Source organism: Nymphaea colorata, chromosome 7, assembly GCF_008831285.2.
Source record: "Nymphaea colorata isolate Beijing-Zhang1983 chromosome 7, ASM883128v2, whole genome shotgun sequence".
Classification (NCBI taxonomy): Eukaryota; Viridiplantae; Streptophyta; class Magnoliopsida; order Nymphaeales; family Nymphaeaceae; genus Nymphaea; species Nymphaea colorata.
In genome coordinates, this window is record NC_045144.1 from 6,907,558 (window position 1) to 6,967,285 (window position 59,728).

Consider the following 59,728-nt stretch of genomic DNA (forward strand, 5'->3'; position numbering starts at 1 on the left):
TGTGGTTCCTGCTTTCTGCCAAGTCCCCCACTAGTGGGATCCATGAACCACACTTTATTCCCATCTATATTCCTGCTAAAAGACAAGCTGAATCTTCAGTATCAAGACAAAAGCAGTGTCTGGAGACTGCCTTTTGAAAAGATCAGGAGAAAGACTGCAGCCTTTCTGAAACTGCCCTAGTGCTTCATGACTACCAAAGCTGGCCATTGATTCTCTTCAGCAGCCTTCAGTGGTTCTTCCTATAGACCAAAAGGAACATAAAAAAAGAATGGTGTGGAAATAAGGGAGGTCAATGGGACAGATATATTAGATTATCAAAATGAGCCAGAATTTCGTGAGCGAATCTGGAACCAATTACTAATTGGTTGCCAATTTGATATATATACAGTTATCATACTCAAATTTGAATCCGAGTTCAATATCCTACTGGAACCGGACAAAGATTTGATTCAATTACGTACAAATGCTGGATCTTATGCTGGTTTGATCCAAGTTCAGTTTTTAGAATTTCGTGAAGGAATCTGGAACCAATTACCAATTGGTTGTTATATATATATATATATATATATATAATCTTGTGCTTGTTTGATCCAAATTCAGTTTTTGAAAAATAAGATTAGAGTTCAAATCTAAATCTAAATCTGATTATGTATGGTCAAAATAGTCGGATTTGGTAAAGATGAATCTGACAAGAATTAGATCTGTTTGCTTTCTTAGTGGTGAGAATCAAACATGAGATTTTGAAAGAAGGAACTCAAGAAAGACAAATCGATAGGTTGCCAAATTAATAATGGAATATGATAGGTGAATGGTCCAGTGCTTTGTCTTTGTAAAAGGTGCCACACTCTCATTTGGGCACTGTTGTCTCTGTTTGTGGATTGAAGTAAAGCCATTATAGAGTCCGTGGCTTTCCCATCTTTATCTAAGCAAACCTCCAGTGCTGTCGATCAACGTCAATATCAGAAGTGAATCTTTTCGACAAAAAGATGTAGATAATTGGCCTGTAACAGCGGTATCAATTACTTGATCTTATTGACTTGTGTTTAAAAGAAGCAAAAATTAAAGTCATACCTAACTTTTTTTTTAATATTAACAACATCTACTTAGTAGTTTTTCCATCTTAATTAAAAACACCCACAATTTACTTCTGCCAGATCAAGAAGCTAAGTTAGTAAAAATTTATTATTTAAAAAGAAACTTGAAAAGTGTAGCTATTTTACGAACACATTTAATTTTTACTTCAACAATAATCAAACTTTCTAGAACTAATGTAAATGTGTTCTCACCTAAGCAATTTTGAATGTAGCAAAAAGTAATAAATTTGGATGCAGTTAAAAATGAATTAATAATACTATCTGGTATAATTAAATAGAGAGGCTAACACAAACTAATCAACATGAAATTTAATTCTTCATGCATGCTAAAGACTACATTTTAGCTCAAATTAAACTTAGTGATAATCCAGGGACTAACTGAAGAAGTGAAGATGTCCTTCGATGGATGGTACACTAATTAACAATACCAAAAAGTTAAGTGTATTTGTTGTCGTCGCCAACCTTACAGATATTTGATTTGAAAATATCTAAAATGATTAAACATTATTATTTTGTTAAGTAGAGACTAAGGTATCTGACTGAATGAAAGAAAAATTCAGTGGAGTACGCGGATGCATGCCTGACTAAGACTGAAAGCTAAGGAAGAAGCCAACAATATTGTCCACACTGGGAGATATCAACAGCCAGTGACAGCGACTAAGGTATAAAGCATTGCAAGAATAACAAGGACTCTTAAACAATAGTTGTTAACCGAAGATGAAACCAACTTGATTCTAATAAACTTTGGATCTTAAGCTCGTATAGCTGAGAAACAAAGGTTTTAACAAGTTTAATTACATGTGATAGGATTAGTTAAACTGTAAAGTATACGAATTATGAAATATTGTGCATACATATAGAAGTGAAGATGGACAAACAGAAGTTTAACTACAAAAAAAAGAGCGGATTCACCGACACGTAGAAAGGCGGACGTCGGTATAAAAACATTTGTCTACATGATGAGACGTTCACAACCACGGCCTGAAAAAAAAAGGCCCAAAAATCTCCCTGCCTCTAGGATCATGGGTTGTGCCGAAGTGTGAGTAGGTGTCCGGCCGCCTTTAGCTCGATGGTGCACCCCACTACTTTTTGCAACTCAAGAGAGTAGCACTCATGAGAATCCAAACATGATGTCTGATGTAAATGTCTGATGTAAGGAACAAAGCATCACATGCATAAAAAAAAAAAAAAATTAGAAATAATAACCTTGTTCTTATTTCTTACTTTGTTAAAATCATAAATGAATCTCTAACCAAGTTGATCTGACGAAGGCCTAACCATGAGCAAGTTGACGTGTTCTGAACTCTATTCTAGGGAACTTTTCTTTTTCAGTCCTACTAAAAATCTATATTTGTATAACCGTCGTTTGTTCTATAAAATTGTTAAATAAGGGCCGGCTTAAGGTTACTTAAGGATGCCGCTTGTAAAGGTCAAGTGGATCAGTTCTTGTCTCTTTCAATCTTTGGCCTTTGTACTGGTGAACTATAAAATAGAGGGAACACATCTGTTCTCTTCTTGGAAAACGAAAATCTGTAAAATACCCACTTTCTCTCTCTAGCTTTCCAGCATTATTGTTCTCTTTATGAATTTGACTCTACTCGGTTCGTTTTTCTTTCGCAGCTGAACTTGGAGTCCAAATGTTCATACAAGTGCCGATACGCCGATTTCTAATGCATGGAAAATCTGAATCGGAAATTCTTAATTTTACACCTTTTTTTGTTTTTTTATATCATTGCATCCCAAGTACGCATCTGAAATGAAATATGATCAAATTACATATTCAATTGCATATGATGAAGTCAAACCTAGTAATTAAATGTCTGATTTACGTTCGGCCCATATATCCCAATTTAAATTGTCCGTACCATAGAGAGAGGGAGAGGGAAAGAGTCAATAGTTTACCAACGCTGAGTAAGTTTTAACCTCTGCCTCTCTCTCTCTCTCTCTCTCTTTCTAAATTCACGGCTTCACCGTGTAAGAAATTTTGATCAGTCGCCCTCCCTTTCAAAAAAGTAAAAACACTTCTTTCTCTCACTAAAGAATTTCAGCGATGAGTTTAGTTCGATTCTGCAGGCCAACGTTAGCGTAAAAGCTTTTTGCTCCGAGATTAAGTCACCGACCTTCCGCGTCCTTCTTTGTCACGTCGATACGCTCAGCGAGGAAGGAAGAGCGGGCGGAGGACTCCTCCGACTGCCCTCTTTGTCATTTTCAAGTATCCGCTTCTTTGCAACGCTCAGTCTCTCTCGCTCGGGCAAAAGTTTTAAAAAATTAGTTTTCGATTGACGGGGACATTGTTTCTGAGTTGCAATGGGGGGAAAATCTACATGTAGAATCTGTCTTATGAGCGCCGAAGGAATTTTCTTTGCATAGTTTTGCGTGACAATGCGCGGTCCTTTACGAGGAGTTGGTGAAGCGTTTTTATCCTCTCTTTACCTCGGAATCTTGTTGCGTTTCTAGAGAGAGAAAGAGGGGAGAAAGAGAGGTGACAAAAATTAAAATGGAGGCGAGGATGATTCCAACGCATCGTGGGGGCACGTGTATGTAGCAAAGAAGGTAAAAAATTCTTGTGCACCCATGATTCCTTCTTCCCTAAAAATTAAAAGAATCTCGTATTCCTGCATTTTTAAATCTCTCCCCCTCCTTCTTTTTTATCATTTTCATTCGGTTGCTTATTGCAGTTGCTTGAAGGTCCTTTTTTCTTTTCTCTCACATCTTGTGTGCACCTATAATTTTCGGTCATGTCTTATGTGCACCTATAATTCATTCCTTAAAGGCTTTCATATTTTTTCGTTTTTTTAATCTCTCTCTCTCGCTTTCTCTCTCTCTCTCTCTCTCTCTCTCTCGATAGTTTATTAATATCAGTTGTCTTCGTTTATTTGATTGCTTGGTTTCAGGTTTTGCTTCTTCTCCCGTTCTCTCTGTTGGTTTTCTGCTTCAGCGTAATTGGGAGCCTCAACGGCAGATTGAAGCAAACTCTGCCTTCGTTTCTGAGTTTTAGTCTTCTGCTTTTTGGGCTTGATTTGCTGCGCTGGCTACTTCTAGGAATTGTAACTTTTGGTTGCATTTTTTGTAACACCGGGATTTTGTTTACCCTGTGTTTGTGGGGAAGAGGACGGTCTCTCCTCTAAGCTTTTCTGGGGAGGCAGGCGTTGATTTTTTATTATTTTATGATATTATTTTTTTTTCGGCCCTTGTGCTTTAGGAGCTCTAGCCTGAGATCTGTTGGTTTGATTTGAAGTTCTCTCTCTCTCTCTCTCTCTCTCTCTCTCTCTCTCTCTCTCGCTCTCGCTCTCGCTTGAGTACTCCTCTGCAACAAAGTAGTTTGGTTGAATTTTCGGTTCTAAATTCACTATTCAAGGTAGTGGCAATTCAGCTGTTGGGGTGCTGGATTGCGTGAGGAAGCTTCCTCTGGGTTGGTTATAAAGTGTAGCCTTTTAAAGAGATGGATGGTGGTGGTGAGTCTGCGAAGAGGGGAGACTTGAGAATTCATGATAACTTGGATGACCTCGCCACAGACTTGGCCGATTTTGTGGCAGAATTGTCGGAGGTTGCTGTGAAAGAAAGAGGCTACTTCGCCGTTGCATTATCTGGTGGATCGTTGATTGGCTTAATGGGGTATGCTCAATTATACTGATAGATATATTCATGAGTTGTTTCAATCATTTTTCGTGGTGATTTTTGCTCATTTTTTGTTGTTCTGCGTTTTCCATTACACATGTTGGTTTTTCCTCTCCTTTTTTTCTGGTTGATTTGTTGTTTTTCCTCATTCCAGTGATCGTGAAGTTATTGAGTTTTATAGTTTGGGTTGAGAAACAGGAAACTTTGCGAGGCTCATTATCAGAGGACAGTAGATTGGGCAAAATGGCATATATTTTGGGTTGATGAGAGAGTAGTAGCCAAGAACCATCCTGACAGCAATTACAAATCGGCCAAGGACGGGTTGCTCTCAAAGGTACATCACATTATTTTCCTATTAGCACATTTTCAATAATACCTTGGTCAGTTTCTGCTTTTTGCGTGTCTTTCTTTAGATCTAGGAAATTGTAGTGCAAGACGTTGGGTGGGTGCCATAATGCTTTCCCATGGTAAGTGTGGTTAGACTTCCCTTTGACCTTGGTAATTAAGAAGCTATAACGGGTAAAACTTGGCTGATCATGTTTAGGTTCTAATCGCCATTTTCTGTTAGATTATTTTTCGAAGGATGGGTATTTTGTTGGTCAGTTGATTCTTTCAGTTGGTTGAGACTTGAAGGTCGTTCCTTAGCCGCTAAAGAATTTAGTGCTTTGCCTACGCGAATTGTCATTCATTGCTTTTCTTCTCTTCAGCAATTTGTCCTATTTATCAGTATGTCCTGATGGGTTTAATGAGGAAGCTATGGTTATTGAGGATCTCAGTCTTGATCTTTGTCAAAGAGTTGGATGCAGAGGCTTATTCCCTGGTCTTGTCTTGATGCTGTTGTAAACGCACCACACCAAGATTGGTTCTACATATTGTACTCAGCTTTTATGGAGCTTGGAATTCATGGTCCTAGTGTTAGAGACTTAGAGTTGATGGAAAGGATTGGAGATCCTTAGCATCGGTAAGGAAAGAAAGTAGTTCTGTAGTTTGTGATAGATCAAGCAAGTATGACCACTCATTTTCACATTTGAGCGGTGTTATTCAACCAGCTCACACATCGTTTCTTTGTCCTGACACATTGTGGCGTACCATTGCAGCTTGTCATTTGCATGGGTCTTGCAACTTCTGTTAAATGTCTATCTGAATTGAAAGAATAGGAAAATATAAGAGGTTATGTCCCTCAATGTTTATGTGTCACCTCATACTTCTGTCACCTCATACTTCACATTGGTTTGGTCAATTAATTGTTGAGGCTGGTCATATTAGTCTTCCATAGTCAATGTGGACAGACATAGTGGTGCATTAAGATAGTCAAATATTAGAAGGATGTAAATCTGTCATGAATTTGTGTTACTTAAATCATGCAGGCAACACCCATCAGTCTAGATATTGGGTATTTTATGTTAATTTCCTAGCTCTAAAGACCCTGACATTTATAAAGTGCTAAATTGTTGCTTTCTGCTAAACGACTGTTTTCACTTACCATCTTTGTCCCAATGTATTTTTGATGTTGTTGATATGTCTCCCGCCTCACCTTTTATTGATCTTCTATTTGTGAGTCACCTAAAGGTGCAAACGTGTAATCTTGATCAATGTCTTTTAGTTTTCATTGTGTAATTGTTATTTGGTCTGTGCATGTTGGTACGTGGAAGTATGATATCTCGATTGTCTAGTGTGTAATGCCATGAGTATTAAGTGGAGACCAGAATCTATGCTGATGATGTCTATTCTTGTGCTTTAAGTACTCTGTACCTGGTAGATGCCTCTGCAACTTTCAGTGCTGGTGTGCTTTATAGTCTTTGACTAGTCTTAGAAGTAAAAATTCCTTTTCTTCACCTTTTTTGAGTTTACTCTGTCCTTTATGGCTGGCAGATATGCAACTATATCTGTTCTAGAATCTTCTTAATTTAGCTTTTCTTGTTCTTGAATGAGGAACCTTGCTTTTTCCCAATGAAAAAACAGATGATTCACGAGTTAGTACCAGTGCTTTATTGTGGCAGCTGTTCATATGTGGATGTGAAAAATAAAAGAAATGCATGAACTCTTGAAAGGATTATGCTATTATTGACTTTTTTGAGAATTGCCAGCTATTTCCTCAATTCATATTTCATAGACAGTGGATGTTTACTTCTTTTTCTCCTTTATTCTGCTCTTATCCTTTAATATTTTATTTTTTTCTTTTTTCTTTTTTTTTTCTCTTCCACCTGTCTGAGATCCATGTTCAATCTCCTCGGTTGTAGAAATCAATAGAATCAAGCAAAGGCTTGCTATACTTGAAAGTTGAAACTAAGCAGCATGTACCTAACCTGATCTGACTAAACGTGTTCAGAGTTGGAGTTATGCATCTGAACTTAATATTCAAAAGCATACGACACTACATTATTTTGTGTAAATTTAACTAGGATTTGGTTAATGAGGTGTTTGGAATTGTTTATATCTGAATGCAGTCCAATCTAGTATATGAGGCAATTTGATGAGGATAATAACCATCTTTGAATGAGAACAGTATTTGTCCCATTATCATCTTTCACTGTGATATACTGTCTTGTCTCATTCTTTGTGTATTTGTTTTCTGTTCAGAAGACACATTCTGAATCCAGCTTTTGCTCCAAAAATTGTCCACACATGATCTATAATATTTTAGGTTTCAATCCCTTAACCAGGAAATAAAGTGATACTGCAATTCTAACTTTGGCTTCTTCCATTACTGAACATGGATATGCTGCATCATATAATGGTCACTGTATCTGCAGGACGTGTAGTAGGTGAATTTTTGTGGTTGTCTCATGGTTGCTTAACTCATTTGCAGTTTTGCGGTGGTCTCTTGACCTCTTAGGATGAACTCCACCTTGCTGAGTTCTTTGCAAATGACAGAGGAACTAACAGTTGCAACTGAGACCTCAAATCTCTTATTGCTTTACACACAAATAGCACTTAACACATGTGGTTCAGGTCCTGATGTTGCTCTAGGATGATCCACATGGCTGCACAATCACGAATATCATGTCCTGATAGGCACTATCTTCTCTGTCTTTTTCTAAGTAAAAGACATGCATGTGCATAGAACGTGAGGATGCAGCTATCCCTGATTCACCGTGTCTTGGTTCACTTTTGGTCTTCGCTACCTAAGGTGTCAATCGCTTCTTTTAGTTTGTGTTACATATTAGTACCAGAATGGCAATCCCTCACTGGATATTTTATGCTACTTCAGTTTCTGGAATTACCTTTGTCTCTTAATCTCGTGCACAGTTGTATGTTCTATTTGTGGCGTCTCTTTCTTGCTTCGTAACTCAATGTATTGCTGTGTTGTGGTACTTGCTAGAAAATTATATGTTCCTATGTGTTCTTTAAGAGAAAGAGTCATTGAGGAAGCACCTCAAGGATGCCATATTCTGATAAAAGGTGTTCTTATAAAAGTTCGTGCAAAGACTCAGGTTCTGTAATTTTTTTCCTCATTGACTGCATTTGTGAAATTAACTGAACAGAGGACATGCTAATAATATTTATACGGAATCTAAAGTGCTTATGTGCATGTGTGCACGGAATCCTTAGCAACATCATAAAATTTTTTGTACCAGTTTATAATGTAAATATATTTGTTTCATATATATGGTAGTAGCACATCTGCGTATGTTTTAATGTCTCTGAGTATAATGGTTTCTAAGAATGCTGCTGATTTATAAGAATGCTGAAAGGTCTGTTGAATTTCATGCTGTAGGTTCCTATCATCCCAAGCCATGTCTACTCAATCAATGACTCACTGTCAGCAGAGCAGGCAGCAGAAGAATATGGATTTGTCCTCAGGCAGCTTGTGAAGACACGGGTAGTGGACGTGTTGGAGAGCAGCGACTGCCCGAAGTTTGACCTCATCCTCCTGGGCATGGGTCCAGATGGGCACGTAGCATCTCTCTTCCCAAACCACTCGGCCATGAATGAGAAAGATGAATGGGTGACCTTCATCACTGATTCTCCTAAGCCACCGCCCGAGAGGATAACATTTACTCTGCCAGTCATCAACTCTGCTGCCAATGTCGTTGTTGTCGTGACGGGCAGCAGCAAAGCCGAAGCGGTCCGCTTGGCCATTGATGAGACTCCTGAGCAGGTGGTGCCAGCACGTTTAGTCAGCCCAAGTGATGGAAAATTAGTCTGGTTTTTGGACAGGGAGGCTGCATCAGCGTTCATTGCCAGTTATTCGGTTGAAAGTTCTTGACCAAAGCAGGGATAACAGAATGAGCGGTTCTACAGAGTGTCCTTTTCGTTTTAAATTTTGGTCTGTTGTTTGATCTGCCCACGTTTTCTTCCTTTCGTTTCCATTGTGTTTCTGTAACAGGGAACGACTAATAAGATGGCCAAAGAAGCCTTTAGTGAGTGAACTTTGTTGTCTATATCATGTTCATTTTTGGCAAGGACTAACGAATTTGACCAACTAATGTAATTAAAGTGGAAGTACGTGGGATTCCAACGGAACAGATGATACTTTTCCTGTGTGGAACATCATATATTGAAAAGCCTCATCTATTTATCCTCTGTCAACAATGAAATGGACTAAAGGCGTACAAAATTTTTCCATGGAATGGAAGTGGACACATTGGACTTAGCTTAAGGGCTTTGAGGTTCCAAGGTTCTGAATTCCTTCTCCGAAAGGCTTCTTCTTCCATTCAGTTCAAAAGCGAAGTCTCCTTCAGTTCCTTCATGAGAGGGAAAGCCTCTAATCCGAGCCATTATCCATTGTTCTGTAACTCCACGATTTATAGCATACTTAAGCGTATGGTGCAGGTATCCCTTATCAGTAGACAACTCTGGTTGCACTACAAATTTCTTCATGATGGCTGACACAAGATTGCAATTCTATTAGAAGGCCAATATTTGCTTGAAATCCTATAAACATTTGAGTAAGACGTATAACATAAACAAGCAATAGCATGACACATGATTAAAGACAGATAACATAAATACATGCATACTTGAATCAGCGGCTATTCTAAAAAAAATCAAAATAAAGAACTCCATTGCTTGAAATAGGAGGAAAAAAAGCATCATCTTGGTGACCTTAGTTTCTCGAAGCACCATAACTGAAAGGATCTAAGGTGATGAATAGATTCACATAAGAACTACGTGGATCCATCAAATCTAAGACGCAGAAACATCCAACAAAGTGCATGTACACTATGTTAGTTGGACAACTTATCTCTAACATACGTTATAGTTCAATCAGAAAAGTAAAAGTTCACACCAACAAAGCACTGGAGTGCATCCAGAAGAGGTTTCTTCTGTCCGTTGGCACAGACTATGAACAGAGATTCTAAATTTGGCTCTACCATCAGCGACATTCCCCAGAGAATGTGCAGAGTTTCTTTGTTTTTGAAACTAATGCATCTTAAATAAACCTAGCATAAAACAAAAAACTGCTATTACTGATGTAGACTTGATAAAGAAAAAAGATTTGAAGAGCACACCTGCAACAATTCCATCTCCTGCAGAAGACATGTCGCATGTAAAAGGAGTGATTGGAGGATCCTCCATGCCAAGAACTGAACCGTTGCAAGTACCAGTGTAATAGTGTATCTTTGATGTCCCATTGGTAACAAACAGAACTTTCAGATTTTCATGCCACAGTGAAGAAAACATTTCCGGCTTATGATGTACAAACTTTGACTTGTCATTATCATTTGTGTCGAACTTCTCAGAAGGTTTGATTTCACATAGAAACTCTATTTCTTGTTTGGTCACCTCAATGAAGTTGGCCTGCTTCCATGCTTGGTCAATGAACATCTTCGTTTCTGAACTGGACTCCCACAGGGGCAATGGGAGATTCAAATCAAAAAAGATGGATGCACCAAATTTTTTTGCAATCTTGATCGCCTGCATGGTTGTACCTCGCATGCTATCATCAAGCAGGCATGACGAGTTGAAGTAAAACATCTTTGCCTGCATGGAAAAGATACACATATAATTAAAGTATTATGGGCATTAGCAGCATATTTAAGCGGCTTGATGAGCAAGGATGAACAAATGCAGATGAACAAACATAAAAAGATTCTACCTTAGATTAAATTAACCTGATATGTTCCCAAAATTGGATATACAAAGAGAGTAAACTTAACAGAATAAATTCTTTAAAGAATCAAAACCATATATGACACCTAAAAGAAAAACTTAGTGTACCTCCTTTAGAACATCAATATTGATTTCGGAACTCAGCAGACAATCTTCTGCACATGGTCCGACACAAGTACCATTTAGTTTAGCACCCCTTTTATTGATCTTCATATAGGTCATTGCTGTCGTTTTTGAACCATCCATACATACTGATCTTGTCTGGACGCCATTTACATTTAAAAAGTAAAGCATACCCTGACCATACTCATCGTCTCCAAGTTTACCCATGAATGCAGCCCGCCCACCAATACTGGCAAGAGCAACTGCAACACTGGATGACGATCCTCCAGGAGCCCGCACAAACCGTTCTGGAGCCCATAACATATCTTTTCTGGCTTCATGAATATCAGGGTCTATCAGCCTGTTAGCAGGCCTTCCAGAGGGTAAGAATGCATGTTGAGCTGCTCCAAAGCAGCAAACAAGAGGTGGCCAACCGTATGTCATACTGATGTCTTCATCCTCAGGTAGGTTTAATTTTGGGTCTTCCTCTTTGTCACTTTTCAAGCTTAGTTTCTCCAGGTTCTCAAACTCTTCAGTGTCACTATCATCCTGCTTGCTAACATCAGTCTGCTTTGTTCTCTTCCTTCCACTAGCCTTCTTGGTATCCTTTTCTTCGTCGGACACAGGTAACTTCACCGTGGCTGCCATGAGAAAAAAACCAAAAGCAAAAAAGGTATGAATGGTGGTAAGATCTAAAAATGGACTTGCTAGGAGAAGTCAAACTGTTATGATTCATGAATGTTCTCCAGAAGTTACGGATGCATGGTACCTTTCTTTCGAGCTCTTCGTGATACAGTGCCAGCCTTTTCCTTGGACACAGGTGCAATGTTCTCTTCCAGTTCACCATTAGTAGCCACTGCTGAAACCGTGATCCCCCCTGAATCCTCTGATTTCTTCTTCCTGCCTCTTTTTGGTGATCTTTCAGAAGCTTTTGATGATGGTTTGCCATTTATAGCCTCGTCTTTTGTCACATTATCAGTTTCAGGCTCTTCTGAGTTCTTGCTTAAGCAGAGCAATTTACCAGACCATTGTTTGTGTAACTTTAAATTGTTAACCCGAACATGACCAGGTGGAAAAGCTACTGGAAAGTTTAATTGCCACCTGCGAACATGCCACAAATACAGATATAAGTGATTTAAACAAATAAATGGCATAATATAATACGACACCTCCTTGATGTACTGGTAGTACATTCTCAAACATTTGAACTGTTTACAGTTTACATAAGCAGACCTTATTATCAAAGAAGACGTGCAAAATAACACTTTAACAACATATGAAATTTGTCATTTTCCAGATCAAGGATAGCGGATCTCGACTAGTCATTTACAAGCCCAGGCTTCTTGTGGACAAAATAAACTAGTCATTGTATTATCTAGACGAATCATTCATTGAAGTTAATTATCCTAACCACCTTTTGACTAACGCTGTTCAAACTTCAAACTAAAGCTGCCTATTTTTTTCCTCAATTCTGTCGCTTGTCAATCTCCAACATTTTTTGTTCCCTACTATTATGAGACTTTCTCAAGAGTGGAGAGCGACATACTTCTTTACTACGACAAAGGCAAAGTACATGATAGGCCTTCCTAACGTGAGGGAAAGAACAATGCTATTGCTTTACAGAAAAAGCTGATAAGGATGAAAGGTCAATCAATACAACGGAAACATAACCAACTTTATTCAAAAAGGATCACATGAGGTAGCCCATTGTCCTTATAACCCCCACGCATAGCTAATACAGCAAACACATGTATTGTCCGCATGTTCAGTTTAACATATTTCAGGACACAGAGTTATTGGGATCTAGCCATGAACGGGCATAAACATGTATCCGTTTTCTGTTTAAATTGCTATGTCCAAGTAAATACATGAACTCAATCCCCTCTTCGTCTAACGTGCCATGGCTCTAACTATGCAGCAAACTTCCTAAGCACTCTCAGCATTTAAGAAAAACTAAAAAACCAAGAAATAGTTACATATGAGTAGAGATATAAAGACAACCTCCCCTGGTTAACATGCCACTTCTCTACAATCCAGTAGCAAGAGTCATTCCCGTGTATTTCAACACTGGAAAAGACCTAATAGACTGAGACATTCTTTAACCTAAGCATTTAATGCACTTAATGAACATTAATATGTGGAGAGATTGTTTATAATAACAGAGAGGCCATGCGTTCTAGCAGTCAGACCCCGAGCCTAGTGAAGAAATTCGAGGCCATCCAGCTTCAATATCAAGAGTTCGTATATCCATTAAAATCAGGCTCCTTCTAAGGCACTTCGGAACAACTCGTTATGCCTGAACCTCCTAAAGCTCAATTGCTGACCTGAAAATAGATCTAAGACCATCTTCTGAACGTATAAAAGACATCAACAGTTTGCAAGCAAAGGTTCCTTGTATTTTCTTCACCAGAGCTTGATGGGTCAATCTCCTCCCCAAATTATTTTATATTACAGTGAAAGCCTCCATCAGAAACCAGCAAAAGCACAGACGACTTTGGGAAGTGAGGAGAAAGCGGCAGATATCAGACATCGGTTCTAGTGAAAAGGATTCGTCGGGTGCTATGGCATTCACCTTAAAGGTAGTTAACGGAGCCACTAACACATGTTAAGAAGAACGTAAGGCCCCCAGAATTCAACTGATACATAGTATATGCATTTCTGATGATGCCATGAGGTTCCCAAGAAGAAGAAGAAGAAGAAAGGAGGAAGAGTGACCTGACCAAAGAATGGCGAGCGAGGGGTGAGCAAAAAACTGCCATCAGGGTTAAGGGTGGGCTTCTTCAGCAGCTTCTACCTCTCGAGCCACGATCCTTCTCCGGCAACAACATGGTGGTGGTTTCCTTTGTTTCACCCTTGCAATCGCAACTCAGTAAGCACCAGGCCAGGAACAGGGAGAGAGCGGAACCCGTTGATATACAGAGTAAAACGTTGGTGGTGATTATCTGGAATTCTAGGGGCATTTTTGGCAGAATATGGTTCTTCTGCGTTCTGCGTGTGTGTGTGTGTGCGTGCACGGGGGCTCGCGTATTATGTGTGTTTGCGTGCGTAAATGTTAATGGATGAGTCTGTTAAGTCATGGACTCATGGTCCGTGGCATCGGGTCGATTCGGTTAAAATAAAAAATATATTTTTTTTTAAAATATAAAATAAATGTTTTAATATAAATTATATTTTTAATAATAATATATATATTATTAATAAAATAAAAATACTATCAAAAAGTCCTGTCGAGCCGCCCCGAGACGGTTTTTTCAAACCCAAATTTGAATTTGATCGGATCGAATACCGTGTCCTCCTTTACCTGTCAACCAAAATTTTCTATATGTGCTGCCGATATATTTTTACTTGAGATGACTGATATGTATCTCATATAGCCATTAATTACATTCTCAAATTTTTATCAACAAGGTGTTTCTTGCATATTTTTCAGCAAAGTTGTTTCTTTTTCTTAGGCAAACTCAGAGATTTTTAGAAGAACGAAAAATTCAAGATATTATTCAAAACCCAAGAGTTTTTGGTTTCCAAAGTCTTTCATTTTTTATTTCCTTGGGACGACTTCGATGAGTTCTTTGTGAGGGACAGGTGCATCTAAGTTCCTAGCTTTGCTGATCATACAAAGCATTTTGTATGGAAGGATATGGAACGCATCTTAAAGGATGTTTGGGAACAATAACACTTGTTATGTATGTTATTGTTTTCTATCTTAAAAAGTGGGAGAAATTTATAGAATATTTTTTAAAATCCCAGCCACATGTAGGCTAGTGCGGGCAGTTGCCCACACCAATTTTTTTAAAACCCACCAGTGGTTGAGCCACATATAGGTTAGTATGGGCAGTTGCCCACACCAGCTTATCAATTTTCTTTCATTTTTACATTAAGATTAAGATAGTTTAATATTTACTTTCCGTGAATAAGTGTCTTTTTATAAAAATTTTCCCGCTCCACCGCTGATTACAATGGAATTATATTTTAGTCCAATTACATGTGGTGCCTAAACTTGACCGGAGTCAAAGTACCCGCCCTTCAAACCGAAATCCCAATAGGCGCTTTCTGAAAGTAAGATCATCTATGAAAACCGAGAAATAATGAAAATTATCTAACTGAAGCAAGAAATAATGAGAAATCTAGTAAAAGAGGAACGATGAATTTGAGATCAAAGAAACTCATATTCGATCATATTCTAGACTTAAGTAATAAACACCAAATCTCAAGAGAATTTCCTATACTTGCATTGCTCTGAACATGCAACCGGTGTTAGCTTTAGTCCTTATGTTTAAAAAGAAGACTAGAGAAAAGGCAAGAATGATGGAAAAAAAATGGATGTTTTTTTATGTATGAATTACCTTCTTCCAGTCAAGCATTGTCCTATGATAGGCCTAACATATAACCTCTTCTGGTCTTATATACTTTGAACACATGGATGTCAATATAATCAATTTGTTCGATCGAATTGTTTGAAAAAAAAATTGAATGTGGAAAAAAAATTTAATATCCAATTAAGAAATCGGATTGGATTTAAGAAATGGCAGTCTAGATTTAGATTATATTTATTGTTAGACAAATATTCTATACTTTTACATTTTGAAAATTGGTTAAATTTGGTCTGAAATTAGGACTCAAATTTGAATATAAATAAAATCGATTCAAATTATAAAATCAAATTTCAGATTCAAATATAACTTTGTTTTTGTTCTTGTTCGTATTTTGATTTGAATATCTGAAAATTTAGATACGATCAGAAGTATATTTGATTTGAATTCGATCCATTCACATTTCCTCAAATTAAATTTTGTGAAAAAAATAATCTGAAAATATTAAAAATTGGTGGCGTATCGTAGCATTAAAAACAAACATCAAGCCCTCAAAATTGAAATTTCCGGTTTCTACCTTTCCCAAGATGCGGTGTAACGGACTAACGGGATTCCCTTTGGTGAAAGTGAAGGTGTCGCGTGTCCTAAGTCGTGTCCATGTAACGAGTGTCTAATGAAGCGTTCCCTCCAAATAAGGAAAGACCTGCAGCGTCAAGCATTTCTTGCATAAGAAGTGGAAAGCCAGCCGGTCAGCCACCTTTCTGTAAGAGAGAGAGAGAGAGAGGGAGGGAGGAGTCTCTCGCCTTCTTGATGCTTAGAGAAGGAGAAGAAATCAGAATGAGGTTTTCCACCGTCGTCGTTCTCTGTGTGTTTTCTCTGCTCTTGCTCTGCTTTGCCACCACTCCAACAGGTGAGCATGCAGTCTCAAGTTTTCCTTTTACATTCCTTTTCCTCTGTAGTTTCATTTTTCATTCCAAAACTCGCATTTCGTTTATGATTGGTGGTCGTGGTGTTTCTGTACGTGGGTGTTCAGGGAGTTTAAGGGAGTGAAAATTTTATGTTTCTGCTTCTGGGTTTCTTTGGTTCTGTACTTTGATCTGAGGTTCTTCACGGGTCATGAACCGGTATTTGAAATTTTAGAGGAGTGGAAAGTGGAAGTTATTCCGTCGTGTTGGTTTCTGAATTGTTCCTTCCAGTGAGTCCATGCAATAGCCTGGATTCAAGACGCATTCCGCTGACGCCGAAAAAAGAGCACCGTTTTATTCTCAATGCAGCGGTGACTTTCTTATTCCTTTTTTATCTACTTGAGTGTTTGTTTTGTCCCTCATGGATATAGACAAAGTTTGTTTTATTTTCCCTCTTCTTCTTCTTCTTCTTCTTCTTCTTCTTCTTCTTCTTCTTCTTCTTCATGTTTCTTCCTGTCTTTGGCAACTGAAATTAAGAATTTATTGTTTAGTTATTTGAAAACATGTTTCCCTAAGACATGGAAAGACGAATATTCACCTACTCTGCTGTTATCTACGGGTCGTTTAATTAAACTGGAACAAATACCAGCTGAAAGAATTTCCCTGTTTTAAGGTAATTGCCGTGCCATGTTCACAGTGGTGGATTTGTTCTTTGGTTGGAAAGAATCTGTTTCTCTTTTGGCTTTCAAGCATATGTTACACTGAAGATTTGGTTTTTTAATGGATTCTTTTTTACCTTTCTTCCCTTCGTATTGCGAACTGTACCAATTCTTCTTCTGCACGCAGAAGCGTATGATCCACTTGATCCGAATGGGAATATCACAATAAAATGGGATGTTATTCAATGGACCGCAGATGGATATGGTGTAAGTAATGACATAAACCAAAACTTTTTATTTTTTACCACTCTGTACCTTCTGCAATATCAAAGAAAGGAAAGAATGAAAAGAATTGCTCACACTACTTGATGAGTTGCCATAGTGGTCAAAAAGCTTTATTCGAGTTTTTGACTCAGTGGTGTCAATGACAGGCAACTGTCACAATTTTCAATTTCCAACAATACCGCCATATTGAGGCCCCTGGATGGATGCTTGGATGGACATGGGCAAGGAAGGAGGTCATCTGGGACATGAGAGGAGCCCAGGCAACAGACCAGGGAGACTGCTCAAGATTCAAAATTAGCCTCCCACATTGCTGCAAAAAGAGCCCAACCATTGTGGATCTCCTTCCTGGAACACCTTATAACATGCAAGTAGCCAACTGCTGCAAGGGTGGCGTGATCAGCTCAATGGTTCAGGATCCAGTTAACTCGGCCAGTTCCTTCTTTATAGTCGTGGGTTCTGCTGGAACTAGCAATACAACTGTAAGACCACCATTGAATTTCACATTCGGTACTCCTGGTCCTGCCTATACCTGTGGCCGTGCAAAGATCGGGAAGCCTAGTAAATTCTTGACACCGGACGGAAGAAGAGTAACTCGAGCTCTAAGTAAGCAAATTGACAATTTTGAGTATTGTTCAACAAAACAATGTGGTACAATTTCATGTTCTGATTAATTTGTTTGTGCTTGTGAACTCAAAGCAAACTGATCCTTGAGCTGCTTTCATATCTTTGCAGTGACATGGAACGTCACATGTACTTACTCTCAGTTTCTTGCTCAAAAGGCTCCTACATGTTGTGTCTCATTTTCTTCCTTCTATAATGACACAATTGTTCCATGCCCAACATGCACATGTGGCTGTAAGAACAGTGTAACTCAACCAGGGAGCTGTGTGGAGTATGTGATTAGTGATTCTGTGTTTTTCTTTTTGGTTGTGTATTTGCTTCTTTATTGTTAAATCTGATCTAGTTTTTGTATGATTTTTCACACAAGGGGGAATTCACCTTACTTGGCTGCTGCAGTTGCAAGTGGAGGTAGTAATCATGACAAGCCTTTGGTTCAGTGTACAAACCATATGTGTCCTATCCGGGTGCATTGGCATGTTAAGTTGAATTACAAGGAATATTGGCGAGTAAAGATGTCAGTTGTAAATTTCAATTATAGGATGAATTACACACAGTGGAACCTTGTTGTTCAGCACCCAAACTTTGACAAAGTCACAGAGATTTTCAGCTTCAATTACAAGTCACTTTCTCCCTATGGAGTCATAAGTAAGTATATATTTACAATTTTATTCTTGGAAATTATGAATCCTTCACAACATCTCTAGGTTTTGCTTCATGTTGAGACTGAAACTTGGGAAGTGAGGATGCTGTATATGTTTAAGCAAGGTGTCATTTTTGTTTGACCCCAAGTTGCAAAATTTAATATTATACCGTTATTTGTTTTCAATGGAGATCCATGGAATTTGTGTCCTGAAACATACAAGGTGTGGCTGGAGTTTCGTAGTAGAAATCCCAAAATATTCTTCTTCCTTTTTCCCTTCAAAGAATGTGCAGTATTTTTGCATGTTGGGTATGGATCATATACGCATTATCTTCACATGCAAGAAAAATTATATAAATAATGATAATGTGTGGATTAATTTATTTTTTGTTTAGATGGTGAAGCATGGTCAGAATATTAACAATTTTTATCAAAATATTGTGTCAAAAATGAAAAAATAAGGAAAAATAAAAAATGTGAAAAAAATCAGATATTTTGAAAATATTGCCAAATTAAAAGCATACATGTCTTTCATTTTTCAAAAAGTTATCTTTTTAATACAGTTAAATGTTATGGGTTTCATTTGCTTCTCTGTTGAATAATTTGAATTTTGTTAACGTTCTTGTAAGAAAAGTAGTAAAAATTTGAAGTTTCACAAGTTTTTCTTGTTATTTTTCTATAAATTAAAATTTTTTGTATTTCAAAGATTTCCCTTAGGAAATTATTGGTATATGCGTGTTTGTTTTTCAAGTTCTTGGCACCGTTTAGTTGTTGGTGTAATTTTCTTTTCACTGTCAACCATCTGCATCTGCCACTTTAACTCAATGTCTGGTATTATTAACCTTTTGTCGGTCTGTTTTTCAGTTCTTTCCATACTATTGAATTTGCCATGCTTTTGATATGTAGATGATACCGCAATTTTCTGGGGCATCAAATACTACAATGATCTGCTTATGGAGGCAGGGCTGCTTGGGAATGTGCAGTCAGAGATAATCTTCCAGAAGGATCCCACTACTTTTACTTTCAAGCAAGGATGGGCTTTCCCACGGCGCATATACTTTAATGGTGATAATTGTGTCCTTCCACCGCCAGATGCTTACCCATGGCTACCAAATTTCAGTCCTCAAGGGAAAAGTTTATCCACCAAGCGAACAATGATTTGCATGGTTTTGCTTGTATTGTTGATATGTTTCATGTAGTATTGATTTTCCACCAGTCTAGGTCTTCTTCTGGGAGCTTCTTCAGAATTCCTATTTAAATAGCAGATAGTTTATATTGGTCACGGATGCCTGAACTTAGGTAAAGGTGTACCATGCAGATAACGCATTGTCGCAGTCAATTTTGTATACTTGACTTTCCCTGTCCATCATTGTCTCGGATTGTCTGTTGGTCATAGATTCCTCCTGTTCATTTTACACTGGTGGTACTCTCTAGTGTATAGATTTGTTTTATCATAAGGAATTCGATTGTCATTGCTCAGACTTCAGAAGTGTAATCAGGAGTGTTACTGAAGATAAGCTTATGATTTTATGTAATTGTACAGGCTGAATTTTACCTGTTTGTGTTACCAGAAAAAAAAATGCAGAAATGGAATTTAGAAGCATTTGATGTTGTTTATTTATTTTTTCAATCATCAAGTGGCATTTTTAAGTTACCAGAAAATATGAAAAGGTTTAAATGTGAAAAAGCTATGCTTTAAGAAGCATGTTTTGTATAAGTCATCAGAATGCTTTCTCTGGACTCCTGCCTTACAGCATTGAACTTTTACACGGGTTTGAGATATTTCATTCTTAAACCAATAGTGTTGACAGAAAAACTTAGCTAGTGAGAGAACATGTAACGTGATGCATCTGTCATGGCCAGACATCCATCCCAGAAAACCAAGAAGAATGTGGGATCTTTGATAAATCCTAAAATGTTTGTGTCACTGCCCAGAAAGATTCCACCGGTATAGCAGTGTCCACCTCACGAAAGCACCAAATGGACCAGGCAGCAAGAGTTTGAAACCCATGGGGTAGATGTACTGCAGCTAATGAGCAAGGGTTTTGCTAACTACAGGCCAGTCAATTTGCAGTCATCAGCCTTCCCTTTTCCAGTCCTTAAAGCCGAAGCATGAAGTGATTCATTAATCGTATGGGCCTAGAGAATATCAGGTTTTAGTAGTTCTCTTACATGAACATGATATTTCAGGACTTTCCTGTAAGTCTCATGAATTCTAGTTGAAGCACTTTTGGGATGCATTAAATCAGACCAATCAAAGGTTCTATCTTGGAATTTATTTCTTGATAGGTAAAATTAAATTGTTTGCTGCAAAGAGCTGCCACTATAACCACTTTATCTTTTTTGGCTGAACAGGTAGAAGAATCTCATCATAGAAATTCTTGAATTACATTGTAAAATCAAGATGATAGCATGGAATTCGACCCCACTTTCTTTCTAATGGGAAAATTGATGAATTGGAAGAAAAATATTCTAAAACATGGCCAAAATCTTTCTTCTACATTCATCAAAACTAAGGCTCACGATGATAGCACGGAATTCGATCCCACTTTCTTTCTAATGGGAAAATTGATGAATTGGAAGAAAATTATTCTAAAAAGTGGCCAAAATCTTTCTTTCTACATTCATCAAAACTAAGGCTCACGATCATGATTCTTATACACTTATCCCTCTGATGTTTCTGTTACACAAAATTTAATAAACAAATCAAGACTGTAATCGGTGCCAAAAAGGTGAGCACCTTTCGTGTGACTTTTACAGGGGCAATATTGGGCAGGTAAGGATAAGCATCTAGTGGTGGCAGCATGCACTCGTCACCATTAAAGTAGACCTTCCTCGGAAATGCCCATCCCTGTTTAAAGGTGAATGTCTGAGCATCTTTCTCTAATAGTAGTTCAGACTGTATGTTCCCTTGTGGTCCAGCTTCCATAAGCAAGTCATTGTAGTATTTGATCCCGTAGAACATTGCAGTATCATCTGCATGTGCAATTTCAACATGGTCATGTGCTCTTCTTTTAAATTTTGTGTCTGTGCTTTCTCATGATAGCATGTGTGTGTGCCCATGTTCTTTCTAGTGCTATTATTGGCCAGGCAGATGAACTTACTTATTGATCCATAGGGCAGTAGAGGTTTGTAACTGAAACTAAACACCTGCGTGACATTGTTTAGGTTGGGATGCTGAACCACAAGGGTCCAATCTGTGTAGTTCATCCTATAATTGAAGTTAGTAATTGCAATCTTCACACGCCAGTACTTTTGGTAGTTGAGTTTTACGTGCCAGTGAACTCGAACTGGGCACATGTGCCGCGTACATTGCAACAGTGGTGTATTATCCTTCCTTGGAGTATTGATCCCAGGCTTGGTGAGAAGAGGTGAATCACCACTGCAAAAGCATTTGAGATTGCTTTTATCAGTTTCTTCATATAAACAATTCTCAGTATGCAAAAGTGAGTGCATGAATTCTCATTGCAGTGCATCTTGTACTACGTGCAGCAAACATGTGCTTGCAGATGCAGATGCTTTTTATGGTCTCTAATGTCAAACTCTTAAGAATGAAGAGGAGATCTTTGATCAACTTACTTAACACAGGTGCTGTTATTCTTGCAGCCACATGCGCAGTTAGGACAAGGAGTAATTGTGTCATTGTAAAAGGTGGAGAATGAGACACAGCAAGTTGGATACCTTTGTGCTAGCATCTGTGAGTATGTGCAAGTTATATTCCATGTCACTGCAGTAAAACAGTTCAAACCATTAGTTCAGGGAGCGGAGATTGTGTGATACCAGACAACTTTAAAATTGAACTCATGATCAGGATGACTATGGGCAGGCATCAGTTCAAGTTCACTGACTATCTCTTAGCTATTTAGTTCATTTAATCTTAAGGTTACTGAACATGCTTTTAACACCCAAAAGCTACTGCTAACTCTACACGAAACTTACTCAAGGCTTGTGTTTTGCGGCGACCATCAGGTGACAAGAATATGGAAGGCTTCACGTTCTTTGCAGGTCCACATGAGTAACCTGGTCCAGGAGCTGACAGTGTGAAGTTCTTCGGAAGCCGCACGGTCTTGTTTGATGTTCCAGCTTGTCCAACACTCACTTGAAATGCAGAAACAGCATTTGGAGGGTCTTGGCCCCAAGACGCCAGGACCCCGCCTTTGCAGCAGTTTGCAATCTGCTGGTTGTATGGAACACCAGGAAGAAAGTCGACCACAGTTGGATCCTTTCTGCAGCAATGTGGAATGTTCCCTTTGAAACGAGAGCAGTCACCCTGATCTGTTGTCTGGGCACCCACCATTGACCATATCACTTCCTTCTTTGGCCACACCCAACCAAGGGTCCATCCTGGGCTCATGATATGCCTGTACATTTGAAAATTTTGCATCTTCACTACTGCCTGGAAAACAGCAAAATTATAAACCAACGTTTCAAGCATTTATCAAGTTTAAACTTTAAACTATTAATTCAATGAATGTATTTGTGCTTTTGTATGCTTTAGCATGCTCGTTTCTGGTTGAGTTCAAATTTTGTATTGGTTTTACAAGTAGGTGAGGTTTGATGTTCAAATGAACAATAAGGTTTTTGCTCACGCGCATGCTTGTGTGTGTGTGTGTGTTGCAGTGCACGTGAAATACCTTCTTTTTCAATTAGAAACCACAAGCAGATTGCATTTATTAAGTAAAAGCTTGATATATGTATTCAAACATATTCTCTTGAATGAAAAAGCATTTTTTCGGATGCAAAAGGTGATCTGCTTTAATGAAAATGCTGTACCACGAGCTACTGATTGTTTATATTAAATCATATATATATATATATATATATATATATATATATATATATACACACACACACACACACACACAAACTTCAGAATCAATACAAGATTCATGATTTTTTTTTAAAGCATAAATCATTTGAAAATGAACGTTTAACATCCCTTGGATTAAAAATCTTAGGAATCAATACGAAAGACATGTTTCTTTGATGTATAAAACTGGTCGTGTAAGAGTTTTAAAGTGGGTGGTTAACGTTTTTTAGCTTATAAAATGTTGGATCTAGATGAGAAAAATATGACTTCAGATTGATGCTCATGGTTTTGGACATATACGAGGATTATATCCGTGAAAGTACTTTTCCGAAAAATCGCTCAAATATATTTAGCCACATTTGCTATTGTAAAAATATTATAAGAGTTTTCTTATTTTTAATCTAAATCATATATGCATATATATTTCATTTTATTTCAAAAAATAATTGTTTCTGTGCAACAGCGAGGAGAATTTTGATCATTTTATGGGGGGGCATTTTTTCATATGCTGCTTTTGTCCTTATTGGGGGAAATGAGTTTTCCATTCTGCCATGAAGGGCAGTTTGGTCATTTCTGCTTATGAACTGCAGGGAATATTTTGCAATGTTGTGAGTAACGCAGGGATCATTATGTAGAAAAAAAAAAAACCCACACCAAAAAAAAGAAAACATTTTCATAATAACATTTTTAAATAATTCTTTTCAACGTTATTATATTACCTCAAAATTGTGAATCTGCTAATTGTAATTAGCCAAAGCCTCAGATTAAGGTTCCATGGGAATAATGAAATGAAGATTAAAAGATGATTATGTTACATACCACATAACCATCAGGAGTCCATGACATCACATCCCATGTAATGGTTATGTTCCCATTTGGGTCCAGTGGATCATAAGCATCTGCAACCCATTAAGTGATGATTTAGAGAACAAATATACAATCATATTTACATAAAATTTCTGAACTAAGTTAATCAACCAATGTGACATTTACCTGTTCTAATAGCAAATACCAGAATTGACAACCAAAAAGTAATGGCAATGGTGAAGCAGCAACTGTGATGGAGCCCAAGAACACCATCTTCAACATCAAAGAGCTTCCTTTCCTCTGCTACCATCTTGCAGAAACCTGAGTTCCTGGCTTCCCCAAGAAGTGTGAAGATCAAAGAAGCAAATTGGTGTTCCAAAATTGAGGTGTGGAACTTGGGATATTAAACGAGAGGAATGGAATTATGAATGCTCTTCATACCCTCAAAGACATGACAGTTCACCTGTTGTTTGGTACTTCAAAGAAGCTTCAAGTAAGGAACTCCTTTTTTCTTTTTCAAAAAGAAATTTATCTTCAAGGGATTTTTTTTTTTCAAAATGCTCCCCAAGTTTTAGTGAAAATAAATAAACGTGCCCAAAAGCAACTCATGCTTTTGCATCATTCATGGAAAACACCTTTCAGTCATTTTTTAGCTAGTGATGTTCTAACCTTCTTCCATTGGATTGAATGTGGGTTCTCATATTTCTTTTTCTCCCTTCATTCCTTCTATTTTTTTTTTTTTAAGTTCATTCAAGCAGTTCTTTTTTCTAGCATCTTCTTTGCATATCAAACATTGTAACCAGAATTTTGTTCCTGTCTTAGTCATTGTATTGAACAAAAAGAATCTCAGATCTCCCACACAAATAACCAACTCGGTGGTGGACGAGCTTTAAACTTTATTTTTTCTGTTAACCACGAAAAAACTGGGTTCATTTTCCAACAATATTCGGACTTCAGGTGGGTTTTTGATTATAGGAAAACTTGGTTGATTGTTCTTTTGCGATAGATTGAAGCAACCGTGTTTGTTGGGAAAAGGATGTGGGGGGAATTGAGATGTCATTTCCGTTGTGTAGTTGTCTACCTTCCTTTTGAATACCGAAACTATATTCAGATTTGAGTCTTTCCTGTCTCTAGCAGTTGTTAGGGTTTTTGGTGGCTGGTATGTAAGGGTGGGCACCTGGCCGTGTAGTGGTGAAGCCAAAAAAAATTTAAGGAGGGGGTTGAATTAAATTTTTAAATTTTGACTAGGGCCCAAATATCATTTTTCGAATTTTTTATATAAAATAAGCGAAATTTTCTCAAATTTACATGTTAATTTTTTTTAAAAAAATTGAAATGGGGCCAGGGTCCATGCGGATCTTACCTTGGCTTTGCCCCTAGGGCATTGTACCTAAGCATGGGCAGCGGGTCGGCCTGATCTAATAACGAGTGGAGCTCGAGCCGGTCCGACATCCAAAAACCGGGCCCGGGCAACCCGAGCCTGAGCTCGGCCCAATTAAATTTAAAACTATATTTTTAGTATAAAATAATATATGAATATAATTAATTATAATAAAATATAATAAATATATATACATAAATTAATAAAAAATAAAAAATAAATTATCAGAGCCAGAATCAAGCTTATCAAGCCCACCCGGACCAGCCCGATAACGAGTCGGGCCAATCTGAGTCCTTTTTCCCCAAGCCCGAGCCCTAGTCAAGCCAAGTACCGAGTACTTGACAGTGGCCGGACTCGGTGCACAGCCTTATGCATACTCGATCCATGATGGGCACTGGTTATTTTGACCCTGAGCTGTGTCTCTGGTCAGAGTGGAGCATTAGATGCCTGACTTGGTCCGACCCAATATATAAATTTAGACTCATCTATTGTATTATTTTGTTTTGTTTTCTTTCTCAAACAAGTAAAAAAAATCAACTTTTTGAGACCCCGTTTGAGGATGGAAAACCTGAAGATTTTAATAAACTTGCAATTGGTTTAACTTTTAGTTCTCCATCTTTGAAATTTTATTAATACTATAGATACGTACTGAAGAGCATAATTATGAAATAATTTTAATTTTAATTCTTGAACCTGTTAGACATAAGGCTGGCCCAGCCCAGCCCGGCCCGGCCCGGCCTGACCCAATAAAATTATAAAAATCGAAGCCCGGTATTGGAAACGGGCCAGCCCGAAGCCCGAGATGCAATATAGTTTCATTTTGTGTATTTTTTATTGACTGTATGTGTGTGCATTAGAGCATTTTAATTGGTTCTACGTATCATTTTTAATTGAATCATCAAATAATTAATTTTGTTGAGAGTCAATATCTTTATTTTTTTTTAAAAAAAAGCTATAAGATTGAGTTTGATAAAAGGGTGTGTTTTAAGAGGATCTTATAACATAAATTCATGCTAAAGGATTGGAAATAGTCTGATCTTAAATCTATGGATGTAAGATCACAGGATTTCAAAACCATCACAGATTTCAAATCGGCGATGAAACAAACACTGTTTAAATGATAACCATACACAGTGTTTGCTCAAGCATGCCTATATATATAAACATTTAGTTTTTTTTTTCCTTTGCAGGACAGGCCTTCGATAGGTCCTGGTAGGTGTCATTGACACTAGTGGGAGAGAACAAGAGCGAGTTTTCTATGCTTCTTCATCTATGTAACGAGCGTATGGTGTTGTGGATTATATTATTAGTATGTATGTTTACTTTCATGCCCAAACATTGAATATATATTTGCACGAGATAATAAATAGATATAAAATATTAAATAAATAAATGTAAGATAATGTCTATGAGATAGCAAAAGATTTATGAAATAATGAACAAATGTACGAGATAACATAAATATAAGTATGAGATAATGATTATGAGATAACAAAAGATTCATGAAATAATGAGATAACCGATGGATGTATGCTAAACATAAGTATGAGAGAATTTTTATTAGATAATGAGAAAATAGGCTTTTGGGATGTATGAGATAACATTAAACATAAGTATGAGATAATGACAACGCTTTAAGTAGAACAAAAAAACTAAAACGGTTTTAAACTTTTTAGAGGGGTATAGATTATAACAATATGTATATACGGACTGACAAATTTTAACTTTCTCGAATCCCTAAATTTTCTTTCTGTAGTTTTTTTTTTTGTTTTTATAAAAAGTTACTTTTTATACTAAAATTGATATGGAGCCAGCTGCCCAATGTTACCAATGGTTAAATATTCAAAATCCATTATTTAAAGTCTTTAGGCAACACAGTTAAATATTTAAAAATTGTCATTAAAAGTCTTTAGCCACAGAATATGAGTGTATTTTACGATGTAACAACAATTTGTGATGTGTTTGGTGATGGTTTCATTATTTTTTCAGCAACAAATTTCAAATATTTAACCATTTGACAACATTTGGTAGCAGGGTGTGCATATATATATATATATATATATGCAAAATCAAGTATATTTTATGGGAACTACGGTACTTCCACAAAAAAGACAAGATCGCTCCACCGTCGACGTCAAGGTTGCGTTCAGCCCCTATCAGTTTGTAACTTCGCCCTCACGTTACACAAGCCGCATCCATCATTCGCCATTTTAGAAAATCGGTAACGCATTTTAAACATTGTCCAACGCAAATAATCTGCCCGATTTAATGCATGGTCGGCCTGATTTTTCTTTTATAAGGATACTTTATGTGCATCCTAAATTAAATGCCTGAACAACTTGTAGGATGATCATGTAGCGAAATCGATCGGCCGGGTCCACCTTTTACATCGTGATTATATATATATATATATTGTGATGTTGATTGATAGGAAGACTAATTAAACCAAATAAGTGAATGACTCTCTCTCTCTGCTCTGCTAGAGCCCAACAAGGGCAATGCTGGACCCAAAGTTGCACCTTCTTTGAAAATATCACATAGAGAAATGAAACTGTCTCTATCAGGGGCCAATTTTTTTTTCTTTTACAATAGTTTTTTCATCTTTTGGACCGTGGGCTAGACCGCAAGCCCTAAGCACTCAGCAAACCTTACCTTTGGGACGAAACCTTACAAAGGGATTTCTGAGCATGTTGTACCAATATACTTTGCCCTGGCACCACTGCACTGCATGCCCTAACAAAATTGCTTTTTGCTTTTAATTGGATCTCAATAATATAAAAGTCGCTGGATAAGCATCCCATACTACTCGATTCAAGCATAGCTTTAATTTGGTAACTGCATGGGTATCATGGGGCTAAATAATTATGAACTTAGACTTTCTAAAAATGATAAACTCCATTTTCGCAAACTACTGGTATGAAATTCTGCAATTTGTCATGAAATTGATTGGCAGGTTGTGATTCACCTATTTTTCTCTATGCAATCACATCCATACACACACATATATATGTATATACACACATCTACTTATGTATGTTTATAAAAGGAAAACTTTTAAGGGTGCATTTGATAGCCTTGGATATGAAAACGGAAGACTTAAAATCATAATCTCTCTCATTGAACCTTAAATCCAATATTTTCTCAATGTAAAAAAAGTAAAATAAGCATGAAATGGGATCTGACATAAGATCTTTAGTTTGATGAACCATAAATTTTTCAGCAAAATCATGTCATGTCATATCCACATGAGATCCCTAGATTTCAGATGTGAATTAGCTAAACGCTCCTTAAAAGTTCAATGAAAGGGCTTCGGACCTCAAATTGTTGATTTTGAGGTCATTGACGATCTCGAGTCATACTGAATCTCAGATCTGAGATGAACAAAAATTAGCTGAACAATGAGTCGAACTACTCTTATACTGAATCTCTTTTATATATATATATATATATAGATATACTGAGCTTGGACCTAAATTAGAGCTTGGGCTAACCCGGTCCCGACTTCGAATCGGGCCTAGCTGGGCTGACCCAACCTGCCCATCCTGATGCCCACCCTACATGTAAAAGAGTCTGTTTCGCTAAAAAAGAAGGGAGCGTTTGCCGCCGGAATACTCGAAGTTCAGGAACTCTTTTCCCTGTTCTTTGCGATCCACCAACAGTTTGGCCTAAAAAATGTTTCTGGACCGAATCTTATTACAGAAACATTATTCCATGCCACTAAACATGCTTTAAAAAAAAATTACAAGTAGCCGCCTAATGTCTAAATCAATAACAAATCACTGCATAGCTTACAAGGACCAGCAAAAAAAACACCAGAGGAGAAACTGTACTTCCTTTTATAGATGCCTCTTTGAGAATTTCTATTAAAAGTTGAGTGTCTATTTGTTTTGATAATTTGCTATTATTGCGTAAAAGTGATGATTTCTCTTCGTAAAATAGTTTTTTAGAAAGATCCCGTTTACACAATTCAACTCCAGAGCGCTCCACTTGCAGGCAATATTTTTATTGCTGAAGGAGAACACTCGAAGTCATAGACTTCATCGAACGCTGCATCATCTGGGAAACTGATCAAACATATGATTTTCATTACCACGTTATACATGATGTGCCTACCTCATATATATATATATATATATATATATATATATATATATATATATAGCGAGAGAGAGAGAGAGAGAGAGAGAGAGAGAGGACTTGAAAACCATGGGAGGAGCTCGTAGTTTTTCTTGAGTTGACTGTTTAGCCCACGGAATTGCTGGCCGTGAAGAAAGAGCGTATGTTCAGCATGAATGGTGGGGATATAGAAGAAGAATGCGTTTCTTATAAATATGTAGACATGCATGCCTCAATCAACGAGTTATACTATCAAAGGAATAGAGGAGCAGCAGTTTCATATCCACAATGCGTTGGCTCAAACCAGAGGCATGCAGTCTTTCTCTCTCTCTCATGGCATGCACCATACACACACACACATATGAAAGTGAGTTGCTTACACCACGTTGGCACCCACAACAGATATATGCGGAAGGAAAGTTGGGATATTTTGATTTTTTTTTTAAACTGGACTTTTAATTTTTTACTGTATTTTTTTTGTCGTTGTAGGGAGTGTTTTCCTTTATAATATCTAAGACATTCTAGTCATTATATCGTTCAATTACACAGAGTTGTACATTATAACTAGCTTCACACACATGAAACATGTTATGTGTATAAAAAATTGTGCATCAGGATGTGTAATGATCAAATTATCCTGTTTAAAGTTAAAAAAAAAAAAGTTTTTTAGAGGACAAAAATAGGTTATTAAAAAAAGTTTAAAGTTTAAATGTATATTTCTTTATAAAATTTTTTGAAAATACCCCAACCTACTTTCTTTTTCCTTCCACATATTTGTGCATGCACGGGGGGTGTGCACACAACTCAATCTCTCACACACACATCTCTTTCTTTATGAGTGAAAGCATGCATGCCTGCACCTCCTCAGCACTGTCCCCCAGCGTTCATATGAAGAAGATGAGGGTTTAATTTTCTCTGCTGGCTTGTGTGGATGCAGGTGTACCCACTGCTAGGTGCCATGACCTTCGTCACCAGCATGTGTTTGTTTCAACTCACTCGTAACGTCTTCATGAACCCTGATGTCAGGTTCTCTTTCTCTCTCTCTCTCTCTCTCTTCACTTCTGTTCGGGTCTGTGATTAATGAAAAACTGGTCAATCCTCATTCATATGATATCATTCAATGAAAAATTGAGGATGGCAAACTATAAAAAAGAAGAAAAATACGAGAATTTCAAAGGGATTCGCAGGTGGGTAGTATAGATAAAAGATCTTCTTCCTTTCTCTCGCATAAAAAGCAGCTTTTCCTACGCTGTGACTGATGACCATGACCATACTTTTCGCAGAATCAACAAGGATCACAGGAAGACGTCAGTTCTTGAGAACTATGAAGAAGGAGAGAAATATGCCGAGCACAGACTCCGTCAATTCCTTCGGACACGGCCGCCGGAGATCATGCCTACCATCAATCGTTTCTTCAGTGGAACCGCCAAAGAGAATTAATCCGACATATGTGAGACGTATATAGTATGGGTTACACTAGCCGCCTGCGTGTTTTATATCTTTCATGTACGTGTTGACTTGAATGATCGTCGGATTCAAATAAGCTTTGCGAAGTTTAGAGCCATCAGTCTTGAGTGCCTGCGAGGAAACTGCAGTAAAATTATTGCTTAGAAAAAGATTGAGTTTCACATTTGAGTAGACCTATGTATATCATTCAAGTTGTTGCATATGTCACCGTTTGCAATGTTATCGACCTCTCAGCCGTAGATCACTTAAGCTATGCCCTTCAAGATCAACTGTTTCATATAATTAAAAAGATTCTTTTCTCAACCTGTAGAACAGAAAATTTTTGAAATCAAAACTTCTTTGTTAAGAACAAATCAAGAAAGGAATTATTAATCAGGAGTGCGGGTCTAATTTAATTTGAATTAAGATGGAAACGTTTAGTTTTCTCCCTTAGGTCAACGGTTAACTAGATGGTTCCAGAATTATGTATTACAAGTTTATAAATCGTGAAATATCACAAACTTTACTAAATATTCACAAATATTGATATTACATATTCAGTTTTAGTTGATGAAAACAATCAAAATATGAAGTCCACCGCCACCCGTATGCTTGTATAAATAAATACTCAGGGGAGACACATAGTGATTGGTGTGTGCAAACATATATATATATATATATATATATATATATATATATATATATATATATATATATAAGCGCCCCACCAAATATGAGTATTTTTAAATGAATGTCTCTTTGACCTGCCACTAATACCTAGGTGACGCTAAATATATATGAAAAAGTACCGTCGGACATGCATTTGATTATTTAAACGCAAGCCTCTTGAATTGCGTCTATATGCGCCAATTTTAATTTTATGCACGATTCAAATTAAGGTCAAAACACATCTGCCATCGATAATTAAAAGGGCACAAAAAAATTTTCATTGGAAGACCTTTTTTCTTACAATTTGGAAAGAAAAAGGAAATTTTTCTAACAATGAGGGAAAAAAGGAGGGGGTAGGGATGAACACGAGCTGAGTCAAGCCCGAGTTTAGTTAGTTCGAGCTTGGCTCGACTAATGAATCCTCGAGCTCGAGAATAGCTCAATGGAACCATCTCGAGCTCGACTCGGCAGTTACGTGTTGAGCACGAGCTCGACTCGATTAAGGCTTGACAAACTCGTTTGAATAAAATTGATATTCATGATTACGTGTTGAGCTCGAGATCGACTCGATTAAGACTCAACAAACTCGTTTGAAATAGAATTGACATTCATCGTTACGTGTTGAGCTCGAGATCAACTCGATTAAGGCTTGACAAACTCGTTTGAATAGAATTAATATTCACCGTTACGTATTGAGCTTGAGCTCGACTCGATTAAGGTTCGACAAACTCGTAAACACGTTTGAATATATCAGCTTGATTAAGGTTTGACAAACTCGATTAAGGCTCGAGATCGACTCGGCAGTTACGTGTTGAACTCGAACTCAAGTCGATTATTTGAACGAGTCGACTCTGAACTCAAGCTCGACTCGTTAAGCAAATGACTTGGCTCGAACTCGTTCACGAGTAGAGCTTTAACGAGTTGACTCGTTGTTCACTCCTAGCAAAGGGGTCGTAAAGAACAATCACTTTATGAAAAAGCTCCTCATTCCAAGTTGTGCCATGCATGCACTTGCGGTTTGTCAACTCAATAACTTCAACCATTAAAGATCTATTTCCAACACAAATGGATCCAATTTCTTGCATAACGGATCCCAATACATGTGAAAAAAATGAATCATCACATATGCCTTTCATGAACATGAATCTACATATTCAAAACAAAATAGCCAATCCAAAACATGGTATTAAATATTCTTTTTTTTTTCACATCCATTGCATATGCATAAATATTTAAATCTAAATGGAGATCCAATAGATTACAAGCAAAATATAGATATAATGGATCAGATCCTTGATATCACGTCCAGTACAATCAGATGAGGATTAAACATGTATGCTATGAGATTTGAAATACGATTCAAAGAATGGCCCAATAAAAACTTAATTATGGATATAAAAACAACATTGTTCTAAGATCTGGATCATGACCGATCTGAATACAAGCAGAATCTCGATACCAAAACATATCCCACCAAAAAAACAAACAAACAAACAAATGGGTTATAACTATATCTCTAGATTATTTTGGTTCAAGTAAGAATAGTTATGTATATCTAAATCCAAGAAGAAAAGGTTCCAGAAGCATGATTGATGGACTAGAACACGATCTAAATTTATATCCATATCATCAACTAATCGTGGATTTGAATCTTGATCTCAAGTTTAATTTTGATATCAAACCAGGGAATTTAACAAGCAAAATAAAGAACCAAATAAACTACGATAAAAAGCATCACCCGGTTGCCCTCCAAGCACCAGGCGACAACGCTAGGGCTGCAGAATGAGTTGAGCCAAACTCGAGCTCAACTTAAACTTTGCTCGACAAAGCTCGAGTTTAAATTTATAATCAAAACATTAAACAAGTAGAGTTAGCATTGTAAGAACTCAGACTTGTTTAAACTCCGTTCGATTTGATTATGTAAAACTGTTCGTCATGGTTAAATTAGTTAAACGAGTGAACATGTTAATCGAGTTGGAGAAATGAAACATGTTAACATAAATAGGCTAAACGAGTCAAGCTGTGTCTGGCACTGTATAGTCGAGTCGAACTCGAACTTATTCTATGAACGCCACACAGAGTGGAAGGCGGGAACTCGAACTTATAAGAGGAGGAGGGTTTGATCTTAAATTCATTGTTCTTACATTTTACGGATCCCAAATTCAAGGATATCAAACACCCCTTAAGAGACTTAAGAGACATTGGTAGGTAATCTTTTAGCATTTTAAGTGCAATTTCTTTTTGGCTTTCAGAATGATGCTGGTTGGTATTTCTTTTTTTTTTTTTTTTGTTCCATTATCTAGATTTGGTGTGAAAGCTCATTTATGGGATAAAAAATTCATATCTTTTAAAGTTCTTCATACTTTTATGCGGCCAAAAGTGTTGGCATCCAGCAAATTGCTTTGCTAAGATCCATGGATGGAACCATTGTCACTATAAACACATTTTATTAAAAAAAAAAAACACACATATAAAATGTGAAAAACAAGTCAGCTGCATAAAACGTGAAAAAATGTGTTTTTTTTAAACACCAAAAAATTAATATAATACGCGTGTTTTTCACATTTTTTTGTATTTTTATTAATTTTTGTTTTTTATAAATTTTAAGATTTATTAAATGTTTAAAATTTTTTAAAAAATTCACTGAGATTTTTTCAAGATATACAACTTTGCTGTATTATACCCAAAAAATTCATCACTGTATAATATCTATACACGTTTTTTGTGACAATGAAAGAACAAACCCAAATCATCCATCCATTCAGTAGTCTTGAAAGTGGGAATACAGTGGAAAGTTACACTTAGTTTCAATTAGGCATTTGACCTTTTAGTTAATGTTCTTGGTTTGTAGCTTGCTTTAACAATTAACGTGTTGTCTTTCATGCATTAATCTTCTTTATTTGTTGAAGTCTGATTTGGAGCATGTACATTATTCCAAATAATTTTTATGCAGTCCTTTTTTGTTACATAACATGCCATTTTTCGTCGAGGAAGGTTTCAGATACTTTTCTGGCGATCTGCAACGTAATTATCTAACCGGAATTTGCATGAAAACGTATTAGTGAGGTAATCTCTTGGAGACAAGGTCACTTCATTCAGTAAGCCAGGGTCACTTCATTCAGTAATTTCTCTTGAGTTTGAAGTCATGAGAAAGTTCTTTCTATTTCTTTCTTGGAACTTTTGGTTTTTGTTTTGCTTAATACATCACATTGCTTAGTGATCGATGTTAACGTAAGCGTTGTTTTTTTTATTTCTATTACGGCATATGTTGCGTAAGCAATCTCTTTGACCTAATACGGTGGGAATTTCTTTATTTGATGAAGTTGATGAAATACTTTCATAGCTTTAGCGACCAAGTAACATTATTGAATACCTCTTATTGCTTTTCTGGATATTGCAAGTCGGTTTTTTCTTTTGGAATATCTGGATCAGACCCCAAAACCATGGTTTTCCTTCCCAAACTTCCATATTAATAATGCTATTATGGAGCCAAAAATGGATTTTGTCAAACCTCACTTTTTGGCAATCCATTTCATTAAAATTTAAAATTGATTGATTAAAACCATCGTCACAAATAATGTTTCGGAGTTTTAAACGACGAATTTTTTCTCAAATATAATGCGGCAAGCTTAAAAAAATGAAAAAAATACAGTAAATTTTTAAAAATTTTAAATAACTAAAAGTGGAGGAAAATAAAAGAAATGAGAAACTACTAACACAAACATCAAAAGATCAATAGATTTGTAATAAATAAAAAATAGAAAATGAAAAACAAAATGTTTGGCATTAAAAAAATAAAAAATGTGAAAAAAATGCCAAAACACTTGCTTTTAATGCATTGTTTTTAAAAAAAATATGTTTTTTTTAGTTTTTAAATGACTATTTAATTTATCACGTTTTTTTCATGTTTTTTTACGAAAAAAACATGGTTTTTGTGACGATGAATTTAAAACCAAATTTTATAAAACTAATTTTGATAAAAACCTGTTTCTTGAATGTGTCATCAAACGGTACCTTCATCCTTGATGCTTGTGACAAATAGATGAAAAGTAAACCACCGCCCCTCCTTTTCGATGCTCCCATCTCTTTTTTTTTTTAATTGTTTCAAAATCTTGACCGTCCGATCAAAGTCAAAAGAATCGTACACCATACGTCAGATAGCTAGCGTAAGGGTTCAAGTTCTCATAAATATCTTTAGAGTTCTCTATCGAGGTCTGGATAAAGAAATTTATTGGCTTCCCATAGCACACACACCGGCCAAGTATATGGTTGTGTGTTTATATATATATATATATAATATAAAAGTGCGTGTCCCCGCACGCTTTGAAAAAGGAAAAGAGGAACACCTTGTCTACTAACTAATAGTGGATTTGTGCATGCTGCATCTCATGGTTCAAACAGTTGGGAAAATTTGGTCCTGCCATTGAAGTGGAATCAATGCAGGAGCAATCAATCATGTACACGCATTTTCGGGTTTAAAATACCTGCAAACACGATTCTTAGGTGTTTAAATATTGGAAAAACACTCGTCCAAGTCAAATAATTGCATAAGCGTAGACCCACCTTTTCGGTGGTCTGAAGGACGCAGTTCTCCTCATGTCATGAAGTCCATGCACAGTGGAACGTGTTGACAGAAACTGCAGGATCATATTAAACAACTCAAAACATTAGCCTCTGTATATAATGCAGTTCCATTTGTTCCTTACAGGGCTTTTGATTCTTGTTCTTAAAAGTAACCTCTGCATGTAATATAGTATCATTTGTTCCTTGTAGATTGTCTGATTCCTGTTCTTAAAAGTGCTACGAACATGGATGTTCAGTATGATAGGCTTGCCAACAGTAGTAACACATGTTTACAATCCAATGAATCTGCTCTAAAACCTAAAATAGAGCAAATTCATGATTCATGAGTGTAATTGCAGCTCTTCTGCAAAGTTTATGGTGTAACAAATTATAAGATAGAAGGTTAAGCCAACTTAATGTTCAAGCTTTCTGCAATTTGTGTTCACTAGCAGTGAAAGTTCATGTTGTTATAAATCATTAGATCGCAGGAATCAAGTTTCAAGGTTTCAGGCGTTCTGCAGTTTGTGGAATTTCCTGTTCATAAGTAAAAGATTTCAATTTTGGTATGCCAAGATGTAAAAGGCCCATGAGACTTTATAGATTACTGGGCTCTGCACCAATGAAAATGGAGTTCTTTACTCTGTCTTAACGATTATAATACAACAATGAGGCTGCCACAGGGGATGGAGAGCTACAACAGGACCATGGAGATCAGTGTATTAACCCCTTGATATTGTGGTAGAGTAATATCAAGGGGTTAAAGGAAGGGGAAAAGGGGGGTAGACAACAGAAATCAGGGACAATATTTTCAGTAATCTGAAACTCTAATTCTCAGCCCATTGGGTGCATCAACTCTGGGCAACTTCAAAATCTTGCCTCCTCCAACTTCCTCCCACCTAATGCAAAAATGAAAGAACTGATGATTAACAACCAAACACGAGATAACTTATCAAATTGGCAGTGATTTTGATGTGTAAACTCGATTGCCATTAAATGTGATGCAGAAAACTTGCTGACTAAATCATAAAGGACCATATTCTGGGGTCTTTAGCAGATTATTACAGTCTTCACAGCAACCAAAGCTAATACTAGAAAAAGCTTATCGATTAAGGGAATGAGTTATTGAGAGTTCACCTGTACTTGGAAACAAAAATAGTGACGATAATTACTGTTCCCAACTCCTTCCCTGGGCACAGCCTGTTGCCACCTCCAAACATCATGAAGTACATATTGACTTCCAAGTTCTTTTCCTGCATTTGCAGAGAAGTACATATCCAGACAATGATGTATATACAAATATGTATGTGTATACACACACACGCACATGCTCTCTTACATACCAACCATAGTAAAGGAAAAAGAAACGGGTGAAAAACATCAATTTTCAGAATAGGAAGACGAAGGAAAAGTAAAATTTGGACCCAGCAATGGCTCAATTATGGTGAAAGTTGATAATGAAAGCAATTCTTTGTGGTTAATTTAACCAGCGTTTAAAAACTCACAGAGTCATTGACTCGGTACAATCCAACAAAAGGACTCGGTTTTTGTTGAAACTTGACATGACTTGGCCGAAAATCATTTGACTCGGTGTAGTCCAGTGATAAATTTTGTATTTTGTAATTAACAAGTTCATTTGTTTATTAATTACTTAATTACTTAACTTTTGGCAGGAATCTTCTAACTTATTCAAATATAAGAATTTAGAATCATTGTTCATTTATTAAACTTACATTTACATATTACAAATGAAAAGGTAAAATTTTATTGACTTGCTTTTAGTTGGTATATTGATTCGTGCCATACAGTTTTTTTTTTCTTTTTGAAAAATGCAATTGTAGATCTTGTTATCAATTTCTTGCTATCAAAAGGAATAATAAAACTTAGTTATTACTTGATGGTATGAACTATACATGTGTTTAAGTTATTTTTACAACTTTTTTATATTTAAACGACAAGTTATATAATGTCTTTCTTGTTAAATAACATGTAGTTAACAAAACCCAGCCCGCGTCATCAAGTTGGCCCGCCAAGTGATGAGTCAAGATCAAATGAGTCGAGTCCCGAAACACCAAGTTTTAAAGCATTGAATTTAACATTCGTAATTTCCTCAGATCTCCTTTGATTAGCTAGCATCATTCCGGCCATCAAACGCTCGTAGATTTCCTTTCCGACATGGTAACGCTACCAGTATCCGGAGTAAGGCAGTGTAGTAAATTACTTGCCGCTTGATTACAGTAAAATTGACAAAAGCGTTCACCTGCTCCGAGAGCACATCAAACTCCACTCTGGGGCTTCTCCAAGTTCCCAAGAGAGTCTTGCTTTCTCTTGCCTTCCATAAAATTTCAAACGAAGTGTACAACAGAGCAAGCATGCGCCCACGGATTTCATAACCAGACATGGCTGCAACAGTGTCAAGAAAATCAGGAGGCTTCTTAAACGACGTGCAGCACAGACGGGCGCCGCGCCCTTCATCTTCACCATCTGATCTGATCTTCAAGCGGTGGATGGCAGGTCCATCTCAAGCGACGCCGCTCTCTCCCTCTAATACATCACAGATCATGCATATCCCCTCTCTTTCAGTCAATGAAAAAGATTAGATGGGGCCTCCTAGATCTCCAGAAGTAAACCCTGCTGCTACTAGGGACTGAGACGCCATGCCCATCGATGACGTACACAGCCGACCGCATGAACCTTATTGCCTTTATTTTTTTCCGACCATGCGTTGGCAGTCATCGGGTCGGTCACACTTGCACAATGAAAAAAAAAAAGCGAAGAACTACCGCTGATCGGACGATAAGCTCAGTTATCTGTTAATGCTGGTAAAGGGAGTGCATCAAATTCTCAGCCGCCCTTATTAATTTTCTGTCTCTCCAGTAAGGTAGATCTCTTGTCTAACTCTCATATCACTCCTATAAATAGATCATCGAGGGGATGCCATTCTGCACTCATCCAGTCATCCTCCACTAGTTGGTATTATTCACAATGAAGCAAGTTTCTCTTCGCGTCCTCTTTCTTGCCCTTTTCTTACTGCTCTCTGTGGCTTTTGCACGTGATGTGGTTGAAAATGGAAGTATGTTTCAGTTTCTAGCTAGTCTTCTTCTTCCTTTACTTTCTTCCAAAACCAAGACTGGGTGACACTGTACTCTTGCTGTCAAACAGGCAACTTCACGACTGAGTTGCATAGCAAGACGCAGCCAACGATCCAGGACAGTTTTGTGGTAGTTAATCTTGTAATAGTGGTGTTTGACATGCATTTGGGTAGTCACATGCTGCTGTGTGACCTGTTTTATAGAAGACTGAGTTCTGTGCACCATCCATCCTGTGTACGCAGTGAGCGTATGGTGAGGGTGAACCTTAATTCTGCAAGAGTATAGGGATAGACCCTACAACATATATATGTATATATATATGTGTGTGTGTGTGTGTGTGTGTGTGTGTGTGAAGTTCCAGTAAGTAGCTGAAAATATCAACTGAAAAAACTTGGTAGCTAGTCATACTAACCAAACCACCTGCTTGGCAGCTTGAATAACGTGACCTCTCTCTCTCTCTCTCTCTCTATATATATATATATATATATATATATATATATATATATATATATATATATATACCCACAATATTGTGTCATTTGGGCATCTAGCTAGACATGCATGTGATTAATTGGTTGACTGAACGCTTAATTTCCTGATCATTATGGCTATGGATGCAGAAGAAAAGAATGCAACGCCCGATATTATTTGTGGAGTCAGTTGCCACAACGGTCGATGCTGCGGATACGGTGAGAGCTGCTGCTCCGGCACTGGATGCTGCCGATCAGGTCAGACATGCTGCGGCTATCTTCTTTGCTGCGATGTTAAGGAGTATGCGGCGTTCGTGGATGCTCACGCTGTCCCTAGCAGGACAGCAGCCCTAGCAAACTGAAACCTTCTCATCTCTGATCTGTTATCGTGTTGATCGTGATGATAGCAGTAACTTATGGTGCATCTAAATAATAAAAGGGAGCATGCTTATTGTCTGCTAGGACAGCTTGCATGCAGGGTGTGGATCTCGTAGTTCTTGTTGTTCGCAAGAACCAGAACCAGTATTTTCGTCTATCGTCTGTGTGTACTTGTCTACTTGTGCAATCGAAATAAATGCGCCGATAGTTGCGCTTAATTACTTCGGTTGAATTTGTTTTGATATATATATATATATATATATTCTACAAGCAGTTCATCGTTTCTTTCCGGTCCGTGTGATAACCACCGCCAATCGACAGCAAAACCAGGGACCTGCTCTCACCCTTTCTTTTTCCTTCTGTCAAATCTTTTCTTATCTTTCTTTGTGGGCATTCAAGTTTGTGGGTGTCTTTTATCTTTTCTTTCTTTCTTTTTTTTTTTTTTCCCCGAAGGACTAAACCACTTAATATACATGCCTTTTGAAAAGGAAAAGCGTTGGTAAATCTGGACCGTCGTATCTTGCTTCGACAAGGCTGTGCGAAAAATGACAACAGATTGACGGCGTAATTGTTTTGAGGGTCGCCTTCGCTAACTAATCTTGCAAGGCAGGTTGTCTACCAAGTGTATGGATATTATTAATGTACATGTACATGACAATAGTCTTAGATTTGTTGTCTTAAAATCCTATCTATATATCTGATTTTTACATGCTAAAAGCGAGTTCATTAAAAACAAACTAATTAAGCTGTTAGAAAAGTCAAACTGTATATATGTATGTGTGTGTATAGAGAGAGAGAGAATATGAAGATAATGGATTGGTAGGGCCGACTCATTAGTTATTAGTTGATTTCCCGACAAGTTGGCGAGATGAGGGGATGAAATCAAACGCATTCTTAGTCTAAAATGGCAAGGTTAGATAATGATATGCACATTGTCAGAACCTGAGAGTGGCGTTTGAGAAACCCCATTTGATGTTTTTTGGGACCCAAAACACAAAGGCCATCTCCATCTCCATAATTGATAGAAAAATAAAAGCATGATCAAGGGAGAAGAGGAGGGTCCATCCACTGACAAGGACATGTAGAGTCCAACATGGTGATGAATGTGATAGCTAACTGACATGGACTTTGGGAGGGAAGTGATGAGTCTTAAAAGCTAAGGCTCGAGGGTCACCCCCACCATGTCTTGGCCATTAACAAGAAAGAAACAACAATGTACTTCAAATTCAAAATCTCTTTCCCCGGCCTCAAATTGGGTCGCTAAAACTACATGTGGTACTGGACCTACCATGTCCAAACCAGTTTCGCAAACAACAAAAAAAGCTAAGCAATCAAATGGGGTTTCTCAAACGCCACTCTCAGGTTCTGACAATGTGCATATCATTATCTAACCTTGCCATTTTAGACTAAGAATGCGTTTGATTTCATCCCCTCATCTCGCCAACTTGTCGGGAAATCAACTAATAACTAATGAGTCGGCCCTACCAATCCATTATCTTCATATTCTCTCTCTCTCTATACACACACATACATATATACAGTTTGACTTTTCTAACAGCTTAATTAGTTTGTTTTTAATGAACTCGCTTTTAGCATGTAAAAATCAGATATATAGATAGGATTTTAAGACAACAAATCTAAGACTATTGTCATGTACATGTACATTAATAATATCCATACACTTGGTAGACAACCTGCCTTGCAAGATTAGTTAGCGAAGGCGACCCTCAAAACAATTACGCCGTCAATCTGTTGTCATTTTTCGCACAGCCTTGTCGAAGCAAGATACGACGGTCCAGATTTACCAACGCTTTTCCTTTTCAAAAGGCATGTATATTAAGTGGTTTAGTCCTTCGGGGAAAAAAAAAAAAAAGAAAGAAAGAAAAGATAAAAGACACCCACAAACATTATTTGAGATTGTAGGCATTGGTATATATATATATTCTACACCTATCATGAATTGATTACAGAGATTTTACTTCTTTGTGGGCATTCAAGTTTAGAGCGATAGAGAGGTTTTAAGATTTTCCTTTCCTTTGCAAGTCCATTTCAAGGCTTCCAAATTGGGGTTAGCAAGGAACTATGAAATCTGGCAGAAAAAACTTTGAAGCATGAAAAGGACCTTTGGACAGAAAATATAAAAGAAAGCATACAAGAGGAGTTGATATATTAATGCATAACAAGTGAAATATGGATAATATACAAGTAAGGACGAGGCTCAAACATTGAGAAAATGCACGAGAGAGAGAGAGTTGAAAGAAGAAAACAGTGTTGGGTCGATGCCCTGCAGCGAGAGAGAGAGAGAGAGAGAGAGCTTCTAAAGAGACGAATAATCTCCTGTCGCGGGAATGAGTTGTCACACTCTTTCCTTGCATCAAAAAGGAAGGTGATTCCCTTCTTTTTCCTTTTCTAGGCAGGAATGAAAAAGGAAAATGAAAAAATTAAAGCGCATCTATCTCCTTGTTATTTTCTCTCAACTGTATAAAATCAAGGGTTGGGAGAGAGAGGGAGAGATAGAGGAAAAAAAAAAGAGACAAGTTGGTAAATATTAGACCACTTTCGTAATGGACACTAAAAGTAATTAATTAATGTGCTTTTTTACTACTAATCCAACTTTATAGATTTGATTTTAATAATGATTCAATGAGAAACATGTACTAAATTAGTCATTTTTTTCACTTTAATAATGTTTTTAATATTAAAAAAAGAAGGACTCTTACTACATCAAAAGTGTGAAGTGTGATAACGGAAAAGTCAAATTATTTTACAAAAATAACTAAAACAAAATTTATATTTAATTAGTGTTTTGGAGCTCAATAGGTTGTTTATATTTGGGTTAAAATAGTTTTCATATCATAGTTTTCATATCAAATTTAAGTGGTCCGGCTTTTGCCTCTTACCTAATTAATAATCTGGTATCTACCAATTACACTCGCTCTCTCAACACACACACACACATATATATATATATATATATATATAATGTTGGCCAACTTGGCAAAACTCCAAAGTCGGCACCTAAACTTGGGAGACTTGGCAAGAATCAGCTCACTCACTGCATCAAGGACTCGTATTGCAATCAACCGAGTAATTGTTTTAAAGTGTAAAAATTCATTTTTATTTTTTAAGTACTTTTTAACCTTTTTTGCTTTCTTTTCCTCTTATGAATTTTTTTTTGAGTGACATGAAAGGAATACTAACTTAACTACTTGCAAATATGTTCTCACTATCTAAATGTCCAAAGGTCCATGGAGAATCACGTGGTTGATAGATATATATATATATATATATATATATATATATATATATATATATATATATATATATATATATATATATATATATATATATATATATATATATATATATATATATATATATATATATATATATATATATATATATATATATATATATATATATTATTTATATATATATATATATTATTTATATTTATATTTATATAGTGATTGGTAGGTACCAGATTACTTGGGTAAGGAATAAAAATCAGACCTCTTAAATTTATGTGAGCAAGTGTTCTAAACAAAGTATGAACCTTTTAATGTGTTTATGAACCCTAAATTAATATAAATCATGTTTTAATTCAAGTCATTTTTGTTAAAAAAAAATCTTTGTACCATCAAACTTTTTATGTTATTAGAGCCGTACATTTTTTATTATTAAAAAAATTAATTAATTAAAAAAAACAACAAATTTAATCAATGGATCTCATCAAATCACTCTTAAGATCACATCTATAAGGTTAGATTTCAAAAAAAATAATTTTAATTGTTAATTTCAATAGGCCTGGTTTTCGTCTTTTTCACAAGCAGTTTGGCTTTTACCAATATATATATATATATATATATAATCTGTTACCCCCGAACACGCACAGCGGACTGCACTTACAAGGTAAATCTTCAAAGCTGGTATCAGGGCGAAGCTGATCCATATACATTGACACATTGTTGGTATCTGAGTTCTCCACTCTTTGTTCATTCATTTTAAATAAGAACCCAACTTATTGTAAGTATCTCTTAAGGTTTATTAAAACATGAATAACTGCATGAATCTATAAAATAAATCACAAACACAACCTTCATAAATGAAAAACGTCATGTTCTTAAAAATGCTAGTTTGCCTTCATTAATAAAAAGAAAGTCACCAATCATACTTTTTAAGTCAATGTCACAACATTTATATACCTACAAGCTTTAATCACGCCTAAAGAAAGGAAATACTAACGTTAAGATATATATATATATATATATATATATATATATATATATATATATATATATATATATATATATATATATATATATATATACTAATGTCAATATTTCTCCTCCTTCTACCTACAAGCTTTAACACAGTCCGGATCTTTCTCCCTCCGTCTCTTTCTCTCTAAGCACGAAGATGTTCGCTCGCTAAACCTCATTAGTACTCCTACCATCGCCTTCTTCTTCTTATTCTTCTCGATTCTGATCAGCCACTTCCTCCAACTCTCCTTCTCACAGGACTTTACCGATGAATCGGTGACGGTGAGCCCAAACCAGGCCTGCAACTTAATCCTCAATCCCTCCTTCTCCAGGTCCCTCATCCCAAGCCAGTCTCGCTCCAACCTCTACGGCTACGGCCGGTACCTGGCAGAGAAGTCCCTCCACCAGTCCGCCACCTTCTCATCCCTCATCGACGGGACCATCCGAGACAACGCCTCCCTCCCATCTCAGGCCGCCGGCGCCCTGGCCGACTGCTTCCTCCTCTCCCAGCTCACCACCGACTTCTTGCTCTCCTCCCTCGCCACCCTCGAATCCAACAACACCACACCAACCTGCCCGACGATCAGGCCGACGACAAGGTTCAGACCCTCCTGAGTGCCATCGTCACCAACCAGCAGACCAGGCCAACTTTTCCCAGCGCGGCCACAAGCTCTACGCCCCGCTGGAGAACGGCACACAGCTCTACAGCCTCTCCCTCACTGTGCTCAGCCGTTCCTGGGCCACCCAGAAGGCCAAGCGCGAAAGGCAATTGCTGGACGAGTTGAGAGTGCGGCGAGATGGCGGGGCCCCTTGGGTCAATGAGCAGGCATTGGAGTTTGCCTCTGGCAGGAGGATGGCCCTCCAGACGGTGGGGAGCGTCGTTGTGGCGCAGGACGGGTCCGGCAACTATCTCACCATCGGCCACGCCATCGCCGCCGCTCCGGCGAAGAACGACGGGAGCAAGGGGTTCTTTCTGATCCGGGTGAAGGCAGGGGTGTACAATGAGTACGTTACATTGGACAAGAAGAAGAAGTACGTAATGATGGTCGGCGGCGCCTGAATGACGATCATCACCAGCCAGCGCAGCGTCGGAGACGGCTCCACCACTTTCAATGGTTACATGTCCCTTGATGCCTAGAGCAATTTTTATGGGTTTGTTGATGAATTTCTAACCTTATTAATTAGCCTGTTACAAAATTAATTTTCATCAATTTCTCGACATATATTGTGTTCATCCTTCTAGCATATAGATAAGTTTTTTTCTTTAAAAAAAAAGTGGATTTTTTTTTTTTGTTGATGAACAAATTGAAGCTAGAAATTTTTTATGAGAGAGTTAAATTATAGTTGCAAAATTTTAACATGAATTGAAATATTATTTTTAAAACTTTTTATATAAAATAAGATTTTTAATTTTTTTTAGGGCTAGGGCTCAGCAAGCCCCTTTGGCTCCACTCCTGTTGATGAGAAATCCTTCAAAGCCAACACCATGAGGAGTAAAATGAGCAACAAAGAGTGCCAACTTTAAAGCCCAAATCACAATGCTACTCCTAACTTAAGAACTATTTTGAATATAAATAAACAAGGCTTCGTCGTAGAAAACCAATTTCTAATGTAGTCGCCATGGTTGCAGTGGTGCTGGGCCAAGGCTTGGTGGCGATTGGCATCACGGTCTCGAACACGGCGGGGTGAACCAAGGGGGAAGCGGTTGCCGTCCGAAACAGTGCCGACCTGTCCGCCTTCGACAGATGCATCTCCGTGGGCTGCCAAGATAGTCTCTACGCCCATTCCCTGAGTCAGTCCTACAGAGAATGCGACGTCTATGGCACCGTCGATTTCTTCTTCGCGGCAACGCAGCAGCCGTCTTCCAAAACTGCAACCTCTACGCCAGACTCAAATACCAACACGGCCACGGCTCAGGGGAGAAGAGAACCGTCCCCAACCAGAACACCGGAACCTCCTTCATCAACTGCAATGTCCTGGCTGCTTCTGAATTGTCCGGGAACTCCAAGGTCAAAACATTTCTTGGGCGGCCATGGAGGCAGTACTCGAGTCGAGAGCAGTGTTCATGAAGTCTAATCTTGGTAGCCTGATTAATTCCCGCTGGTTGGTCTCCTTGGTCTGGAAATTTTGCTGGAAGAGTCAAGTGGCCTGGATTCTCTGTGGTGGCTGCCAATGATGCCCAACGCTTGACGGTGTCTAGTTTTGTACAAGTTGGTGATTGGTTGCGGGCTGGTTTAGATCTGTGGAAATCCTACTTGGTTGCCTTTCATTCGTTTGTTTGTTGATTTATATGTGAATTTGAAGAACTTGCAAAGATATTGTGCAAGTTTGATTTGAAGATGGATTTGTTTGTACACGTTTAAATGAATAAAATTTTTTGGCTAGTGGATCTTTTTATGGTAGCGAACATTTGAAAGTTCTTTATGAAGATATGGCTGTGAAATAAAAAGAACATTATTGTGTGTGTATATATATATATATATAATATGCAATTTTCCTCTTTATCTAGTGTCATGGGGACTTAGGTAAAGAGAATGCTTAACTTGATGTGGCAACCCAATTCTGTATGACCCATTAAAGCTCATGAGAATAGAACAAGACCAGCTAACAACTTGTACAACACTGGTCTGACCAATTATGTTAGGACTTTTTAATACCAAAACTAAAAAGTATATAGTTTTATTTAACATAGTCACAAAAAACACGTTTTTGTTTTGAAGATAAATTAACTAGCCGTTTAAAACTTAAAAAAAAAATTGCATTTTTTAAAAAAACATTAAAAAACGAAAAAAGCACTATTTTAACACTCTTTTAATGCATTTTTCGTGTTTTTTTAGTTTTTTCATTTTTTTAATGCCAAATAGTTTTTTTTTTTGTTGCAACTCTAGTGATGTTTATGTTATTAGTTTATCACTTATTTTATTTTTCTCTCAATTTTAGTTTCTTAAAATTTTTAAAAAAAAATCGAATTTTTTTTATTTTTTTCAAGCTCGCCGTATTATGCTCAAAAAAAACATCGCCGTCAAAAACTCCAAAACATTATTTGAACCACAATCACCCACCACCTTCAGTTCCACAACCCTATGTGATAATTTTTATCTTGAACTAAATAAACATGGCAACAAAGTACCTTGCACCTTGTTTAAATTGGTAGATTTATAATGAGCAGCGGTGTTTCGGTTAACATGCTTCAGATCATATTTGAAAATGTACGTATATTAGAGTTTTTTTTTTATTAGTTCAAGTAATTTAGCTGATTTGAATAGGCCGATTCACTGAGCAGACAATCCTGCTTATTCATTTAAGAATTTGATTTTCACGACGCCATCGCCATCCATTCCATCTAATTGATACAAAAGATCATTATTATTGAATTTGGAGTTCTGAGAGCAAGTTGACAAGAAAATCTTTCGTACTGAAGAGCAAGGAAATCAAATCCAAATCTCAAGTAATATTTCTTAATCGATTTTTGTCATCCCCACAACATGTTCATTGATTAGGGGAAGCGAGTTACTTTGTTTCCATTTACATGTTTCAGAAACAATTGGACGGACGTGCACAAGTTTTGGCGTTCCCGAGATACGCGGAAAAGGTTTCCGTCGCGTTTTCTTGGTTGGTTTCCATTTTTGGACAACCGTCCAATTTTCTGCCGATTTCGACAACTTTTTGAATGCTTCGCGGGTTAAACAAGAGCGAGAGTTCGCGCTCTGCAATTGACTGGTGCGTGCTCTTCACTCCGTCCCCCCACTCTCTCCTTCTCCTTCTCTCTCCATTCCAAAGGGATCGTCCTGGTGGGTGGGTACTTGGGGTTTCAGGCAGAGGCAAAGCCGGTGGAATGCGACCAATTTTTCTGGCTTCGAGACCCCTTTGCCGTGTTCCTTGGGTTTCCGAATCTGAGAAACCTAATGTGGACTCTCGCAGCAGATGAAGGCCTTTGAAGATCGTCTAATCGCAGTCTTAAACCTTCTCTCGCACCAGACGAATGCTTCATAGCCTGCTCGCCTCCTTGGCAGCCATTCGGAGGGTCTGATTGTAGGTACTGTTCGTTTCTTCTTTTCTTTCCTTCATACCTAAACCGCTGCCCGTTAAATAAGCTCTTCTATTATTCTCTCTCATGTTTCCATCTTATTCGTGTTGTTTTACCACTTTTTTTTTATTGTTCCTTCTTCACCGCTCTCAATCTTGAACGCTTTTGTTTGCTCGCTTTAGAATGCGAATTTTCTTGCCGATGCCTCATTTTCCCCGATTCTCTAAAGTTGCAATAGAGCTTTTTGTGCTCCCGTTAAGTTCCTTCCGCGAACCCATGAATCGATGCTTCACTTGGCTGATTTGTATTCGATTCCTTTTGTTTGTCGTGTATTTCTCCTTTATTTTATAACTTTCATCTGATGTTATTTTCATATTCTTCCATTATTATGTTATTGTGCTGCGGTGTTTTCCATGAACGACATTTAGTTGACTGTTGCTGAAAACCACGCTCGCCTAAGATTTTCTTAGTTTTACCCCTTTTTGTGTCCATATACGTTTTTTCATGGCACGGAATTCCAATTTGGGTTTTGTCTCTGCAATATCTTTGATTGTTATGAGGTGTGGTGGTTGGATGATTGACTTTGGTTACATGATCTTGCAATCAAATGTCTAGATTATGTTGCTTTTCATCTTTTTTATTCTCTTCAGTCTCCATCGCCAAAGCTCGGTTTTACAGGGACTGTTTTTTACTTTTTTATGTTTAAAACTTCTAATTTTGATTGTCACGAGGCATATGGTTCAGTGCCTCTAGGTGGACGAGGTGTATTCTACTTGTTGATGTGAAACCAGATTAGCATGAACTAAGTGTTTACTGCATCAATTATTTCATAATTTTCAAAAGCTTAACATATTCTTCCAAATTTTCAAAACATTTTTGAGTGTTGTTGTTTATAAGTCATAAAATTTCAAACAATTTCAAAACTCTTGAACTACTTGCACTACTTGAAAAATTCTTTTCTCATTTTGCAAAACTCTTGCACTTTTTTAACTTTTTGCAAGAAACATTAACTTTTTTACTAACTCAACAAATTTTATAGAGGATTTTTTCAAAATGTTTAAATGGTTTTAAAATTTATCATCTTTCAAGCTTTGCAACTCCTAACTTTATTTTACAAATGACCTTTTTAAAGAGTGTCATTCAAATGGTACTTTATGTAGATTTTTTCAAATCCAGCTTTCACAGGTTTTATGTACTCAAAACTTTCATGAATAAAATTATGAATTTTCATAATTTTCAAAAGGTTAAAACATTCTTCTAAATTTTTGAAACATTTTTGAATGTTGTTGTTTATAACTCATAAAATTTCAAAACTCTTGAACTACTTGCACTACTTGATTTTTTTTTTCTTTTTGCAAAACCCTTGCACTTTTTTAACTTTTTACAAGAAACATTAACTTTTTGACTAACTCAACATATTTTATAGAGAAATTTTCAAAATTTTTAAATAGTTTTAAAATTTCTCATCTTTTAGGCTTTGCAACCCCCAACTTTATTTTACAAATGGCCTTTTTAAAGAGGGTCATCCAAATGGTACTTTATGTAGATGCTTTCAAACTCAACGTTCACAAGTTTTATATACTCAAACTTTCATGAATAAAATTATGAAATCTTCATAATTTTCAAAAGCTTAACACATTCTTCTAAATTTTCAAAACATTTTTGTAATTTCAAACCATTTCAAAACTCTTGAACTACTGGCACTACTTGAAAGTTTGGAAAATGTGAAAACAAAAAGACTCATGATGTTGGCAAATATGTAAAAGAAAGTAATAACAAATATTCTACCTTGTTTCAGGTTATTATAGTTCCCTGTGGTTTCAATGAAGGTTGTGGCCAAAGAAGAGACAGCGAAGAGACAACTATTCAAAAGGATCTATCAATTGAAGTTTGCTATACTTCATGACAATACTAATATGTTTCAAGTAAATCTTGGGGGACCTAAAATTAAACGAGAAAATATCAAATATGATGTCAAATGTTTAAGTTGTTAGATAATAAAAGTGGAACAGCAGTCAGTGGCTTGGTGGTTTGCTAAAAGGATCGTTTATTTCACTGTGAAATTGGGATGATAATACCATGGATTTTGTGACAGAATTATGAGGTAAAATAATGCTATTTGTGTGACTATTGTGTTCGACTCACCAGGCCTTCTGATTTTCTACAAAGAGCAATCAGTCACTCTCTTGAAATCCTTGTGGATTTGTAATTTGTATGTAAATGAAATTGGTAAACTACATGGTACACAAAATCCATTACTACTGATTAAGATTCACAATTTAATTCTTGACCTGGGGACTACTGCTGAAAGGATTGAACACTAAAGTTAGAAAGACTATGACTTTTAATCCCCAATTGAATGGGTAATTGGAATGAACGATTCAAACTCTAAAAGATATGTTATGAGCATGGCCACTAAAGGAAAAGGTGATTAGGATAAACATATGAAATTGACAGAATGCGCCTATAATAATAGCTCTCATTCTTGTGTGGAGATAACACCAAGTGAAGTTCAGTTTGGAAAACCACATTGAACGCCTTTTTGTGAACTAAATCTAGAGATTATAAGATCGAGAACACCTTAGTCCTAGAAGACTATTCTGACTAAGTGACTAATTGATCAGTAAAAAAGAAAAGGAACTTGATTGTAACTCAAAGCAGACAAGAATTATATGCTAATGACAGATTCAAAGTTTGAGGTACAAGTTCATGTATTTCTGATGATTTTACTGCAAAGGGTGCCTTTCGTACACACTTTGTCTATCATACTCTCGTACCATGATGTTCTAAAATTGCTGTACGTGGACACACTTGCCCGTACCAAGACCCATATCTATGTGACTTAGATTATAATATAAGTGTAAATTGAATTTTTGACTTACTATAAAGGGTAGTTCAGGAATATGTATATATATGTGGTGATAAGCCTGAATTTCAATATAAAATATCAAATTTTATGGTTAGGTACAAGTTGGATGATTGTAGAATGTATATGTATGTGTGTGCACACATACATGCATGTGTGTGTTTATAACAAAAAGGGTATTATTGGAAAAACCAGAAAAAAAATGTGCAGCAGAGGGGTCATGGATGTAAATGGGTGATTTTTGGAATTCTTGTATTAGTTAATGTTGACTATGTTATTCCTTTAAAAGGATACATAATATATATAATTATGCATATATCTAACGTCTATGCACAAAAGGGAGATATGGGAGGGGAGTTGGGTTTGACCCAATGGTCCACACCAACTCAGCTCCACTCACCACCTCCCATGTCTTGTCCAAAATAAAAACAGCTAGAGATGGGAGAGGAAGTCTTACTGGCAGAATGAGGTAGAGGGAGATCAGAGGCTGTGCAAGAGAAAGAGGGAAGGAGAGAGAGAGAGAGAAGGGAGTGAGGCAGAGAGCAGAAGGAATACATGGGAGAAAAAAAAAAAAAAAAGAAAGAGAAGCTGCAACAACTGCAAGTGAAGGGGAAAAAACTCACAGAGGTGGAGGGCAGAGAGAGTATGTGGGTGGCGGAAAAGAAGAAAGAGAAGCAGCAACAACAACAAGTAAAGAGGAAAAAATGGAAGAAGCTCACAGCAGCATCAATAGGAGCAGAGAAGGAGGAGGAGGACAGCAAAGTAAAAACAAAACTACATTAAAAAATATGCACAAGAAATATCCTTATATACAAATCATACAAATACTGTTCACTGCAAAATACATGAAGTTACGAACTTATAGAAATAGTAATGTAAAACAAGATATACAAATATATAAGTGCTCACATACATTCTTACAGCAAGTTCTGTTGCTTTTGTTATTCATGGGTAAAATAGAATGTATTTCTGAACTTTCTGCTGTTGCTACATTCTTCCCAGAAATTCAAGATGCTAATCTTGTGTGGTCCATTGCATGTCTCATGGGTGTGGGTACTGGTGCGATATGGGAATGGTGGTGCAGGTATGGGTACACCAGTTTTAAAATTATGGGTACGGGGTACAGCAGAGCATGAATATAAATATGTACATTATATATATAATAATCTGCAAAAGTTCTCAAATTAAAGAAAGGGGAGAAAAATATAAAATCTAGGTGGAAGGGAAATAAAAAGAAGCGAACAATGAAAATTAAAGCAAAAATTTGAAAAGATAAATTTTTAAGTTTTTAAAATACCGCCGTACCTGCGTCCCGACACGGGTACTTGGCCATAACACACGTACCAGGGTGACATAGGATCCATTCCCTCTGGCAAAAGCAACTTGACCAAAATATTAAAGTTACATGTTTTGTGACTAAGTTAATTCATTCTTTGCTGTTATCTACTAAAGCTATATCACAAAATCCAGACACGAAGTTGTCCTTCTATTGTTTGCAGATTAGTGGCATAAATGGTTGACATAAGCAAATGACTAGCTTAAAAACACTCTGAGTAAATGTCCACGTTGATCTTTTCCTCTCAATTTCTGGTTCTCAATGCATAGGAATGGAACTCATGCACCATAATATTATGGTGAGTGTATTGCACAACTGTATGCCATCTGGTCAAGTTCCTGAATGTTGGTGTAGGTTTTTGACGACAGCCTGACTGGCCCCATGCAATATGCAAAATTGACAAGAAAAAGGGCATCTCAAGAGTATGTTTCTCCTTAATAGATGTGCTTTATCCTTCCAGAGTTAAATGTTCTAGTGTTAATGATGAAAGTGCTGTTTCCTCTACAGCTTCTTTTCTTTTGTAATTTTCTGTTCTCTGCTAGGTTTGTAGTTTGCTTGTTCTGATCCTAATTCATGGGCAGGTTTTAGTTGGGTAAGACTTGTAAACATTGAATTGTCTTTGGTTTTGATTTTGAATCACAATAATCAATTTAATGGTGATTAACTTTCTTGAAATACATTTGCACGTACTTCAAAATGAGAGTAATTCATGCTCACAGGATCTCCATATAAATTTGATTGTCAAAATAAGTATGCCATTTGCACACACATAAGTCATAAACAGACGTGAGATCAGTTGCCATATCTGAAATAGACTCATATATTAAATAGTAGACCCTTCATAATAAATCTGCATACTAATTTCACTAGCTTCCATTTGCTACTCAAGGATCTGCAATTAGTTGTCTTGTACTTAAAAAACTTAATTTGCACTAGGTAATGGAAAACATGTGGCATTGAAACATTTAACTAATATTCCTGCTTCAACTGTCTCAATTTACAACCCCAAGGTGCAAAGGGCTCAGATGAGGTGACCTGCTTCTTGCATTTATGCCTAGGCGATCTTCACATTCATAGTGGCATTACCTTGCAGGGATTTGTCTAATGCAGCTACTTCTTGTATGAAACAAAGCCTGTAAGAGTCCCCATATCATCTCATGATTTGCATATTCTTTTCATCCATTACATTCCTCACTGTCACTGACAATCACCATTACCATTCTTCTGCAATCTAGTTAAACAATGTAAAGGCACAGGAAAAAGAGCAAGCTTCTTTCTTTGCATTTTGAACTTGTGACGGTGGAAGCTTTTTCAGAACCATCAAGTAGCTGGTTTACTCATTGTAATAACATTTTTGTATTGCACATTGATGCAGTAACATCATACATTATCCCTTGAAGGAATGCTGCAATTGTCGTAAACCAAAATGTGAGGTTACTCTCCTCGTTTTTTTTTTAAACCCAAGCCTGGAATTGTTCTTCCAATGCTGGGCCTACAATTCTTTTAAATGACATTCTAATAGCTTTTCTTGTCAGATTTTTCTTTTCACATAAATTGCTACCGATGGTTAGTATCAAACCAATGATGCACCATCTATACGCTGCCTGTCTGACCAACTATGTTATGCATACTTTACTCAGTCTATCAAAAACCAATTCACCATAAACCAATTCAATACTCTTAATGGGTGGATTTATCTGAATGAATCTGGCACAGTTCCAAGATCTATATTTGATGGCTAACCTTGAAAGGCCCGGAATAGGGATGAAATTGAGTTAAAATTGTGGTTGTAGATCTAGATCTTCAATAATTTGCCAGATTACTACATGAAAAATGGGCTCTTTAATCACCAAACATTCGTTAATTTGATTTTTTTTTCCTTGTATCAATCAAACGTTCAAATTAGTAAACTCGGACATTCCATCAGGTAGTTTCAAGAGAGAGAGAATTGACATGCTTTTTGTTTCTTTCTATTTTAACTGCGGAAGAAATCTATAAAGTTTTTGCTGGCCATTACTGTTTGAAGATCAAAGTTTAATTTACATTCCTTCATTTTTGCAGAGTAAGGCAAGGTAGTTCATAGCAACACAGCAGTCGATCGAGTAATCATAAGGATTTCCAAGAAGATTGAATCCTTCAACTCTTCTTAGATCTCATGGAGAAGAAGAATGAAAGGAACAATAATGGTGGGTGCATCAGCAAATCAAGAATGGGGAGGCAGAAGATAGAGATAAAGAAGATAATCAACGAGGAGGCTCGTCAGGTCTGCTTCTCAAAGCGACGAAATGGGCTCATCAAGAAGGCCGGAGAGCTCTGCATTCTCTGTGGTGTTGAGATTGCCATCATCGTCTTCTCTCCCGCCGGCAAGGCCTTCTCCTACGGCGACCCCTCCGTTGATGCTGTCATCAACCGCTTCATCGACCCTTCCTCCCACGTCCCCACCCCTCCCGACGCCCACTATGCGTCTACCATTGATGAGCTCAACCGCCAGAATGACGAGCTCGTCCAACAGATCGAAGTCGAGAAGAAGCGCCGTGTCCTGCTACAAAAGCTGCACCGGAGCGAGGGGTGCGACTTCTGGGACGCCAACATGGAGAACTTCTCGCTCGAGCAGCTTGAGGAGTTGAAGGGCACCCTGGAGGAGATGAGGTTGGCTCTGGCCAAGCACGCCAATGAGCTCACGATGGGAATGGCGGCGATGCATCTACCATCCGCCACCAGTCACCACAACCAATTTCCTCTGCCGTCTCTCCCTCCTCCTCCTTATGCTTCGGCCAGTTACTCCTCTGCTCCTCTGCCATCCAGCTCCTTTCTTGGTGTACACAACGCCAACTCCATGACCATCCCGTTCACTTATAGCAACAACGCTTTCATGGTGTCCTCCTCCAACTCTCACGGAACCATGGCAACCTCCGGCGATTATTTCCTTAGTAACCATGCTGCTGGCTGGCCAGTCTACCCGCTTTAAGGATTTCTCTTACTCTTTAGCCAGACCGGAACATCTAGTGTCCATGCTCCCCATGTTAGATGCAATGTAGAGTCTAGTGCACCTTAGACCATTTTTTATTGTTCATAACTGTTGCTTGATTTATCACATTCTCTCAATAAAATTTGGTATTTGATTTTTTGAACTGATAGTTGCCTCTCGTTGATCAATTGTTTAGAGATTGTATTGAAATTTTCGATGTATATTTATGGCTCCTTCTGCCACCGATTTTTCTTGGCAAGAGGAAAAAATAAAATAAAACAGAAATTAAGTTGCAAAAAAAGGAATACGTGTTACTGTATCTACGCTTTAGTGCAAGAATCGTGAGTTGATAATCTGTTCCATGCACACATTAGTTAATCTACTGAACATTATGGTTTGCGCTTTGCGTGCACCCATTAAAGATCACTTGAGTTCATCATGCGCAATCGCTTTTCCTTTTGATACTCATTTAGATCTGATAACAAAGATATGAGCAGCATGAGATTTATTGTAATTAATTAGTGATTACCACTTAAAAGAACATTAAACTTTGCCTAACTTTCATTTTCTCTCTTGCTACTTCACTTCCCATAGTGAAATGGGTAGTTTTTACATGAAAAAGGAAAGGGTAGCATGTGCATGACACCTACCCCTTGAAGTGGGTAGAAGAACACATGTCATGCACCGGAAGCCATGTACGGTGCAATGGGATGGGCGTAACCAGGGGCGGAGGGAGGGGGGGGGGGGGGGGGGCGCCCGGACCATGGCCTGGGTGAGCTCAGGAAAAAAAAAATTATATTGAAAAAATCAATTTTTTTTAGTTTGGCCCGATCGATCGCTCCTCTTGGTCCGACCTTGGCCATTTTTTTTTTTTTATATTGAAAAAATCAATTTTTTTTAGTTTGGCCCGATTGATCGTTCCTTTTGGTCCGACCTTGGCCCGGCCCGCAAATCGTCTTAGCCCGATCCTACAAAAAATCCTGGCTCCGCCCCTGGGCGTAACCACCTCCAGCATTGAGCAGATGCTGGAATTAATGAGCATATCAAAAGCAAACTAAAATGAAGGAGAAAATCTCAATAGAAGCTCTTTATGTTAGAAGTTTATGGTGCCGTAAATGAAAAATATATTTTGAGTTTAATGATAATAAAAAAGAAATTTTTAGAGCAACGTTGGATGTATGATTTCTATGTAATGCACTATCAACCTATCAACCCTAGGGTCGATGGGTCTGGCCTTTTTGTGGACGTAGGTGATTAAACATGGAACCATGTTAAATTTCAATACTTTATGGCGTAAAAGCAATGCAATATGGCCTCAAGTATAGAATGAGCATTATCAAATGCAAGCCAAAATCAAGAAGAAAAATCTTAATAGAAGATTTTTATGGTAGAAGAACATATATATATATATATATATATATATATATATATATCCATTGACATATTTACCTAAACAAAGAAAATAAAATAAAAACAAGCTATTTCTAGTCAATATGTTTCATAATGGGTCTAAGGGGTTGCCTTGAACAATCCTTCCACTCCTTGGCCACTGGTTAAGGAGGCCATATCGGGCCCCATGCTTTGTTGGCAACGGTTTGAGGCTATCGTGACTATACAAAGTAAGTTCTATTTTTTGCAATACGGCTAATGTAGACCAGAAAATTTTGGCCCAAAAAAAAGAAAGAAATTAATCTCAAAAGATGTATATGGTAATGCAATATTGTCCCTAGTTACTTTCAATCTTTATGTGCATAGTGATGCTTAATATATGAATTTTTCACTCCGGATCAATTATACCTACAACATTTTAAGAGTATCTTCTCAGGATGTATTTTTTATATGTAGATTAGGAATCAAATTGAACTGTCACATCCAAAATATCCTAAAATAACATCATTTGGCATCATCTTTTATAGATACAATCTTTTAAAATGTCACATTTTCCCAAAATAATAATGCAATAGAAGCAGTATTTCTCACATTTGGCATTAAACAATTTCATTACAAATTGTCCTGAAAAAGAAGGACATCTTCACCCCAAGATGTATTCTAAGAGATCACAAGGATATATAGAGGCCCTATTGATAGCTTCGACCAATCCAATTTTTAGCGAGAGAGAGAGAGAGCTTTATCTCATGTCGCCCCTGTTATGAATGAAAACCACTGCACCGCATCCCAGTTAATTTCCAAGTAGTATCAAGCATGTCAGTGTCTCTATTATATATCGTTCTTCTTCTTCTTCTTGTTTTTGTTCTTCTTCTTGTATAATGAATTCTTTGGTTCTTTGCTCTTCTTGAAGTTATTCCTCACTAACACAGTCTTTTGTCTTGGTGTTTCTCTTCATGGGTTTCAGTTATGTGAACAAAAATCTGTTTAAAGTGCATAGTTATACAAATTTAAATTTTTAAAGGGTAAAAAGAAAATGCAGACGAGAAAGATTTCCTTGAAGTGGGTTGTGGTCAAATGCCCACACACTACCCACAGCTGCTCCTCCCTGGGTTGAGACACCTCTAGATGGCAAACAACTACATGAGTTGGGTAAGAAACGCTCTTCTGTTTATATATATATATATATATATATGACACTCTTTATATAAAACACTCTATGGCAGTGAACAGTACACTTTCCGAATGTCTGCATTGAACAAAAACTAGAGTAAGCTAGAGCAACTCAAGATAATCCAAAAATTCGATCTTTCAGAAGAGAAACCATTTAATGAACAAAAAAAAGATGCAATAAATCAATAAAAAACGATCAGATCCAAATCATCCACGTCAAATCAGCGTATAAACTCGTCGAGGCAAGAGAGGGTCAACCAAACCTTTGTATAATTCAGTTGAACGAGGTGCCGGGAGAAAAACGAGATGTTCTCGAGGACAAACCCGTGAATCGAAATGGGAAAAAAACCCTACAAGGAGGAGATGTTGGACGAGAGGAAAGAGAAGAGAAAAGCGGAGCAGAGACTGAGAAGGGCGGGTTAGGTGGATCCTTACGTAGGGGATCGCAGCAAACAACAGCTTTAACCGGAGGCAAGGGTTGGAGATCGGCTTAACCGTCGTTAATCCTTTCGGTGTGTGAGTTGAGGCCCTCAATGGGTTCGAACCCGCACCTCGGATTAAGCTGTCGTTTGCTGCGATCCCCTATATAAGGAATCCACTTCACCCGTCTTGTTCAGTCTTTGCTCATCTTTTCTCTTCTCTTTTCTCTTGTCCAGCATCTTTTCTCTTCTCTTTTCTCTTGTCCAGCATTTCTTCCTTTTAGGGTTTTTTTCCCCATTTCGATTCGCGGGTTCGTCCTCGCCAACATCTGGTTTTTCTACGGGCACGTCGTTCGGACCAATTTATACAAAGGTTTGGTTGACCCTCTCTTGCGTCGAGGAGTTTATACGCTGATTTGACGTTGATCTGATCTTTTTGATTGATTTATGTGCTTTTTTTTTTTGTTCATTAAATGCTTTCTCTTGTGAAAGATCCAATTTTTGGATGATTTTTGGTGTTGTTAGCGCACTTAAATGCATGCCTTTGAAATTATACTATAATTATTCAAATGGCCTCTCTCTTGACAACATCACCCGATTAACTTTAAGCTAATGACTATCATGTTCTTGCTCCTAATAATTAACTCTTTATTCCCACAGATAAGAGCACCAACTTTTCATCCAGATTAAATATATTTACTCTACCACTGGTAAATTAATCAGTTATTCGCAGAAAAACCTGTTCTTTCCGCTATATATATATAATATATATATATGACACTCTTTGTATATAACATCTATAGCAGTGAACAGTACACTTTCTTAATGTCTGCATTGAGAACCAGTAGCAAGAACAAAAACTTGAGTAGGGTAGAGCATCTAACCGCTCAACTCGAGATCCCATGGCAACCGTGTACTGTAATCCAAGTGGAAGAAATCAAATGCATGCTTAGGCCTCTCCCTAGCTTATGCCCATTGTCTACTCTGTTGTGTTCATTCAAATGGTCTCTCTCTTTGTAACTAATGAACAATCTCTTCTGCAAGTATGTTCCATATTGAAGTATACGTGGATGCAGTGGACGTCATGACTGCTCCATGTACAGCAAAAGAAGGAGGCCATTTGAGTGAACACGACGTAGACGATGGTGCCAAGCCAGATAATGAGGAGTCTGAGCATGCATTTGACTTTCTTCCACTTGAAAACCATACACAGTTGCCATGGATTTCGACTTGAGTGGTCAGATACTTCAATTTTCTGCTTTTAAAAGGAA

General features: G+C 37.2%; 7 protein-coding genes across 10 annotated transcripts; 5 read left to right on the forward strand and 2 right to left on the reverse strand.

Moving 5' to 3' along the window:
- The first annotated feature begins 3,092 nt into the window (after positions 1–3,092).
- On the forward strand, positions 3,093–9,085 carry LOC116257061 (probable 6-phosphogluconolactonase 2). Of its 2 annotated transcripts, none has more exons than XM_031633675.2 (4): positions 3,093–3,647; positions 3,989–4,709; positions 4,911–5,046; positions 8,431–9,085. In XM_031633675.2, exons 2-4 carry the CDS (start codon positions 4,537–4,539, stop codon positions 8,920–8,922), a joined length of 801 nt encoding a protein of 266 aa, XP_031489535.1. In that variant the 5' UTR covers positions 3,093–3,647; positions 3,989–4,536; the 3' UTR covers positions 8,923–9,085. The 2 variants fall into 2 exon arrangements, with proteins under 2 accessions (XP_031489535.1, XP_031489536.1); XM_031633676.2 differs by lacking the exon at positions 3,093–3,647 and adding an exon at positions 3,737–3,782.
- A 126-nt stretch (positions 9,086–9,211) lies between these two features.
- Positions 9,212–13,760, reverse strand: LOC116257059 (fructokinase-like 2, chloroplastic). Its single transcript, XM_031633671.2, has 5 exons — positions 13,587–13,760; positions 11,641–11,972; positions 10,878–11,512; positions 10,169–10,640; positions 9,212–9,541 (listed from the first exon to the last, which is right to left on the reverse strand). The coding sequence occupies exons 1-5, from the start codon at positions 13,628–13,630 to the stop codon at positions 9,312–9,314; spliced, it is 1,713 nt and encodes a 570-aa protein (XP_031489531.1). The 5' UTR covers positions 13,631–13,760; the 3' UTR covers positions 9,212–9,311.
- A 2,185-nt stretch (positions 13,761–15,945) lies between these two features.
- Positions 15,946–19,785, forward strand: LOC116257060 (COBRA-like protein 1). Of its 2 annotated transcripts, none has more exons than XM_031633672.1 (6): positions 15,946–16,091; positions 16,933–17,012; positions 17,177–17,633; positions 17,763–17,922; positions 17,995–18,296; positions 19,198–19,785. In XM_031633672.1, exons 1-6 carry the CDS (start codon positions 15,992–15,994, stop codon positions 19,488–19,490), a joined length of 1,392 nt encoding a protein of 463 aa, XP_031489532.1. In that variant the 5' UTR covers positions 15,946–15,991; the 3' UTR covers positions 19,491–19,785. The 2 variants fall into 2 exon arrangements, with proteins under 2 accessions (XP_031489532.1, XP_031489533.1); XM_031633673.1 differs by having other exon boundaries at positions 18,019–18,296.
- Positions 19,786–20,878: 1,093 nt separating this feature from the next.
- LOC116257708 (COBRA-like protein 4) lies at positions 20,879–24,289 on the reverse strand. Of its 2 annotated transcripts, none has more exons than XM_031634664.2 (6): positions 24,095–24,289; positions 23,921–24,000; positions 22,231–22,687; positions 21,973–22,018; positions 21,396–21,673; positions 20,879–21,267 (listed from the first exon to the last, which is right to left on the reverse strand). In XM_031634664.2, exons 1-6 carry the CDS (start codon positions 24,216–24,218, stop codon positions 20,975–20,977), a joined length of 1,278 nt encoding a protein of 425 aa, XP_031490524.1. In that variant the 5' UTR covers positions 24,219–24,289; the 3' UTR covers positions 20,879–20,974. The 2 variants fall into 2 exon arrangements, with proteins under 2 accessions (XP_031490524.1, XP_031490523.1); XM_031634663.2 differs by having other exon boundaries at positions 21,871–22,018.
- A 5,298-nt stretch (positions 24,290–29,587) lies between these two features.
- Positions 29,588–31,124, forward strand: LOC116258012 (uncharacterized). The gene is made up of 3 exons (XM_031635067.1): positions 29,588–29,714; positions 30,343–30,431; positions 30,689–31,124. Exons 1-3 carry the CDS (start codon positions 29,694–29,696, stop codon positions 30,843–30,845), a joined length of 267 nt encoding a protein of 88 aa, XP_031490927.1. The 5' UTR covers positions 29,588–29,693; the 3' UTR covers positions 30,846–31,124.
- A 9,800-nt stretch (positions 31,125–40,924) lies between these two features.
- On the forward strand, positions 40,925–45,342 carry LOC116257709 (probable pectinesterase/pectinesterase inhibitor 20). Its single transcript, XM_031634665.1, has 3 exons — positions 40,925–40,932; positions 44,615–44,881; positions 45,012–45,342. The coding sequence occupies exons 1-3, from the start codon at positions 40,925–40,927 to the stop codon at positions 45,340–45,342; spliced, it is 606 nt and encodes a 201-aa protein (XP_031490525.1).
- Positions 45,343–47,473: 2,131 nt separating this feature from the next.
- On the forward strand, positions 47,474–55,642 carry LOC116258122 (agamous-like MADS-box protein AGL62). Its single transcript, XM_050078767.1, has 7 exons — positions 47,474–47,491; positions 47,566–47,730; positions 47,821–48,318; positions 50,108–52,933; positions 53,522–53,646; positions 53,887–53,939; positions 54,573–55,642. Exon 7 carries the CDS (start codon positions 54,667–54,669, stop codon positions 55,477–55,479), a length of 813 nt encoding a protein of 270 aa, XP_049934724.1. The 5' UTR covers positions 47,474–47,491; positions 47,566–47,730; positions 47,821–48,318; positions 50,108–52,933; positions 53,522–53,646; positions 53,887–53,939; positions 54,573–54,666; the 3' UTR covers positions 55,480–55,642.
- The last annotated feature ends 4,086 nt before the right edge of the window (positions 55,643–59,728 follow it).

What these genes read in the sequence shown, in the direction of transcription:
- LOC116257709 (XM_031634665.1), top strand. An exon ending in ACGATCAGGCCGACGACAAG is followed by an intron (nt 44,882 to 45,011) that starts GTTCAGACCCTC and finishes CACTGTGCTCAG; the next exon opens with CCGTTCCTGGGCCACCCAGA.
- LOC116257060 (XM_031633672.1), top strand. Translation starts at nt 15,992, where the DNA reads ATGCTTAGAGAAGGAGAAGAAATCAGAATGAGGTTTTCCACCGTCGTC. An exon ending in CTTTGCCACCACTCCAACAG is followed by an intron (nt 16,092 to 16,932) that starts GTGAGCATGCAG and finishes TTCTGCACGCAG; the next exon opens with AAGCGTATGATCCACTTGAT. An exon ending in TTCTCCCTATGGAGTCATAA is followed by an intron (nt 18,297 to 19,197) that starts GTAAGTATATAT and finishes TTTGATATGTAG; the next exon opens with ATGATACCGCAATTTTCTGG.
- LOC116257708 (XM_031634663.2), bottom strand. Translation starts at nt 24,218, where the DNA reads ATGGTAGCAGAGGAAAGGAAGCTCTTTGATGTTGAAGATGGTGTTCTT. An exon ending in GGACTCCTGATGGTTATGTG is followed by an intron (nt 22,688 to 23,920) that starts GTATGTAACATA and finishes GCTGTTTTCCAG; the next exon opens with GCAGTAGTGAAGATGCAAAA. An exon ending in CCGCAAAACACAAGCCTTGA is followed by an intron (nt 22,019 to 22,230) that starts GTAAGTTTCGTG and finishes GTTTTACTGCAG; the next exon opens with TGACATGGAATATAACTTGC.
- LOC116257059 (XM_031633671.2), bottom strand. Translation starts at nt 13,630, where the DNA reads ATGGCAGTTTTTTGCTCACCCCTCGCTCGCCATTCTTTGGTCAG. An exon ending in ACGAAGAGCTCGAAAGAAAG is followed by an intron (nt 11,513 to 11,640) that starts GTACCATGCATC and finishes TTCTCATGGCAG; the next exon opens with CCACGGTGAAGTTACCTGTG. An exon ending in ATATTGATGTTCTAAAGGAG is followed by an intron (nt 10,641 to 10,877) that starts GTACACTAAGTT and finishes TTTTCCATGCAG; the next exon opens with GCAAAGATGTTTTACTTCAA.
- LOC116258122 (XM_050078767.1), top strand. Translation starts at nt 54,667, where the DNA reads ATGGAGAAGAAGAATGAAAGGAACAATAATGGTGGGTGCATCAGCAAA.
- LOC116258012 (XM_031635067.1), top strand. Translation starts at nt 29,694, where the DNA reads ATGCGTTGGCTCAAACCAGAG. An exon ending in TGCGTTGGCTCAAACCAGAG is followed by an intron (nt 29,715 to 30,342) that starts GCATGCAGTCTT and finishes GTGTGGATGCAG; the next exon opens with GTGTACCCACTGCTAGGTGC. An exon ending in TTCATGAACCCTGATGTCAG is followed by an intron (nt 30,432 to 30,688) that starts GTTCTCTTTCTC and finishes TACTTTTCGCAG; the next exon opens with AATCAACAAGGATCACAGGA.
- LOC116257061 (XM_031633675.2), top strand. Translation starts at nt 4,537, where the DNA reads ATGGATGGTGGTGGTGAGTCTGCGAAGAGGGGAGACTTGAGAATTCAT. An exon ending in TCGTTGATTGGCTTAATGGG is followed by an intron (nt 4,710 to 4,910) that starts GTATGCTCAATT and finishes GTTGAGAAACAG; the next exon opens with GAAACTTTGCGAGGCTCATT. An exon ending in AGGACGGGTTGCTCTCAAAG is followed by an intron (nt 5,047 to 8,430) that starts GTACATCACATT and finishes TTCATGCTGTAG; the next exon opens with GTTCCTATCATCCCAAGCCA.